We start from the raw sequence: 50,732 nt of genomic DNA on the forward strand, positions 1-50,732 counted from the left end.
ATTATTTAAGAGTTTCGATATTTTTTATTCATTTTTGACAGAAAGTTAATTTTTGCTGACAACAATTTCTCTGACTTCCAAAAAACTGTCACCAACGAAAAGACTCGTTTTTTACATTGGGTCTGCATGTTTTCTTGATCATTTATCTTACTTTTTTTCAACGTCATCCCGGAAACTTTCACGGAGTGGATTGTTTGATTCATTTTCGTGACTTTTTCTATTTGACTAGCGCACCAAATCTGTGACAACGGTTTTGATGAAAAAAAAACAGGTGGTAGTTCCTTCTGTAAAAGTCTATTTCGGCCAAAAAAAAATCATTTTTTCGAAGTTCTCTCAAAAACTACCATCTCAAATCTGAGTTTAAAGAATCAAACGGAAAAACAGGTTGCTAGAATCTTCAGTTCAAGTGTATCTCACAATTTTAATATAAAAAATATGGTTGTTCGAAAAACTCAAAACTTTGATTTTTTTCTTTTTGTTTGCAAAATTTTTGAGTTATTAAAAATTACCCAACTAATTTCAAGGTTAACGCTTCATTTAAAACAACAATCTTCGGACTTTTTTTTGCTGCATAAACTGTTTTGCTTTAGTTGTAGAAAAAACTATGGCTTTCACGCAGATGATTTTTTCATCTCTGAGAACGTTTTCGAAACAGTTTTGACATTTACCAAAAAATTATCCTGTTAAATCTACAATAAAGGGTTTAGCTGAAGGCGCAGGTTGCAAAAGTTTTCGTGCAGAGTTGCAAGTTTGTATACAAATTGTTGTACTTACGAATAGACCGTTTTCTGAAACTTTTTTTAAAAAAAGTTTTTCAAATTTCAGTTCTCGAAACCTACCCTGCCAGATTTAAGAGTTAAATAAAAAAAATTGGTGCTGGATTTTTTCTCAATCAAAACAAAATCCTGTGAAAAAATTCCGTACAGCAGCTACGCCATACTTTTTTGGAAAACTGCAATGAAGCCACACCAAAAGGTCACAATTTTGAGATCTCGATACTTTTTTGGACACTTACTTTCTTTCTTAAACACTGCCTTGCCAATTCTGAGTCTAATGATTTATTTGAAAACAAAGCTTTGTTTTGAAATCTTTCGTGCACAAACGGTTAAACTTATTTTTTCGTAGAAAGGTCAGTAAGGCTTAGGAAAAGCCCAGTTTCCGAAACTTTTATCGTTTTGTTTGAAGTTTTTCTTTTTTCTAAAAAATACCCCATCAAATCTGATTTTGAGTCCTTTAAAAACGGAAACTACTTCTCCCCTGCTTATCCGACTAATACCATTATTTTAATAGAAACTACTATGGGCATGGGTTGAGACCAATTCTTTAAAATTTTAAGCTCAAAATTGAATATGACAGCAGTTTATTTTCCGCTCAACAGGTGGTTAAACACAATTGCTTGCCTTAGCTTTAAAGATTTTTTCTTTATGCATTTTTTCTCTGATTTTTGTTTTTGATAAAACTGGGTTATCTGAAAACTAAAATTCACTGTTGTAGCTTAAGGTCAATCTCTATTTCAAGTTTATCCTTGCTCTTCCATTATCGCAGACCAATTAGAATCCTAGACAAATATAAATGAAGAAACATAACAGCTCATACATAATCAAGGACGGACGATTAGCTAAATTTCGGAGATTATTTTTTATTTAAAAAATCTTCAAATTAAAATTGCTCAAATCAAAATATGCACGTGACAATCCGGGAGTAAGAAAATAGCAGACCGCCAGTAATCCGCAGAGTCAAGTTTTCTAAAAACAATTTTCACTTTACATAAAAAAAATTCCAATCGGGACAAAAATCTCAGATTTTAGGATCCCAAGGCACGCAATTTATCACTATACCAAGTGGGAAGGGGCCCAGAAGTTGTTACTCTTGCGATAAGCATGAGTATTGCAATCGGGTTTTAGACTTTTGTCCCATAAAAAAAACTTTTCACGAAAAAATTGAAATGCTTATTTTCAAGACATGCTCAATTTCTTGAGGTTCAAATAAATCTACATGCATTTAGGTAGCAAACAGGTGTTATACATTTACATTTACAGCAGTAATTGTTTCTTCAAATAGTTTAAAAATTCGATTTTTTTGGAGTAGTGGTTTTCGGCCTTGTATTTTTCGGTGCATTTCGCATTTTGTTTTATGAAACAGTTTTGGCTTGGGTTTTATTGGTTGATTCAATGTTTTTTGTGTAGTGCTTAAAGCCAAAAAATCCTGTGCGACAAAATCAGGGATTATTAAAAGCATGGGTTTTCTTACAGTATAGATTACTTTCATTATTTTAGAGTTTCGATATTTTTTATTCATTTTTGACATAAAGTTAATTTTTGCTGACAACAATTTCTCTGACTTCCAAAAAACTGGCACCAACGAAAAGACTCGTTTTTTTATTGGGTCTGCATGTTTTCTTGATCATTTATCTTACTTTTTTTCAACGTCATCCCCGAAACTTTCACGGAGTGGATTGTTTGATTCATTTTCGTGACTTTTTCTATTAGACTAGCGCACCAAATCTGTGACAACGGTTTTGATGAAAAAAAACAGATGGTAGTTCCTTCTGTAAAAGTCTATTTCGGCCAAAAAAAAATCATTTTTTCGAAGTTCTCTCAAAAACTACCATCTCAAATCTGAGTTTAAAGAATCAAACGGAAAAACAGGTTGCTAGAATCTTCAGTTCAAGTGTATCTCACAATTTTAATATAAAAAATATGGTTGTTCGAAAAACTCAAAACTTTGATTTTTTTCTTTTTGTTTGCAAAATTTTTGACTTATTAAAAATTACCCAACTAATTTCAAGGTTAACGCTTCATTTAAAACAACAATCTTCGGACTTTTTTTTGCTGCATAAACTGTTTTGCTTTAGTTGTAGAAAAAACTATGGCTTTCACGCAGATGATTTTTTCATCTCTGAGAACGTTTTCGAAACAGTTTTGACGTTTACCAAAAAATTATCCTGTTAAATCTACGATAAAGGGTTTAGCTGAAGGCGCAGGTTGCGAAAGTTTTCGTGCAGAGTTGCAAGTTTGTATAAAAATTGTTGTACTTACGAATAGACCGTTTTCTGAAACTTTTTTTAAAAAAAGTTTTTCAAATTTCAGTTCTCGAAACCTACCCTGCCAGATTTAAGAGTTAAATAAAAAAAATTGGTGCTGGATTTTTTCTCAATCAAAACAAAATCCTGTGAAAAATTTCTGTACAGCAGCTACGCCATACTTTTTTTGGAAAACTGCAATGAAGCCACACCAAAAGGTCACAATTTTGAGATCTCGATACTTTTTTGGACACTTACTTTCTTTCTTAAACACTGCCTTGCCAATTCTGAGTCTAATGATTTATTTGAAAACAAAGCTTTGTTTTGAAATCTTTCGTGCATAAACGGTTAAACTTATTTTTTTGTAGAAAGGTCAGTAAGGCTTAGGAAAAGCCCAGTTTCCGAAACTTTTATCGTTTTGTTTGAAGTTTTTCTTTTTTCTAAAAAATACCCCATCAAATCTGATTTTGAGTCCTTTAAAAACGGAAATTACTTCTCCCCTGCTTATCCGACTAATACCATTATTTTAATAGAAACTACTATGGGCATGGGTTGAGACCAATTCTTTAAAATTTTAAGCTCAAAATTGAATATGACAGCAGTTTATTTTCCGCTCAACAGGTGGTTAAACACAATTGCTTGCCTTAGCTTTAAAGATTTTTTCTTTATGCATTTTTTCTCTGATTTCCGCTTTTGATAAAACACAAATAAAAAAACTGGATTTATATGCTATTCGCTGGGTTATCTGAAAACTAAAATTCACTGTTGTAGCTTAAGGTCAATCTCTATTTCAAGTTTATCCTTGCTCTTCCATTATCGCAGACCAATTAGATTCCTAGACAATTAGACCAAGTTGAAAAGAATTTCAAAAAAATCAAACAAACACCAAAAATTACATTGAGCTTGAGAGTATTTCATGTTTTACCTATAAACTACAAAAAACACTTCGTTTGTTGAAATTTAAAGCCTGTTTACAAAATGTCAAAACTAACTTGGATACTAGGAGCATGAAAACTAAGATAAAAACCAAAAAATTAAATATGCTTTACAAAGAGATAATTTAAATCTACTAATGGACAAAATCTATCTATAAACTTTGAAATTGGACAACTAAAGGCAGAAATGATTTAATTTAAACTACTGGAGCTGATAACAGTTACTTGACAACGACTTTTGAGTTGTACGTTTTCTTTAGACTCTATTCTATGTCAGGAAGATATAACTGAGAGTCTACGTCTGACCAGATCGTCATACCTCTTCTGTAGCAAGAAAACAAATCGCTCTTTCTCTTTGGCAGTTCGGAAGGAGATGTTAAGGTACTGAATTGGCATGTCGCAGAGGTGTCTCGATGCATCCGACGAGTCATAAAACTCCTCGTCAACCTTTAAAAAAGATTTATTTTGATTATTTTCATTCACATTTCATAAGTCATCGTTTCGATATTTATGATTCAAAATTACATGAGTCATTTGTTCATTTTATCGAATAGTATAAGCGATATTTTCCGAGGTTGCAATTTATCAATTAAATAAAACATGGCCAACAGATAGTTGAAAAAGAGTCAATGAACTAAACAGAAAAATGTAATGACTTGTTTATGAAGAAATCTCAAATTGCGAATTTCAAAAAAATAGACGCCCATAAAGCTCTTTGAATTTCCGTAACAATTTATGACTGACACTTTTTTTTATAAAGTTAACCCAATTTGAGAAAACCCGAGCAATAAGTAAAATTTTAAATCGCTGGGAAGTCTGAAAATTAAAATCAACTGTCGAAACTAGAAGTCGATCACGTTTTTCATGACATGTACAATTTGGTGTTCGAGAGTGGAGTTTGCCATCCTTTCAACAAAGGAAAAGAAGTGAACATAAAAAGAAATCAAAACTGCGAAAAAGTAAATTCGAGGCGGAAATTTTCCTGAAAAACAAAAAAAAACAAAACATCGCGACCAGCAGTTGCATTAAAACACTCCTAGTAAATGAAGTTTTAACGTTATTGACCATTAATGTCCGTAAAATTTTCGAAACTTAGAGCAATGTACCAAATAATGAATTATATTCAATCAGATTTCAGTACACGTAGACAAAAAGCCAGCCTAACTCAATTTAGGAGAGAGATTATTTAGTTGGTTAAACGTAATATTTTTCAGCCAATCAAAATTGAGCTCAGTACATGCAGGCTTAAATTTGTCATAATTTTAGGGGGGAGATTGTTTATTTAGTTTTTAAGGGGGTAGATTGTTCACATGGGCCAGCCAGTTTCACAATCACTTCCGAGTCAAGGCGGTTTATCAGATCCGAATGGTCGAATCCAATTGTAGAAAACACCCTTTCTAACCCCGCTGAATCAGTTTGTAACAGAAGTAAGAAACACGTCTGGTTAAATAACATTGTTATTAACTGTGTAAATAACAGGGATGTTAATAGCAATGAAACACTGTCGCGACCCATATTAGTGTTGAACTACATTTTATGATCATTTATTTTATCATTTCATTAGTTATCGTTTCGATATTTGTGATTCAAAATTACAGGAGTCATTTTTTCATTTTATCATTAAGTATTAGCGAAACTTTTCGAGGCTGCAATATGTCAACTAAAAAAAAAAAACAGCACAAAAACATTAATGCTTAAATCACCTTGAGTTCCATTGAGTCAGAAAGATCCTCCAGTGACTGTGCCAGAGTCCTTACACTGAGAGACAGAGAAGAAGCTGCGGATCCGTGGCCCAAGAGTTTCAAAATGAGCACCTGGGATATTTTATGTACGCATATTATTCTCTGCTGTGCTTTTTGTTTCGAAGTACCAGTCAGTTCTGCCTCCCGATTCGAGCTGGCTGGTTCCCTTTCAAGGTCATCCGAGGACTCTTGCCGACCATTGGATGACATTTGCGGGTCTTCTGTAGACTCTGTCGCCCTATTTCTCCAACTGCTGCTTCCCATTATTTCAAGGGTGGGTTCTTTAATACAACAGATATAGTGGTCTATGAGGATGATCAGTGGGAATGTAGAATGTATGACATCATTGATGCTCAATTTCATCAGATTCGCAGCGAAAAAAATTCTTCCGCTACTTTTCTGGGCACTACTACTTGCACCGTTTAGCTCTACTGTGCTTCTGATACTGTTGTTGAAAATGGAGTCCTTCAAATCCATCAAATTCAATTCGCAATTCGTCTAAACCAAATCACGTTAACAGGTTACTTTTTTCAAAAATCAAAACAGCCTCAATTTTTCAATTCGAAATTGCAGTTTTTCTACATAGCAACTTCTACATAGACTTGGTCTCATTTAATTCCACATTTGTTTTGAAGCTTTAAAAAGTAGTAACAAATATAGGCTTCAAAAAATTTTCTCTCCAATTTATTCACTTTTCATAAGTCGACAGATTAGACTACCCCACGCTAATACAATATGTATTAAAGTCTTCATATTTTACCATAACAGATTTCTAAACTGAATTTAATTTACCGGCACGTTCGGAAACTGAGCAGAGAAGGCTTGCAAGTCACTTGCATCCAAGGTCGCAACAACCATCACTCTCTCCACAATATCACTCCCCTCACGCTCCGGCTTTGGATCAGAAGAACTAGGACTACTAGTAGTACTTTGGATGTATCGCATCTGGGCACAATGTGAGGTTGAGTTCAAAGATAGAGATCGAATTTGGTGAAGTGGAATTGTGCACATGAGACATAGGTGGGACGCCACTGCATCTTCTAGAGGCATCACCCTCCTCCCGCCTCGTAACACTCCGCCCAACCTGAAAGAGGAGAAAGAAACAATTGTTGATTAATTTAAAATCACATTCAAAAGCAGAGGCACATCTTGGGTTTTCTTTAGAAGCGGGTGGAGTACGTCAAAGAATTTTTGGTCCGGTCAAATGGATTCTCCTAGTTCTCCCAAGACACTTAATTATTCAATTTATATAATAATAATAAATTGTTTACAGGTAATTCCATTGTGGGTAGTTAATAAATTTACAAACCACATCAACAATTTCACTTCCTAGGAGAGCACCATTGGACCTAGAGGTCTGTTCACAGGTGACTCAGAGCGAAATTCATTTAGTAAGTTATTGATACTGGGTGAGATATAAATTCTCAATACTTGAAATCAAATCATGTGACTACTTAGATTAATTTATATTGGTCTTCACCAAAAAATGAGGAAAGGAAACTTTAGTACAAAAAAGACAAAAAAATCATGGAACTTAACTAAAAGAAATTTTTTTAAAGAGGTCTTCGTTATCCAGGATGTAGCAGTCTAAAAAATTAAGATTGAATAAATTTATTTTGTGGACAGAAGAATTTTTTGTTTTCTAGAAAATTAGGATGATAATTTAGGATAATGTTTAAGCGATATATTGCATTTTAGAAGAGCTAAGTTTCCATCTCAACTTTCTTTTAATTGCGACTGTACACAGGAGCAAAGTTGTTTGAAAGTACTCTACTACATTTTCTTGCCTTGCTCCGATCACAATTCAAGATGCTCCGATCACAATTCAAGATCCTATGGACAACTCAGTGTACCTGTCAAATGCATAATAAGCACAATCGAATTTTAAATTAGTATACACCCATCAAGGTCCTATAATTTGAGTCCCAACTAAAAGTTAACGTGCTTCTATGAGTAATGCCAAAATGTTGACAATATGCTTTTAGGTCTAACGAATCTAACCCAAGTTAAATAACCCAAAACTGCACATTTTTACGCCTGAAATTAGTTTACCACTCACTTGAGCACGTAAAAAACCAAATGACAAAGTCTAATTAACCTAAAACAACCGTTTTTTACCGATAAGCTGCTCAACGTCATCGATATTGCCAACTATTTGTCAGCACCTGTAAATCAATTTACCTTTTCGTAGCAGCTGAAGTATCTGCACTTTGTTCAAGACTGGGCGCGAAGAAATCTGAGGATGTTGGGTTGGAGGTGTTGTCGAAATATATCCTCACACTCTCATTGGACACAAGCAGCACAGCCGGTCTGGGACAGGACATGAGGTATGTCTGGACGTAGGCCCACACACACTGACGCAACTGTTCCTTCTCTTGTGGTCTGCCAGTGAGAGCGTCGTGGAATGTGTTTATGAATTTGCGGGGATCACAACTCGCCAGACTACGCAAGGCTTAAAACAAATTAACTTAAAGCTGTGAAAAATTTCACAAAATCAAGCATGGTCAGAAAGTAACCAGATAGCCTGCAATCAAATTTCCGTAATTTTTTGCTTTAATCGCATATTGACTGAATTTTCATAATTTGAGAGAAGGTTCCGGAAATTTGATACAATCAATCAAATATTTCAACCGAAAGGAAAATGATAGAATTAAAAGATCATCCAGAGTAAGGCTGGTCTAGAGTTCCTTGAAAGCTCTTCACGTCAAATTTGATCAGAGTATGTACTCTACCTTACTTCTGTTACCTATTGGTATCGGTAGCGTTGCGAGTGCACTCTTATTGCTCCTGGAAACCTGTTCCCACAGCTGGAAACTGGGATACGCATCCTCTCCGTCCCCCTCCCCCTCCCCTTTTAGAGCCCCACAGACTGACTTGAAGGGGTCGAGAGTATGCCCCCCAGGTGAAGATGAGAGGGAGGCGGCGGCGGAGGATCCCCTGTGCATGAATTGAGTGAGGAGGGCTAGGAATGTGTCCACATGTCGCAGACTCACGTCTCCTTCCTCTTCTTTCCTGTAATCATAGATGAAGAAATTCTCTGGTGTTAACTTGACATCAATTACGTTTGAACAACATTTATAAATATATAATGCACTAGAGAGGACAGCTAGCGAATACACGGGGATCACATGCTTTGCTGACCAAATCTCAAATTAACAACATGGCGAATGGATTTTTATTTACATGGTAATTACTTCTGTCACAACGTGCACATAACCAAAACCGAATTAAGCGATGCAATTAACGATTTGTCTCATTCTTTTATCCAAGAACATTTATCCGCGGTGAATAAGAAAAAGACGCTGCTTTAAAAACGTTTCACTCCAACTTTACATTCAAATTATAAAATGAACACTAGAGCTTAATTTCTACTCCACTTCTAATTCTTCTAAATATTCACATTTTATAATCGAGTTCTGGCCATTTCTACACTCATTGTGATCTTTCATAATTATAAAAACCAAGTTTTTTCCTGAGACTAGCCTGACAATGAATGAGAAGAGTTGTGTGCAGTCTGTCCTGGATGAGACATTGCTGGACAAGAGAGACACCAGTTCCCTGCCGCACTCTCTCTTCTTGTCAGTAGATGAAGCAGAAGAGGAGGGGGGTGGTGGTGGGGATGGTAGAAGGAGACAACTCCAGTCTATCATGTTCACTTCTCCTGTCAGTCCCATCACCAGACCCCTCTTCACCTGTCTCACTGCACTACAATGTAGTCGAGGCACATCTACCTACATATACGAATATGAATAACAGAGTTTAAACAGTGAAGTTGCAATTTTCAAACACGCAAAAAAGGCAAAATGGAGGCTTAAAATTCTAAGAAAACACTAAAATAAGTGAGTGAGCTTCGAAAAAGAAGTAGCCACTATGGGATTCAAACCACCGAAAAGCACATGAAATAGCCAAAAAGCAAGTGTTTTTCATAAAAAGTGCAAAAATTGAGTCCCGACATCGTATTTGAGCAGAATATAACACTTGGCCAAGAACAAAAGTAAGACCGAAACCCCTCAAGGCTCTACTTTAACCCTTCTAAGATCAACACTCTTTTTTTTCATCGGAGCTAAGACAAGTATTTACCTCACTTACTATTTTCTTCCTACGTTTATTCTTCAATTTACATAGCCAACAAAGAGTTGGAAAAGCATTAATAAACTAAGGGAACCGTTCGTATGTTTATTCTTCAATTTAAAAAGCCAACAAAAAATTTAAAAAATTGAAAAGCATTAAGACACTTGCGGAACCGAAATATATATATATATATATATATATATATATATATATATATTCACACAAGAGCGAAGCGGAGCGTCGCAACAATCGCGATGCAAAAAAAAACATTGCGCTCCAAGATAGTGAATGGAAAAAGACAGAAGTCAAAATAACTTAAAAAAATAACTCGGAAAAAGTAATAAAAAAAAACAAATCCAAAAACAAGGATAGCCGGTTACTGTACGTAGCAAAAACCAATGAACGCAATGAAACTGGTTTATGCAAAAAATTAATCTTTGGAACATCAGAGGCGAAGTTGCACTTGGCACACAAAATCAAAAATATGACCGATAAAGCTACTGGAAAAAACTGGATGAGTGAAACTTTGAGTCTACAAGACTTCTTAAGTGACGCACCTCAATTATGAGTCTACATAATTGCTAAGTGACGCAAGCCAATTATGACGCATTAGCAGTACCAGTCATATTGAAAAAAAAAAAGAAATTTACCAACTAACATGCCTCAATTTATAGAGCGGACGCATTTCAACTAAAATACAAAAAGTTCATTAAGAATATCCGACCCTGCCCAGGTTCGAACTCTCTGATTTTACTGCGGCTTTAATATAATTTTTTACTCAAATCAGTCCGATGATTATTTGCGGTACCTGCATTTGCGTGGAAAACAAAAAGGAAAACTAAAACACACCCGAATACAAAAGTTCCTCCCCATTTTCAATCATCGGAAGAAAAACCTTATGTTTGCATCGGATGATGTTCATAAAAACCTTACAACATATGGAAACCATTAACCGAGCGGCATCAAGGGCGACAAATTTTGGGGGCGGCGGATTTTGAGATATCATTTTTGGCTGACTGACCCTAAAATTTTTCTAAAGGCGCCAAAATATACTAATTTTGAGGGGTGAGTTCGCGCGACGAAAAAACGCGATTTTTGGGTCAAAATTTTCCAAAAAGTACCTAAAAACGCCTTTTTTCAAAAATTCGACTGCGGCACAGAACATTTGGTCAAAATAGGGTCTTTATAGTGGGTTGGTAAAGCTCAGAAAATCAAAGTGGTCGACCTCAAAAAAAGGTCAACAATTTCCGCCCTCCCCCCTTGAGAAAAACTTAGATCCACCCCTGTTAAACCCACGTCTTAAACTAACAGTTAAGCTCTATTTCAGCGACCGAAAGAGCGCGAATTGACATCCATCTGGCAAATAAATTTAAAGTCAGTTTCAAAAGCATCAAAAATCTAACCGCCAAAAAATAAAAATGCGCGTGAACCTAATAACAATTCGAACGACCTAAATTTAACTTTCTTCTGAACTCTAAATAAACATGTTCAATACACTCACCTGTATATTCGTATTTTCTCCCTTTTCATGATTCTCATTCAGTGATTCTTCGCCGTTTGCATTTTCAGCCGCAATTAGATCCTTGTTCACTCTCCCATCTAAAAAGCAGGCAACAATTTCACACAGCCGTATCGGGATTTAGTAAACATAAGGGATATAAAGATGCCGTTCAACAAGCAGTGTCTTTCAGAAGCAATTCGAACCCACTACAATTTGAATTTGCCTTTGTTGTTTGGAAAGAAAACTGAAGTTTTCGTACGTCAATTCACCAAAATGGTCAAATTTAGTGTATTTTATATTTTACACAGAGGCGAAGCTGCGCTTCGCAACACAAGCGAGGAAAAAGCAAAAAAGATCTCTAAACAGGCAAAACAAAGTGAAATAAGGAAAAGGTTAAAAAGACACCATGAGAAATTTTTTTGCAAGGCTTGGGGTAACACGTTCTCACGTCTGCTTCATCACCGCTTGTAATTTTACTAACACTAGCCACCAATAAAGCAGCTGCAGTTTCTATCAAATTGCCAATGCGATGCAGGAAAAACTCGACCAAAAAAACTTTAATTGTTTCAATGTTCCGGATTTGGATCTCCTACCGGTTGATTAGGATTTCCACATCCTCGTAATCGAGCCACGGAAGCTTGGAAAGAAAACTAGTTGCTCGGCATAATCTAGCATAAATTCACATGTTTTAATATTTTGATTAAATTTTGTACTGATACCGAATTGCGCAACTTTGAAAGTTTCAAAAATGCACTTAACGCAAAACCCTAGTGAGTTTTCTGCTTAAGTAGGGGATTAGCTGCATATTAAAGCAAAAAACTACTAATCGATCTTTCAACTGAATTCTTTATCTCGGATTTGGCTGGGTAGTTTCGAAAAAGTTCCGAAAAAGTTGGCTTTTTCTAAATTCACAAAATTTTCTCTACTAAAGCATGGGAATAGTCTCGTCAGTAGGGAAGATTTCCACACCCTGATTTTTAGATTGAATCCTTACTATCGGCTTTAGCTAGTAGCTTTCGAGAACAGTACTGAAATTTCTTTAAAAAAACGGTAAAAACTTTTTATGGAAATGGATTTTTCGGATGTCCATATCGGCTTTTCTACAAAACAAATTATACAGGAAAAAAACTAAGAACGATGTTAGTTTGAATGAATTATCAACCTCAGAATCAGCAGGTTAGTTTTTGAAGAAAAAAAAAAGAAATTTCCAAAAATTGGGCAAAGTTTCAAAAATTGTACATTTTCTAAGGCCATATTTTTTCAAAACGCAGGGCATAGCCGCTTGCGCTTAGAAGATTCGCATACCACGTGTTTTCTTCCGGTTGAACACCTATTCTCCGATTTTGCAGGGTAGTTTTTGAGAAAAGTCAAAAAAATTTAAAAATTAACCAAAATGTCAAAAAATGGGCTTGTTTGACGCCATAACTTTTTTCTTCCGAATTTAGGGAATAACCGCTTGAGAAAATCTCAATGATTAGTTCTTTAGTTTAAACGTTAATCTCAGATTTATGCATTTATTATTTGAGAAAATGAACAAATTCAAAATCAAATAAGTCAAAAATCCCCCTACTGAAACTTTCGAAAGCTGTAGAACGTGGTGTAAACTGAAAAGAGACTAGCAAAATATGCAGGCACAGGGAACAGCAGCCATTTTTTCCAATGACACCATTGTTAAGAAAATTAGTTCAGTAGTTTTTGAAGTTTTTGTGAATAGTTCAAAAATTTTCCAAAGGGTCGCAAAAAAACATCCCATACATTTTCATAACACCTGTTGTTTTGAAACAGGACCTAACACTAGCCAAAAATAAACCAGCACTAAATGATATTAAATTAACTATGCTTAAATATGATGAAATTGAAATATACCAAAAATGCCACTAATGAGCACTTTTATTTGCGACTTAGGTTGGAAAAAAAAGTAAGTTCGAAATAATACACTTGGCTTCGCTTGTGTAATCAGCAATTTGAATTTTCACGAAATCTACAAGAAAACTAATGTTTGCTATCAAAATCTATCAAAACTAACCTTTTTCCTCATTTGCGGATACCTCAGTGTCACCGTGTGCTTCTCCGTTTGCGTGCATCCCCTCGATACCCTGCTGTGCTTCCAAATTCTCATCTTTCAGTCCATTTTCATTGGGATCTGATGCGGTTGAATCAGGAGTCTGATCAATTGTCCTCGTGGTTCCCACTCTAGACTGGGAACTGTAAGAAGCCCCTTTTGCCTTCTGAAGAGCAACCAGAACTCGCACAGTGTTCAGCTCCTTCATAGTTGTCGGAATTCCTAAAATCATTATAGTCAAGACGCTGGAAAAAAAATCACGAGAAACAAAAATACCGACAAAAATTCTACCACAAAGCGAAGCTGCACTTCACAAAAATAATAGCCAAAAAACATTTGGCAAAGAGTCATGAACGCAAGTAAAGCAGAAAAAAAACAGACTCAATTTTTAAAAATGCTTCAACTTTCAATATTAAAGAAAAAACTGATAGCCTTAAAGCTCTTTCGATTTCCTGATCAAGTAATGGTTGACACTATTTAGATTAAATTAACCCAATTTGAGAAAGCTGAATCTATTGGTAGAAACTTTTCTTTCGCTGGGAAATCTGATAATGAAATTCCATTTTCGAAACCAGAAGTCGATCACGTTTGTTGTGAACTTTATACTTTGGCTGCTATTGTTGTTGTTGCAGTTGCCTCGTCGAGAGGCAGTGCATTAATTTTCATTATTTCGGTCATATATCATTATAAATAGTCTTCGTTTTCGCTTGGAATGGTTAGTTCGTAAGTTCAGTACTTCTTGAGAGAAGGTTGATATCTTAGTTGGGTTAATTTACAGTACTTCCAGTGGAAGATTCTTAATTTCGTCGTCTCTTTCAAGTCTTTCACTGCTGCTCCCGGGTGCCTTTGAGTTAAAGGGTGCATCTGGGTTAAGGGGGGCCATCCGATTCCAGTAACTGAGACGTTTGATGCTTCTGGTAGCGACGCCCATTTCAGTGAATCACCAAGCCGTCAAACGGGAAAATGATAGCACAGCTATGGTTGTGGTGTATTATTTCGTCTATAACGTATCTACGGAAGAGCAGAGAGAGGAACGTTTTTGGTTTCATAGCCGAAGCTATGAGCCAGTGTTGAGTCGACACTGGTCATCAAAAGCGAGTTCGACTGATATGCTTGAAGGCTGATCCAAACTGAGGAAGACAGAAGCCGCGACAGGATTGGACCAGAGTGAGAGTAGTGAGTGAAGTAGGGTTTTGGGGACATTGAAAGAGGTGGTTGGTATCGTGTGGGGTGTTAAAGAACTTGGAACGTTCGTTTGAGACACTTGGGTCAATTATGTTGAGGTAAGAAAGAAGGGGGGTAATTGCCGGAGCGTAGTTGAGCTAGGCTGGACCGGGTCTTGCGACTCAAAGATAGTTCAACTTGCTGTTCGATAACGGAGCATGCTTTCTTTAACAAAGGAAATGAACTGAACGTTTATTTGCGAATTAGGTTATATATAAAAAAGAAGGTTCGTAATAATACACTTAGATGATCGCCAGTGTAAATAGTAAAAAAAAAATTCAAAATAAACAAGCAAAGCTACACTTCGCAGACACTTGCGAGAACACGACCAAAAAGCAGCTCTATCAATTGAAACAAGAAATAAGCCTCGAATTAGCAAAATCTCGGCTACGCCGAGGATTCAATCTGCGACCTTGCAACTTTGAGTCCCACGCACTAAACACTCAGCCACGGATGCAAATTCCCTCAAAAACTAGCCACTAATAACCAAGCTACACATGCTAATAAATTGCCAATTCACTACCACAAAAGGGGGACCAAATACAAAAAGACACGTTTTTGCATGTAATAAATGGGAAAGCATAGAGCCAAATTATATGTAAATAGCTCATTTCAAAAAAAATTGCGGGATACATTGAGTTAGAACATTTCTGAAATCGAGCCTTTTATCATTTTACTGCTGTTTAAAACAATAAATTTTTCGGTTCATTTGATGAATTAAAAGTGCATCAACTGTTTAACTTTTTATTAATCAAATGTTAAAGCACATATTCGCAAGTGTAAGAATACATATCAAAACATAAAAATTGTATTGATCGGAACAACAACGTCTGAAAAAATTGATTCGAGTATAGCTCAGAAATGATTGGCTGGCTTATGTAATAATCCATCAGATTCCTCAAAACAGAAGAATTTATCAATAAATATTGACAGTTTCTGCCTTACATACACGTTACTTGATAGCTTCCTATTTTTGCGCTGAAAAACAGTTTCCAGAATTAGATAAGCTTTTAAAAACAGGGAAGCGTTGGTTATTCCATTAATTCTGTTCATAGCTTTAACATACCGTCTAAGGACACTTCCTGCGCCCTGTCTGCAAATATCTGAAGCACCTTGGTTCTGTAGTCTAGTAGGGAGCAGATGGGATTGTCCTTGAGCCACAGCTGTTCCAAGCATGGAAGCTGAGATATGCCAACAATATCTCCAACTTCACACAAACGGTTGCCAGAACATGACAGCTGCAACCATGTAAAACGAATTATTTTGTCCAAAATCTTAACTTTACAAGAATGACCGGTTGCTGTGAAAGGCGCACATAATATTTCGACCAGATTTCAGATTAAAAGTTCAAAAAATAAAGGATTCTTTTTGCATTTTTTCAGATCTAAAAATCCTGTAACTTTTCATCACAGAAAGGGTGATTGAAAAAGGTTACAAAAATCTAGAACGAGCGATAACTATAGTAAAAAAAATAGCGTTAAAATCATCGTAAAAATTGAAATGGCAGCCTCTCATCAGATTTCGTCTTATTCTCATCTAATTTAGTTTGAAAAACGAAAAATCCTTGACCAGTTTTTCTCGACAGTGAGCAAACTTTTCGATTTTTTTTTGATATGTTACTATAAGTTCAATGCTTCGATACGATAGTATAATTGAACCCCTCTGAGCTTTCAAGGTAGTCAAAATTAGCTTAAAAAACGACCAGAATTCAAAGTTTTTTTCATGCGAAACGAATGACTAGTCTAAAATGAATCTTCTAGACTACCAGTGTATTACTGCGTACTTATATCACCTACCAACTCTAAAGAGTACATCTTGGCCATTCCGTCCAGCGAGAACAGTTTGTTGTGATCCAGCAACAGCTTCTTCACATTTCCCAATTTAGCATGCAGATCCTCCAGACATGAGAACTGATTGTAAGACAAGTCCAGTTCTCTCAACTGAGACAGCTGGCTCAGATTTTGCACGCAGAATAGACTGTTGTGACTCAAGTCTAGGAACTGCACTTTGGGTGCTGCTATCTGCAGACACTCGTCTATGCTGGTGAGTCGATTCCGAGAAAGATTAAGCCGCACCTGAATTTAAAAAACGCAGAGATTATGCCTCTCGCTGTAAAACAACTACGATACACTATTTAACATTTTTCCAAAGATCTAAGTATTTCAAAAGCACACACAACCCAGCCACTCTCTAATAAACAAAGAGCTCATTTGACAAACACAAAAAAAGCGAAGAGATCAGTTGTTAAAAACGGGAAACAATGTTTTTTTTTCTTCAAATATTGCTTTACTCGTCAGAGAACACCATGCTGTGACAACAATTACTGACAAAGTTCAACTTTCGAATATCAAAGAAAGAATATATGGCCTTAAAGCTCTTTGAACTTCAAGATTATTTTAAAATTGAAACTTTTTTTGATAAAATTAACCCCATTTGAGAAAACTGGGCCAATAGGTAAACTTTTTATTTCGCTGGGAAATCTGAAAATCAAAAACAACTTTCGAAACTAGATGTCGATCTCCTTTTTCGAGACCTCGACATCTTTGCTATTCAATAGTGGAGCTCGCCTTCCATTTAACAAAAGATATGATTGAGTAAAAAGCAACTTTTTCAATTCGATTCTGTCCAAAATTAATCATGAGACTGACTGTTTTTTAAAGTCTGTCCTGCTGTCGGCCTATTTTTTTCACAGACGAGAGCCTTTGTTCACCTTAGGGATCTACAAAAACTGTTTTTAGGCATTCAAACTTGTGATGTCTTCAAATGTTTTGTCTTCGACTCGCTTTCAGCATTAATTTTTTTCTTTAACTTGTCGCTTACAACAAATATTCAGGTACAACAAATTATAACAGATGATGTCCAGTTATATATCATATAACAACCCGCTTCTATCATGATTCGATTATTTAGAATGACAAAACACTTTGCTTCGAGTCAAGTAAAAATGATTTTAAAAAATTTGGAAACAAATCGAAAGTCAAACCGCGGAAAATCAAATTTGAGCGTGAACAAATAGACTTTTTCTGAAAAAAATCAACACAACCTATACAAGAGAGTCTTAATATGACTTACAATATGCGGCCAAAGAGGCGGCTGTGGTAGATTAGTTGGATTGAGGAGTTGACATGTGTTAGAAATAGACTTGTGGCAGTGCAGATTGACAAGAGAGTTTGTGAGAGGAGGGAGAGAGGCGTCCCAGTCTACCATCTCCAGATTGACACACTCCAGTTGCATGTGGCGCACACTGCGGAAGTAGGCCAGAGAAAACATCACCCGGTTCAATTTCCAGTCAGAGGTACCTGCAGAAAGTTACTCAAAGCACTCTTCAAAAGCAATTTAAACTTACCAACAATTACTTGAGGGTATCGCGAAAGCTTGATAAAAAATTCAAAAATCAGCACCGGGGTGAAAATTATGAAATCTCGTTCGTAAATTACAGATGCTCCACTTTGCAAACGACAGCAAAAAACTAGGGAGTTTTGAAAATGCAATAAGACACAAAAAATATGTCATGAAAAAAATAAGCCTGAAAAAAAAAAGTTGGCCGCCGCCAGGATTCGAACCATGAGTCAAACAGGCTACAACCTAAATCATTGCGAATGCACGAGAATTAGCTTCGAGTTTAAGTATAGTATGATTAACTGCTGAAATTCGCATTTGGTAACTGAGCCGGCAAAAAAAAACATTTCATGACCGGGCTCGAACGTGAGTTGCTTATGAAATACTTATAGAAACTTACTGATTTTGTTACTCCAGTTGTTCACCTTGAAAACATATGTTTATTTCATTTACGTCCGCTAATTGTAAGCGTAATTATTCATTTCTGTTATTAGGCATAAGATGGAGGAGCAAGAAGCATAATTCAATGGAAGGTTCTTAATTTGTATGCAGTTTCTATATAGTAAGCAACAGTAGTAGGCTACTGAGCATTCTGCACAAAATGATCCGACCACGAAAAGACAAAAATGATACAATAAAAACACTAAATACATGAATGGCAATAAAACCTATTCTCTTTTAAACTTTTTCTGAGTGCTCTTCTTAAAGATACTTTTGAGAGTATACGAAAGTGTTTCAGATTTTAGCGAGTCTAGAAAGACATCTTCAGACCCGCAGAAACACTTAATTACAAATGAAGGATATAAATCAAATGCCATGAAACTCTCACTTCGACTTAGGTTAGCTTCGGCTTACAATTATGTTTCTCAAAATAACTTAATCCTTAAAGTTTTTTGTTCAATACAAAGGCAAAGCGGAGCTTCACATCACTTGCGATACAAAAATGATCAGTATGATCACCAGAAAATGAAAAGACAAATAAAAATTTTTTAAAAAAGTTGTTTTTAAGTCATTTTTTTTCGAAAAATTGCAAAAAAGGATTAAAAATTTCTGGAACAAAATTGCCTGCACCATTACAAACTTTACAAAGAGCTTTCAAAATTCTCAAAAGAAACCGAAATTTTCTGTGGGACCTAAGCCGACACAAATTAGCAGACACGAAAGTCTGAAATATTCGAAATTTTTCAGGTTCCACAAAAACATGTCCCGACTGGAATCGAACTTCTGCAATTTGTAGCCTCAAGCATGGGCTTTACCACTGCACTTAATGCACAGAACACTCCTAGAATTTATAAAGAAAACAACTTCGAAAAATTTTAATGACTAGCATGAAAGTAAAGAAATAGACAAAACATCTTGGAACTCAATTACTTGCCCAAACCCGGAATACACTGAGTAAATTTGAGTAAAATGAGATCAAATTTTAGGCAAATTTGGTGCTGCGGCAACTAGCCAACAAAAAAGCAGACGTCCGTCAAGGTAATATGATTCAAGTGATTCTGTTCAACTAGTTATTAACCCAAAAAAACATATTCCGGTTTCATAACGCTTGCTCATCGCAAGAGCAATAAGAAAGACGAACTTTTTATAGAATTTAGTTTCGAATATCATCTTTTTGATAATGAATCATTATACAAACTGCTCTTTAACTGATGCCCACTTTACACCTTTATGATTCTGCTCTTTAAATTCTTGAGATGACCCACTCGATGAGATGAAATTCTTTTTTTGGGCCATCTTCCAGGCATTTATAATCTATTATATATTTAAATGCGGATTCACTATCTCGCCATGTTTAAGCTTTTTCAACGTATTATTTTTGCATGATTAAGCTATATCGTATATTGCAATCATTAAGAATTTTTTTTCATTTTCCAATTTGATTTTAGTGGTTATTTTACCGAGTTTAAGTTAAGCAGCCCAATATCGAATTAGGGGTTGCGAATTTGGCCTCCAATTTTGAATGCCCGAATCATTTTAGTTAACTAGATAAGACGATTTTTGAGATTTTTTCAAAATTTTCAGAAATTTCAAATAACAAAATAATTTACAAAACTTGAAGTTCCCAACGCTGTAGTTGGGTGCTGTCGGAGTACTCTAAGGAGTTACAAATCTTGCCTCCAAATATGACTGTTCAAATCCTTGTAGTTTTCGAGATATGACGTTTTTTGTGATTTTTTCAAAAAATTTTCAGAAAACTTATATGAATTTTTTTCGCAAATTCTGAAATTCCCAACCCTGTAGTTGGATCCTGTCAGAGTAATCTCAAAAATTGCGACTCTTGCCTCCAAATATGACTGCTCAAGTGTAGTTTTCGAGTTATGACGTTTTTTAAGATTTTTTCAAAATTTTTCTGAAAACTTAAATTATTATTAGTTTTAAAAAATCTGAAATTCCCAACCCTGTAGTTAGGTCCTGTCGGAGTACTCTATGGAGTTACAAATCTTGCCTCCAAATATGACTGCTCAATTCTTTGTAGTTTTCGAGATGTGACGTTTTTTGTGATTTTTTCAAAAATTTTCAGAAAACTTAAATTATATTTTTTCTTTAAAAATCTGAAATTCCCAACCTGTAGTTAGGTCCTGTCGGAGTACTCTCAAAGATTGCGAACCTTGCCTCCAAGTATGACTGCTCAATTCTTTGTAGTTTTCGAGATATGACGTTTTTTGCGATTTTCAAAAATTTTTCAGAAAACTTGAATTATTTCTATTCTTTAAAAATCTGAAATTCCCAACCCTGTAGTTAGGTCCTGTCAAAGTACTCTCAAGGATTGCGAATCTTGCCTCCAAATATCACTGCTCAATTCTTTGTAGTTTTCGAGATGTGACGTTTTTTGTGATTTTTTCAAAAATTTTCAGAAAATTTAAATTATATTTTTTCTTTAAAAATCTGAAATTCCCAACCTGTAGTTAGGTCCTGTCGGAGTACTCTCAAAGATTGCGAACCTTGCCTCCAAGTATGACTGCTCAATTCTTTGTAGTTTTCGAGATATGACGTTTTTTGCGATTTTCAAAAATTTATCAGAAAACTTGAATTATTTCTATTCTTTAAAAATCTGAAATTCCCAACCCTGTAGTTAGGTCCTGTCAAAGTACTCTCAAGGATTGCGAATCTTGCCTCCAAATATCACTGCTCAATTCTTTGTAGTTTTCGAGATGTGACGTTTTTTGTGAGTTTTTCAAAATTTTCAGAAAGTTTAAATCAATTATTTTTCAAAATTTGAAATTCCCAACTCTATAGTTCGGTGTTGTCAGGGTACTCTAAAGAGTTGCAAATCTTGCCACATGCGACTTCTAAACGCGACTGCTCAAATGCTTTTAGTTTCCGAGATGTGACGTTTTTCGATTTTTTTAAAAAATTTCAAAGAACTTATCTACAAAGAAATTCAAAAATTTTGAAACTACAAACTTGATGAAGATACAACCTTATTGTCAGCGTACACCCAGGCGTCTCAAATCTTGCCTTTAAATATGAATGCTCAAATCCTTTTAGTTTCCGAGAAAAGACGTTTTTTTCAATTTTTTTTCGGGAATCTTAGGTTTAAAAAACTCACAAAATTTTGGATTCCTAATCCTATAGTAGGGTGCTCTCAGGGAGTCTCAGTGGTGGCAAATCTGGCTTCCAAATTTCTCCAGAGGCCCATTAAGTTTTCGAGATGACGCTTTTCAAATGCGAATTTAAAAAAATTAAAAGTTCGAAATTACCAAACCTGGGTGCAGTCAGAGTACACTAAAAGCTTGCAGATGTTGTTTCCAATAAATGCGGTTTTTTTCATGAGTTGTCGAAAAATTTCGAAGCACCGAAGGTGCGTTAATTGCTAGTAGTATTTATTTGCTGTTGTAAGGTAGCTGGTAAACTTGAACCTTACACTACTTTTTTTTTCAAATACTTATTGTCATTTTCTTGAGTACTAATAGAGGATTGAAATCAGTCTTCTAATTAAAATAATATTTTAAAACAGAGGCGAAGTTGCATTTCGCATACACAAGCAAAAACATGACCGATAACGCTACTGGGAAAAACTGAATGTGTAAAACTTTGAGTCTACAAAATTTCTTAAATTATGCACGCCAATTATGACGCATTAGCAGTACCAGTCAATTCAATAAAAAGACAATCACCAACTAACAGGCCTTATTTGATAAAGCATTCTATGGAGCAGTAATATCATGAAAAAAATAAATGTAAAAAAAATAAAAATGCAACTTTTTTTAATTTGAGATTTTTGAAAATCATCCCTTTACACGCCATATTCAGTACAAAGTGATAAATTTCGCTCCTAGTAAAAAATCAATTATTGGAAGGAAGCTTCTTCAACCAATTTGGAACGATTTCTTTGCCGTATTAGATCTCGCGTTAATTGCCCCAAATTGGCAAAACGGCAAGCTTTAAACCCCCATAACTTTACGAAAAATAATCACAGGTAAAACAACTACAGGTAAATATCACAGGTTCAAATTATTATAGACATAATCACAGGTGAAATAACAAAGGTTCAAATTTAAGCTAAGGACAACAATAGCTTTCGAATGATGTAAGAAAATTTCGCCAAAAATGGCTAGTTAAAACCTCGAAATTTGTCTGAAGAAAAAAAAACACCCGAGCACAAATATTCTGCTACTTTCGTTACGAAAGTCGGAACAAAAATAATAGTATGTGTTAACGTCCTTAGCATTGGCTGTACTTAATAACTGGTTATTGATCAAAATGAACACTTTCTCCTTCCCTACCGCGACGCTACAGAACCATGATACCTTGAAGCTAAAGTGCTATTTGTAATATAATAGTCCGTGTTAATATTCTTAGCATTGACTGTTCTTAATAGCTGAACCAAAATGTACACTTGTAAAATGAACACAATTTATCGCGACAATATTTGCGTCGCAACAATATTTGCGACTTAGGTTGGAAAAAAAGATAGTGCATACTATAACACAAGCATTCCTTGTGTAGAAAAAAGGTGTAAACCACGCTTAAAATAGATTGAGACTAATTTGATACCTACTTCACTGATAAAAACCATTCTATGCTCCGCTGAAACTCAAATTAAAAATAGAAAATATATTTTGGAATTTCATTTTGTAATCCGAACAACGACTGAAAGGGTTCCGAAGGGTTCGTCAGTTTACCTGCACGGTGGTTGCGTCCTTCCACTTTCAGCACTGTGAGACTGAATGCGAAGTCCATAAGGTGTGCCAGGTTAATAGAGGCCTACAAACAAGCATGATTACCATTTAATTAGGTTTCTAAGCCAAAAAAAACCATACTAGAAAATCCACAATGAAAAAAACTTCACCACGCATTGAGCGCAAAAAAAAATTCAAGTTCTTTACGGCAAATATAAGCAAAGGCAAGATTATTTGCGCACCTTGACTTTACAAGTACAGTTCTGATTTGAACTATCTGAAAAATAAACCTTAACATTTAAGCGTTTTTCTCAAATTGGGTTGTCTTAAGACTTACTCCCGAATTTTAGCAGAATTTTTTTGATGAAATTTATTTTGCGAAATTTGAGTTCAAATTTTTACCTCTTTTTTGGTTTTCTAATCAATTTATTTTAACTCCAAGACTGGTTCAATTGTCGACAAACTTCTTTTGGTTTTTTAATCGATTTATTTTAACTCCAAGACTGGTTCAATTGTTGACAAAGCTATATAAAATTGAGCCTCATACGCAGCCTAACACAGCTCAAAAAGGGGGTAATCTTCTTTTCTTTACCAATTCTTTATTTGATAACAAATTTCATCAAACATTTTGTGCTAATAGTTGGAGAGATTATACCCTGCGTGAACATTTTGAGCTAAAAATGAAGCTCACTTTGATACGTTTGTCAGCAATTTAACCAGTACTTTTAAAGTAATTTATAGGGGACTAAAAAGCAAAAACTGGTACCTTTTTAGCGAAAAAATGTGAGATCAAATTTCACACAAAAAATAGCACTAATTAAATCAACTGATATCTAAGCAAGTTTTCTCTTTGTCATTTTTGTTTAAAGACAACCTAATTTGACAAAAAACTTGTCCGAGTTCGCCCAGATAAAATAAAGCAGCACTGAGCTTTCACGGAGTAATTACACACTTTGAATTTGATTCATTGAAATTGACATGGAGACAGTTCAATTATTTGCGTTAAAAAATGATTGACTACACAGCCATTTGGACATACAAACCATTTTCTAACACGCAATTTCTAAGAGCTCATTAGACAAACTGCAACCATTGTGGCGAGATAATCGTTTGGGAAAAACTTTAAAACAAATCGGCGATTTTGTCAAATTCTTGCTATCTTCTAAAATCTCGGATTTCGGAAAATTTAAGATAAAGGTCTATTCATTGTTTTCTTCTGATAAAAGGAGAATTAAAAAAACAGAGATGAATTTTGGAAAAAAAAATTCGCAAAACCATATGAAATTTTTGTATAGAAATCAAAGACTTTTCAAAAAAAACATAGCCGACGGACAGTTGGAAAGGAGTTAGTGAACGCAATCTAACAGAAAAAAAATACTGATTTGTTTTTTTTTGAAAAATCTAAACGTTCGGTTTTCCGAGAAACTATCCGAGGATTTTCAAAACTATAATTCAATCACGTTTTTCGTGACCTCTAACAAAAGAAAATAATTGAACTTAAATAGAAATCAAAAGCCAAACCACGGAAAAGTAAATTTCAAACCTCGAAAAACAGCCATCGCGACTTATATAAGAATAGAAACTACGTCCATCGTCTCCCAAAAATCATTTATAACGTAGTAAAAATTAATTACCTGCACTATACCATTACAGAAGTTCATCGAAAGAATTTGAAAGATAGTGATAATTGCCTAAATCATAAGAAAAACCCCAGCAGAGATGGATGGATCCAATTGGCTATCTCATAGAGAACTTGCAGATAGAGTACACCGTCTGTTCGTCGCGCTATCTGTTTTCGGCCGGAACGGAAGTTATGTCTAATACCGACTTATTCCTACTTTTGTTTCCTTTGTCTCGATACATCTAAAGAAAAACTGGAAAAGTTAGTTAGAGAGATCAAATTTATTCTGTTATCTTTAACCTTGTCTAATGGATAACTAATTGAGCTTTGCAGAGAGCATTTAGGGATTAGTTATCGATCATGATTGGTTGGAAAAAATTACTTAACAATACTTAATTGTTTTTACAGAAAATTTTCAATTTGTATGAAAACAGACCCTGACCGGAACCTAACTTTAGGCCTGTATCCTCCCATGCATGGAGACCTACAAAACTGTCATATCTTTGTATTTGAAGATGATCATAAAAAGGCTTCGGAAACAATGACCGAGCGGCAACTAAGGCGAAAAAACTTGGGTCGGCGCTCGATAAGCCGAAAACGAAACTGTAGACACAAAAAAATATTCAAGCTATAAATTTCAAAGTATTTTTACGCCCCATCCCTCCAGAAGCAGACAAAAACAATAAATAAAATTCGCCCTAAAAATTGCGCAAAATGATTTGACGAAGCCAATTCAACATACGCCGAATCCGTTAAGCCGAAAAAAATCAAACAGCATTTAAAATGTTTAAAAATGAGAGTTGGTAATTTTACAAACTACACTGCAACTTTCAATTTTACAATTAAAAAAAAACCACTTACCAAATAATATAAATTGCATTTGAGAAAAAAAACGAAAAATCAGCCGACAGAAATTAGGACAAAAACCACAAAGCCGAAGAGAATCATCATTTTTTCAATATTTATATTTGAAAAACATAATTACTTCCCCACATGAACTAAAACGAAGTTCCATTTGAATTTTCAAGAAATTGAGCATGTCAGATCATCGGCAGAAAGTGTGAGAAAAGTTGTTTACGGGAAAAAAATTCTAGTTGCCGATTACAAGTCACTTGCTTTCGCAAATGCTACAGGTCACTATTTAGAAGTATATTTGTGATTTACCTCTGTCATCTCAAGGTTATCTGGAAGGAGCGATAGATTCATTCTCTGATAAATGGCATGCAGCTGTAGGGTGTCCAACTGGAACGTCTTGAACCGCTCTGGAAGCAGCTGCAACTCATTCTTGTCGAACAATTCCTCCGACAGAGTATGCACGATCCAGTTCAACTCATACTTCTGCATATCTGCACAAAAACACAAGTTATTTTGACAATTCATAAGCAAACGGCATATCTCGAAACGAGATCAAACGGTCAACGGTCAAACGTAGAAAAAAATATGCAATCTCTGAGAGTACCCTGACAGCACACAATTACAAACTTTTGGTAAAAACGGATGGTAATTTCAAACTTTGAAAAACCATAAAAACGTCGTATCTTGGAAACAAAAAAGAATTCAGCATTCATATTTGCAAACCCTGAGACATCCTTGGATACCCATGAATTGAAACCCCTGAGACTACCTTGGATGCACCCATCGATAGGGTTGTGAATTTCCAATTTTGTGAAATTTTCTAAATCTAAGTTTTCTGAAAAACATTATATCTCGGAAACTAGAAGTATTTGAGCAAACAAATCTGGAGGCAAGATTTGCAAAGCCTGAGAGTATCCTGAGAGCGCCTCTTTAGAAGGTTGTGAGTTCTAAACTGAAGTTTTTTGTGTCAAATTATTTGAAAAAAAAAAATAATTAAAAAACGTCTATCTTGGAAAATAGAAGCATTTGAGCAATCACAATTGGAGGCGAAAATTAGAACCTTTGAGATAAATCCGACACCACCCAACTCATGATTGTGAATATCCAATATGTTTTTGAAAACGTTTGAAAAAATCTTACAAAAAGACATGTCTCGGAAACTCAGATTTAGATAATGAGCTCAGAAGAGGCTGTCAAATCGAGGCGGCTCGACTCTCAAACAGATGTTGATCCTGAACTATATTCTAAGCCTAAATCTTACTACCGAATCTGGAGGAAACGATTGCTTGGGACTCCTCAGTTCTGGAAAAACATCGAAAGAAAATGAATAAAGAGAGCATCTGCTGCTTAGTCAGGGATTTGAAGGGTCAGTTGAAAGTAATCAGTATCAGGTTGGAAACATATAATTCTCGAAAGGATTCATTTGAAATTTCAGCATCTCAACTAGCTGTATGTGTCAACAAGGTAAGCGAATGTTTATCTTCGGTACCCCAGTAACTGATCCCCAGAATTTTGAATCAGGCAACGTAAGCACCCCTCCATCCAATAACCACCTGGCACAAATGAGAAAAAACGCGGTAAAAAATTAGTACCAGACAAAGAAGTCATAAATTAGCAAGAAAAGACAGTCGATCATAACTACGGGGCAATCACTGAAATATTCGAAAAGTTGGACAAAATCCCTCCTTTGAAAAACTTGCAAGGGCTGGGTAAGCATGTCCGCGTCGGAAACGTTCCAGAAACATACTTGTTACTCTTCAAAATAAGTGTGATGTTCGTAAGATTCTGTCAAAAAGTTACAAGCTAAAGTATGCCTATAACGAAAAACAGGTATTTGTTTCTCCGGCACTAAGTTCTGAAGATTAAGCACTGGAACGTAAGATACTCCTTACCAGAAATCTCATTAATGGTGGAAAAGACAGAAAAGACAGACTCATAAAAGAAATGAAACTCTTTCTAAAAGGCCGACAAGCTGACTTGAACGAAACAAACTGACTGCATTCACTACAAATCCTCCTTTATAATCTGCAAAGTATCCTAACTCTAAAAAAATGCACAACTTTCGTTAATGCGTTTTAACCTGCAATTATGATATAAATATGGTGACCGAAAACTGGCTTTAAACCGAAATGAAAGGCAGGGAAATACAGTAACCTCAAAATGAACTGTATCGAGCATAAGTTAAAAAAAAGGTGTATCGAAGCACGGTGGGGTTCTGATAGTAGTCAGTCATTCAAACATGAGCAATTAGATTTGAGCTGTTTACCCAGCATATAAACCAGGCAACCGTTATGGTCAAGTGTTGGTCTGGTACCACTTGCAACCTTCTATGCTGCATTTATAATCCCCCTGTATATAGCCCATACAGAATTCGACTTTGAGGTCCTATTGAACTTTATTTCCAACATCTCCTTTGATGTGATATTCTTCGGAGGTGACTTTAACTTTCCTAATACTAACTGGAATATTGGAGAAAGCGCCGACCCATATGAAAATTCGATTGTCGGAAAACTAGAGTGTAATCTCACCCAAATGATTGATTGCAATACTGCAAGGTCTAATATTCTGTTAGCCAACAATCTTATCTCTCCGATTGATATGAGCCTGCATATGTGAAATCAACATAAAACTTCTAACCATCATCCCGTGAAGTTCGAAGTCTTGACGTTCTACGACTATTGAGGTTATGCATGTATGAGTGGATATTCAACTTACTTTTATTATGCACAACGAAAATAAATAAACAGACAATCATTGCCGCCCTGGGTATCAAAGATATTTCCAATCAGCTCAACAGACTTATGCGCAGGCAGTTTTCGAGGAAACCCACTGAATCACTTCGTCAAAAAATAGATCGATTAGAAATTCTCTGTAAAGAATTGGAAAACACAGACTTGGTTTATTACGAATCAGATCTTTTTTGCTACAAGGAATACTTCTGGCACTTTTAAGTATTTCATGGGTCTTAGTGGAGCTGATCTTCACGTGTTATGAAGTGGAATGCAGTAAAAGCATCCGAGGACAGCGATAAGGCAGAGTTAATAAAAAATTATTCCAGTAGTGTTGTCAGCCCTAAAAGAGAACCTTACCAACCACAGTCAAACGGCTTTGTCAACTCAAGCCCTTCTTTAACTACCACTGATATACTCAAAGATTTTGCATCTCTATCTGTTTCAAAAAGCCGGATAATTTACCACCTGTAGTTTTCATAAAGCTTACTTGAGTTTCAGAGCCTTCTATAAGAAACATTTTCTCAAACTTGACCCGCTTGAACACTTTTCCCGCTTTTTGGACACAAGGATGTGTTAGTCCCATCTAAAAAGGAGAAGCTCTCAAATTATAGACCTGTAACTCTCTTGAATATTGCGCCCAAGCTCTTCGAAAGAATTCTCAACAACCACCTGTTCAAACTGTTTAGAAAAAATGTGCTCCATCCATCCCAACATATTCTTTTGCCTAGGCGCTCGACTATACTTTAGTTAATAACCTGGCTGAATTCGTTATATAACTCAGTTAACGAGCATGAAGTATCATTTGGTTGGTGTGATTTAGATTTTTCAAAGGCATTTGATACAATCGACCAAAACATTCTTCTTCGGTAATTCCTTGCTTTAGTCAAGTAGCATCTAAATATTATTACTTCCTCTTAAGAATAAACTAGCGTGTAACGCATCTCCGGTGCTTCCAATAAATAAAAAACCGTATATATTAAAAATAAGATCTGCATCCTTTTAGTGTACTCTGACAGCACCCAATTACATGTTGGTAATGTCAAATTTTGCAAAAAGTTTTCATATTCAAGTTTTTTGAATTCAAACTTTGAAAAACCATAACATTTTGTGAAGTTACATATTGAAAATTTTCAAAATGAACTAAGAAACGTCACATGTCGGAAACTGAAAGCAATTGAGCAGTCTCATTTGGACACAAGATTTCCAACTCCTGAGAGTACTCTTACAGTACCCAACTACAGCGTTGGGAATTTCAAATTTTGAGAAACTTCAAAGTTAATTTTTCTAATATATATTTCTAATAAAAAACAGTATAAATATTTCTAATTTCTAATATATATTTCTAATTTTTCTAATGAAAAAAAAACAGAAAAAAAAAACAAAAAAACGTCACATCTCGAAAACTACCAAGATTTGAGCAGTCATATTTGAAAGCAAGCCCCCACAGTTTCCAACTACAGGATTGAGATCTTTTAAGTTTTTCAATTTTTTTAAATCTAAGTTTTTGAAAATTTTGAAAAAATCATAAAAAAACGGCATATCTCGAAAACTACAAAGATTTGAGAAGTGATATTTGGGGGCAAGATTCGCAACCTCTGACGTCCCACTATAGGGTTTCTAATTTCGAACTAAGTAAAATAAACACTGAATTTAAACTGGAAAATCGAAAAAAAAATCTTAACCATTGCAATATACGATATAGCTTAAAGGTGAAAAAATCTTTTGCTAGACTTGCATAAATAATACATTGAAAAAGCTTAAACATGGCGAGATAGTGAAGCCCGCATTTAAATATATAATAGATAGATAGCTATTTTCAACTGTGCATTATATATATTTAGCACACTGTCTAATTAAAACCAATTGACTTTCATCTGAAGTAATAATTCGTTCATACCGATGTGAATAATCTCTGAAGTCATGATCTTTAATCTCTTGATACTAAAAATGGGAAACTAATTCATTCAATTAAATCTTTCGCTGCTATTTCAATTTATGGACCCTAAGAGGTTATGGGCGACTTCGTGAAGAATTGAGACTCTACGCCTGACAGCATCAGAGAGTAAAATTCTACGGTGGTTTGTATGAATAGGATTTCAAGAGAAAGAAAAGAATTGGTTGTATGAATTACAACTTTGAAAAAAGAAGTTTTGAAAGAGAAGTTTTACAATTCGAAATTTGAAGTGACATTTAACCATGGCACGAAGTATTCAAACAAGATTGGAAAAATTGACTTTTTCGGGAAATGAAAATGATTGGGAGTATTTTGCTGAGCAATTTGAAGCTCGTATAGTTTTTGAATTTAAAGAAAACGTTGAAGGGAACAGATGTTCCAGGAAGTAGTGAAAATGAGACTAATGTTAATGATAGAAAAGAACAATTGTGGTGTGAATTAATACAATGCCTTGATCGAAAGTCTGTAATGCTAATAAAACGCGATAAACCAGATGGTTCAGCGGCATGGAATCGGCTGCAAAGCTACTTTAAAAGTACGGAACGACCACGTGTTCAAAGAATGTTAAATGAAATTTCTAATTTGAAATTAGAGGCGAGCGAATCGATTAAGGACTACATACTTAGATCGGAAAATTTGCAAATGAATCTACAAGAAGCGGGAGAGGGTATTTCTGAAAAAATGATGATTGCAATGCTTTTAAAAGGACTACCAAAAGAATTTGATAATTTTACAACTGTGGTGAATTTTTCGAAAGATGCAAAAAGCTTGGACGAGATTAAAAGAGATTTGTCAAATTTTGCCGAAACAAGCAAGACTTTTTTGCAGAAAAATTCAACAAATGAAACGTTTTTTAGTAATAAAACTATTAAATGCTACAGTTGCGGAAAGCAAGGTCATAGAAAACAGGATTGCAAGAAAGACATAAAATGCTACAATTGCAATCAAATGGGACATTTTGCTAGAGATTGTAGGAAAAATACCCAAAATAACCATTCAAATAGCAGCCATCAAAAACAGTTTACATCAAAAAATCAACAAAACAAAAGCCATTTTACTTCAGAAAAATAAAACACTGTCGACTTTTTCAGTTTTCATTCTAATGACAATGATTTTGGCGTAAATTCCGACAAATTTTGCTTGATTGATAGCGGTTGCTCTGCGCATATGTTTAAAACACGCGAATTTTTTACGGAACTTGATACGAATATTAATGGAAATGTTGGCTGTGCAAATGGAAGTAATTCAAAAATTGTGGGAAAGGGAAAAGTAACGTTTAATGTTCAAACAAGTGATGGTCGATTGATAACTATAGAACTGAAAGATACTCTGTTTGTACCTACGTATACGGCAAATTTAGTTTCTGTATCTAAACTTAACAGAAATAAAGCTGATGTAATGTTTGATGATGTTTGTCCCAGAATAATTTTACCAGATAGTTCTGAAATTTTGCTTCAAAATCAACGAGATCTTTTCAAAATGAAAATTGAACTGGCAAATGAACACTCTGTGGAAAATGTTGCAATGGTTGTTTCGGACATAGAAATTTGGCATAAACGGCTTGGCCATAATAATTTTGATGACATCAAGAAATTAGAAAATCTAACGGAGGGAGTTAAATTTAGCCAAAAGAAACATAATAACTGTGTTGATTGTCAAACTGAAAAAGCTAAGCGGAAAGCGATACCAAAAGTTTGGGGGACTAGAGCTACAGAAAAACTAGAAATTGTTCATACGGATATTTTGGGACCAATTGATACGATATCTGTAGACAATTTTAAGTACGCAATAGGTTTTATTGATTCCTACACAAGATTTTCTGCGGTTTACTTATTGAAAAATAAAAGTGATAGCACTCAGATGCTCAAACAGTTCATAGCGGATTATGGTAAACCAAAAACAATAGCTAGTGATAATCCAAAAGAGTTCAAATTTGGAAAGTTTAAACAGTTTTGTCTTGATAATGCCATAAGAACTGAATTTTCTGCGCCTTATACACCAGAGGAAAATGGTAAAATAGAGCGAACTTGGGGTAGTGTAATGGCAATAACTAGATGTCTTTTACAAACTGCCAGCATGGAAAAGAAATTTTGGTCTTTTGCATTGAAAACAGCTTTCTACTTGAAAAACCGAGTTTATCATTCTGCAATTGGGGTAACCCCATACGAAAAATTTTTCCAAAGCAAACCTGATTTGAAACACGTAAAAATTTTTGGTTGTGCTGCATATATGTTTGTCGAAAAAGTAAACATGAAAAAACTTGATTCAAGGGCCGTGAAAGGATTTCTGCTTGGATATAGTCTGAACAGTAAATGTTATATAGTAGGAACTGAGCTTGATGGAAACTTTGAATTTTTGGAGAGTAGAAATGTTACTTTTGATGAAAAAGTTTTTCCTTTCAAAAATGACGATGAAAATGATTCTGGACGGGAATTGGAAATAAGCGTTGAAAACTATTCTGAGATTTCTGAGAAAAATTCTGCGGATAATGTCAATGGCGGAAACCTTGAAAATGATCAATTACGCCGCAGCCAACGGATCAAACAATTAAATGCGCCTGAGATTTCATTTTTTAGAAATGAGACAATTTTTGATGAGTGTTGGCTAGCTGATGCAACTTTTTATGTTGATAATTTGCCAAAAAATGCTAACGATGCACTTTCTGACCCCAATTGGAAAAAAGCAATGCAGGATGAATATAATTCTCTGATCAACAATAATGTCTGGGAATTAGTTCCACAAACGGATCAAACTATTTTGGGGGGAAGGTGGCATTTTACTTTGAAATACAATAATGAGGGGGGAATTTCAAGATACAAGGCAAGATATGTGGCTAAAGGCTACAATCAAATCAAAGGCGTTGATTTCAAGGAAACCTTTTGTCCTACAGTAAAAATGGCAACATTACGACTTATTTTAGCAATTTCAACAGCTAAGGGTTTTGATGTAAGACAATGGGACGTAAAAACAGCCTATCTAAACGCTAATTTGGAAGAGAATGTCTTCCTGCAACAACCTGAAGGTTTTGAGCAGAAAGAAAGTGGGGGTAATCAACTTGTTTGTAAGCTAAATAAATCTATTTATGGATTAAAGCAGTCAGGAAGAAATTGGTACTATACCTTACAGATGTTCCTTAAGTCAATAGATTTTACAGCGTCAAAAAGTGATCCCTGTCTTTTCATGAGAATTTCAAAAGATGTTTTGGAATACGTATGCATTTGGGTGGATGATATAATTTACGCTTGCAATGATGCTAACAAGTTTATATCATTTGAACAACAAATATCTAGTCAATTCAAAATCAGCGAAACAGCAAAACTTTATTGGTTTTTGGGGATGAAATTCAACTTTTGTGGGGATGGGTTAGAAATTTCTCAGGAAGCGTATATTGACAAGCTACTGTCAAAATTTGGTTTGATTGAGTGTAAACCAGTGTCTACACCTGCAGCTGATGGTTTAAAACTTTGTAAACGGCTACCAAATGAGGTGAAATTAGCAAACGACAAAGATTATAGAGGACTTATCGGCAGTCTAAGTTACTTGTCAATTACTACAAGGCCTGATATTTCATTCATCGCTCATTGCTTGAGTAGATATGTGAACGACCCTACTGAAGTACACTGGATTGCTGCAAAACGAGTTCTACGATATTTGAAAGGAACTAGATCGTATAAACTTATCTACAGACGATGTACTGCTACGCCAATCTTGTATGGCTATTCTGATTCTGATTGGGGAGGTGACAGTGACACTAGACGCAGTACTAGTGGATATTGCTTTTTCCTGTTTGAAAACAGCGGTGCAATATCGTGGGCTAGCAAACTCCAAACTACTGTTGCAAAATCTACAGCTGAATCAGAGGCTACAGCTCTTTCGTTAGCCTGTAATGAAGGATTATTCCTGTTGAATTTACTGATCGAAATCAAACTCGATTTAATTGATTTCAAAATGTTTGTGGACAACCAAGCATGTATTTCTCTTGTGAAAAACGACGTTAACAAGGGAGTCGTAAAACATTTTGCTATTCATCTACATTTCATCAGGGACTTAATTCAAAAGAAACAGTTGGATTTGAACTATATTGGGACTGACAATATGGTGGCTGATATTCTCACTAAGAATTTGGGCAAGACAAAGTGCAAACGTTTTGGGCTTCAGATGTTCGCCAATTGAGTGGGGGTTTCAACTGTGCATTATATATATTTAGCACACTGTCTAATTAAAACCAATTGACTTTCATCTGAAGTAATAATTCGTTCATACCGATGTGAATAATCTCTGAAGTCATGATCTTTAATCTCTTGATACTAAAAATGGGAAACTAATTCATTCAATTAAATCTTTCGCTGCTATTTCAATTTATGGACCCTAAGAGCTATAAAGAAAAAACAATACACCAAATCCTGTGTCTTTACTTAGTTTAGTAATACTTTCAATGAGAGATTGATCTTGGCAAGCCATAAATTGACTGCAGTTCAAACTTGACCAAAAACGGATTGGAACCAATTGGAACTAGTTTCGAAAGTTGACGACAAATGGTTCATTGACAGATATACCTACCAAGAAAGAAAGCCAGTTCCTTCGGAATACTCGATAGATTTCGCATGTTAGCTCGCAAATATTCTTCCAGCTTCCTCTGTCTTTTCTGCACGAATTTCTCCCGAAAATTGCCAACCAATCGTTTGCCTGGAAAACGGACTTCATTATTGGGCTCAGTATAAAGTTTGCTTAGTGATGCATGTAACTCGGCGAACTCTTTATATCTACGCCGCACTATCCACGACGCGAATCTATATTTCACTCGAATTACATAGAGAATGAAATCTTCGTAGTCTAATGTAGCTTCGATTGCTACTTTAAATCCATGATAAGCAGGAACATCGTTAAGACTCGTAGGCTCATGTTCCAAACTCTGTTCAGTTTCAGAAGAAGCAGTCGAAAAAGTTCCAGTCATAAAAACATCAGATACCTGAAATTCCCTATAAATTCCAATCAAACTGACTTTTTTGTCATCTATGGTTTTCGAATATTCTCTGTGAAGTATAATAAGTCATCTAGAAGTGGATACTTCTCCGAAGAAAAAAATTGGTCGTGGAGCCTTAATACTGTTTCCTTCAAAGTTAGCACATGGAATTTGCGCATTGGCCCATAGAAATGTTCTTAATCACCCTTTTTTAAACAAAAAATGTTTCTTTTACGGTAACATCGAAACATTTCTTTTTCTGGTTTAAGGAAACTTTATCTTTGGTCTATTCCTGACCCGTAAAACGGCAGAAGTTTTCACACATAAACACAATACCACGTCAAAACAGGTTGCAAGCTAGCAGACAAGAATAAAATAGATAGCCACGGTGTCGAAAAAAAATCAAAAAACCCATCTAAAACTTTTTGTCTGGACTGAAATTCTATTTGAAGAAAACTTGCCCAGTAACAAAATCGACGACGTTTAAAGAAAATCCAATAAAATTTATCGAGCGGCAACAGCGTTAAAATTTGGTAAATTCCCGTAGAGCAGAAAACAAAATTGTTGCCATGAAAAACTTCGTTCTATAATTTCCATTTTAGGACTTTTAGCATTTTGTGCGATCAGCGGTGAGCATAAAAAGATATAAATATAACTAGCGTTTAACGCACCTTCGGTGCTTCCAAATTTTCGACAACTCATGAAAAACCGCATATATTGGAAACAATATCTGCGAACTTTTAGTGTACTCTGACAGCACCCAATTACAGGGTTGGTAATTTTGAGCTTTTAAATTTTTTTAATTCCCATTTTAAAAGCGTCATTTCGAAAACTTAATGAGCCTCTGGAGAAATTTGAAGGCCAAATTTCCAACCACTGAGAGTCCCTGAGAGCACCCTACTATAGGGTTAGGAATCCAAAATTTTGGGAATTTTTTAAACCTAAGTTTCCCGAAAATAAAAAATGAAAAAAACGTCCTTTTTCGGAAACTAAAAGGATTGGAGCATTAATATTAAGAGGCAAGATTTGAGACGCCTGGGTGTACGCTGACAAAAAAGTTGTACCTTCATCAAGTTAGTAGTTTCAAATTTTTTGAATTTCTTTGTAGATAAGTTCTTTGAGAAATTTCGAAAAAAAAACAAAAAAAATTCACATCTCGGAAACTAAAAGCATTTGAGCAGTCGCGTTCAGCCATGTGGCAAGATTTGCAACTCTTTAGAGTACCCTGACAACACCGAACTATAGCGTTGGGCATTTCAAATTTTGAAAAACAATTAATTTGAACTTTCTGAAAATTACAAAGAAAACTACAAAGAAGTGAGCAGTCAGTTTGGATGCAAAATTTGCAATCCTTGAGTACTCTGACAGGACCTAACTACAGGGTTGGGAATTTCAGATTTTTAAAGAACAATAATAATTTAACTTTTCTGAAAATTTTTGAAAAAATCACAAAAAACTTCATCTCGAAAACTACAAAGAATTGAGCAGTCATACTTGGAGGCAAGATTCGCAATCTTTGAGAGTACTCTGACATGACCTAAGTACAGGGTTGAGAAATTCAGATTTTAAAAAACTAATAATAATTTAACGTTTTCTGAAAATTTTTGAAAAATCACAAAAAACGTTTTATCTAGAAAAATATAAAGAATTGAGCAGTCATATTTGGAAGCAAGATTCGCAATCTTTGAGATTACTCTGACAGGACCTAACTACAGGGATGAGAATTTCAGATTTTTAAAGAACAATAATAATTTAAGTTTTCTGAAAATTTTTGAAAAAATCACAAAAAACGTCACATCTCGAAAACTACAAAGAATTGAGCAGTCATATTTGGAGGCAAGATTCGCAATGTTTGAGATAACTCTGACAGGACCCAACTAGAGGGTTGTGAATTTCAGATTTTGCGGGAAAAAAATTAATAAGTTTTCTGAAAGTTTTTTTGAAAAAATCTCAAAAAACGTCATATTTCGAAACCTACAAGGATTTGAACAGTCATATTTGGAGGCAAGATTTTTTTATCTCCTTAGAGTACTCTGACAGCATTGAACCACAGAGTTGGGAACTTCAAGTTTTGTAAATTATATTGTTATTTGAAATTCCTGAAAACGTTTGAAATTCCTGAAAATGTGCGAAAACGTTTGAATTAACAATTTTAAAAAATTCTTATTCTACTTTTTGTTAAATTTTGGAAAAAAAATAACCTCGACGAAGAGTGAATGATAGATTAAAAAGTTTGTTGTAAAAATACAAACAAAAAATTTTTAGATCATTTTTATTTTTCTCAGAACAGTCTTAATTTTTATTTTTTTTCTCATCTTAACAATGAGTTTTCTTACATTTGAGTTAAAATGGCATGGGTTGTAGCTGCAAGCTCTCTATTTCATAGCTTGAATACCTTACGACCAGCAGAGAAAGCGGAACTGGACGAACTGGTATACGCTGAATCGGGATTATCGCTGAATCCTCATACCGTGAGGAAGAGACAAAATTTACAGACTCTTCTGGAAGAGCATCCTCTGGTGGACAAGGAGATAATTCTTTGGCACGACGTATTGAATAACAGTTTGTCGAAACACCGAACCAATGCCAACACGCTTTATCTTCTGGACGATTTAATTTCGTATTTGCAATCAAAGCGACATCGGTTTAAGGCGATTATATATTGCAGAAGAACCAGAACGACAGATATCTTTGATTCTCTGATGCGTACAGGGATCTTGATAGTCCCAACAACGAAATTGATCTCGAGAGGCAAGAGGCAGGATCCCGCTTTGGTGAGACAATACCTGGAAGTTCATCAATCGAGCGAACTTGAGTTGAAGTCATTGCGAGTTGTGCTGACACATAGAGAAAACTTGCCCGGGATATTCTCAAAGATAAGAGCGCGGACTCAGAAACCATCACAAGGACGACGCAAGGCGAAGGCACGCAGAGAGGAAACAACGACTGACGTCTCTCTACCATCGGCTGAAAAGGCGCGGATTGGGTAAGTGAATCTACTGTGTGAATTATCCTGCTGAGAGCCGCATGAGTTTAAGTGCTCGTGGCCTGCAGGATAATGACCGCCGTAGTTTTGCCCCCACCGATGCTGAGATGGATATTCAGGAAAAAACAAACTTGGAAATCAGTTTTGAATTACCTGAAGCATTCAAATAAATTAAACAACAATTTCCATCGATTGAAGTTTTTACGGAAATGTCAAAGCAATGACATAATACCAGATTTTTTGAGATTTTGGGTGCCAGAAAATGGGGTTTTTTCGGACCAAGCGGTGCATAGTTTTCAATTAAAACTCCTAAGAACAGAGATAAATCAGGCAAGGTCAGAAGAGAAGAAGATAGACGATGATCTAGCTAAGGCAAGAGAGGTAGTGCGGAGAGGGATAGATGAACAATGGTGGCCCTCAATAGCATTTTATCTAAAGCTCCAGGCTAGAATTGCTATCCATGACATCAAGGATAGACATGAAAAGAAGTTAAAAAAGCTAGCAGAGCGGCAGGACAGACCGTTAATGAAAGTGAATGACAAATCGGTCAGAGCACTAGGTGGCATTGAGCTACCCAAGTGGGTTCATGAAGTGTTAGGTTTTGGCCCAAAGCACCCGGTGAGGGATCGTTTCAATGAACTTCACTTTCTTGCGGACATTGATAATTTTTTATCTGAGCTTAAATCGCAAAAGGTACCAGGTGAAAAATTATGTGAAAATGAAGCTGCTGCAAAATCATACGCTAAACGTGTGCGGCAAACACCGTCGGATAGAGGGATTGAGAAAGCCAGGAAGTATTTGAAGGACAATGGTCTCTTGGCAGTCCCATTCGATAAAGGTGTTGGCTTCTGTGTAATGAAGAAAACGACATATGAGGCTAAACTAACTGAGCTGCTGCAATCGGAACAATTTAGCGAAAAACCAGGTTTAACTGATAGTGTTGTTATGAAAATTGAGAAAGACATCAACAAAGAACTGTTGGCCATGAAAAAGAAAGATGAGATCGATGAGGCACTGTATAGTAGGCTTAGGTCCACGGGAGGGCAGCCAGCTCGATTATATGGATTGGCTAAAGTACATAAGAAAGGAACCCCTCTCCGTCCCGTACTGTCACTGCCAGGGAGCTCATATGAACATCTAAATAAAACTTTGGCCAAATTTTTTGACAACATTGAGGGGGCAAACATTGAGACAAACACACAAATGGTTCGGGAGATCATAGAGAACATAGATCTAGACTAAAATGAGAGTATTATCTCCCTGGATGTCAAAAGTTTGTACACTAATGTCCCACTAAAGGAGGCAATAGATATAGCACTGAGGAAACTGTACGAACAAACTAGTCCTCCTAAACTGGCACGCGGAACTATGAAGAAATTGTTGAACATGGCTGTAAGTAAGGTGCACTTCAAATGCAACGTTTTATGGTACGTACAAAAGGATGGGTTGGCAATGGGTGCATCCCTTGCTGTCATTCTTGCCAATTTATGGCTAAAGGAGTACGAATATGCATTAATGAAGGAAGTACCTGCGTTGACACAGCTAAATGAAAACCGGAATGGCCTATGCCCTGATTGCGAGCGGAGGGTAACATACAGAAGTAAGGGGATCGAATGCGAAGCTTGTTGAAATTGGTACCATTTAAAGTGTAATAATGTATCCGACAAAGAATATGAGCAAATCTCAGAAATGGTTTGGTATTGTAAGAGATGTAAAGAGCAGCGAGATCAAGAAAAACCAACAGAAAATGTCAAAGCGTTCCTAAGATATGTAGATGATATAGTGAGGACGGTAAAGGGGGATCCAGATATAGTGTTAAAAGCAGCTAATGAGCTCCACCCCAACTTACAATTCACTATCGAAAATCCGGATTCGAACGGAGACTTAGCCTTTCTAGATTTGAACATTAATGTGGACTCACGAAAAAAGGTAACATGTGGATGGTATCAAAAACCAACGGATACTGGGACTAACCTTAACTTCAGAAGCTGCGCTCCATTGCAATATAAACGCAATGTAGTTGAGGGTACTGTTCATCGGATTTTTAGAAGTACATCAACATGGGAAAACTTTGACAAGGCAATGAAGATTAATAAAGAACAATGGGTGGATAATCAATACCCTGAAAAATGGTCAGATGGTGTCGTATTAAGAACGTTGAATAAGATCATCGACCGAAAAACTGACACACGAACAACGGTAACATCAGTCAAGGAAGATCCTTTAAAGGTCAGTGCACCCATTATAACATTACAATACCGGGGTAATGCATCAGAGTGGTTTGCTGCCATACTGCGTCAAAACGCCGGAGCCCAAGTGATATTTACTACGAGAAAGCTCAAGACTTGCCTACCGTCCCTTAAATCTCCCTTTGCGAAAGATTTGAAATCCAGAGTGGTCTACAAGCTCACATGTAGTGGATGTAATTCCACCTATGTTGGACAAACGGTCCGGCATTTGACCACGAGGATTGAAGAGCATCACAAGGAAGATTCGCCAGTAGGGCAACATTTGAGAGAATGTGACAGGGATGGTAAGAGCGCTGAGCTTAAGTCTGAGATTATAGATCAATCAAGTAACATACAGAAACTCCTCACTCTGGAGGCCTTACATATTTGGAAAGAACGCCCCAGAATTAACACGCGCGAGGAGTTCAGGAGCAGGGAGCTGACTTTAAAATTATAGTACATGTTTAAACATGACTAAAATTGCAATTTTTGAAAAAATAAACTGACATGTCAGTTTGGATAAAACATCAAATCGAAAAGTTATGACTCAAGTAACAAAAAAGTATGGAAATTGTCATAATCGATGAAATAATGATTACGTAATAACAGATGTAAGAATGTGATTGGTTAAAAAATTCTAACATGTTCTTTTTGAATTTCATACATGATCTTTGATCATTTTATTGTAAATAAAAAATTTTATATCCTGACGATGCACAAAATGTGCGAAAACGTTTGAATTAACAATTTTAAAAAATTCTTACTCAGCAGTACCGACTACCTACTTATTACATTCTAACAAGTGTTGCCCTACTGGGGAGTCCTTTTTGCAGTGTTCATCGACCCATGTGGCTAAAGGTCGGACTGTTTGGCCAACTCAGGTGGCGTTACATCCACTACATGTAAATTTATACACCACTCTGGATCTCAGTTCACGAGCAAAGGAAATTTTGAGGGATGGCAAGGATGTTTTTAATTTTTTTTTGCAAAAAATATTTTTGCCCCGGATATTTGCTGAGTCTTTGCAGCTAACAGTTGAGACGGATTGCCTCGATATTGCATACTATAGAGGGGGTTGAGTCTTTCAACCAGTTATCATTTCTCGATTTTGATGCTGTCACCTCTAATTTTTTCAATCAATAATCTTGTTAAGAGTTTCAAACACTACCTTCTTCAACCAATCATTCGGATAGTGATTTTCAATTCATTGTTTCCGATTTTTCTCCAATGCTTGGTCAAACTTTAATTATGTTGATGTACTTCTGAAAATTCAATGGGCCGTCCCTTCTAAAATGTTTCTTATATTTTTCAAAAAATGCTCAGCCTCTAAAATTCAGATTGGTTCCGAGTTCAGCTGATTTTTGATACCCCCACATGACCTTTTTCCTGAATCAAAATTAACTTTTAAGGCCAAATTACCATTACTGTCAAGTTCATCTATGGTGAACTGCAAGTTTGGATGCAACTTTTTGGCAGCCTCGAGGACTATCCCAGGATCGACCTTGATAGTTCTAACTGTGTTGTCCACATATCTTAAAAAAAACGTTAATACCATTCTCAGTCCGATCTGCTTCTTGCTTTTTTGCAAGTCATGCAAAACCCTACATATTCAGCGGCGATGTTTGCGTATTCGGATTCCGATATGCTACCACACACTAAGTGGCACCAAATCAAACAAGCGTCTCATTCTACCCCTTTAGTTCAATATGTCCCTTTTTTCTGACATCCAGGGCAGACTTCTCTGTTATCATCATTTAGCACAGTAAATTTTGGTAGGTTTTTCTTTTAGGCAGGTTTGTAACCTTAAGGCCACAAAATAGCCAGTATTACTACAATGAAGGCGCTCATTGCTGAACCGTTTTTTTATACATACCACAAACCATTGCATCTAAAGTGTACCTTAGTCATTGCCGAACTCAGTAGTTTTTTCATAATTTGCGAGATATTTCCGGAGGATTGATTTGCTCATATAATCTCCTCAAGGATATTTCAACAGCTTCCATGGGCGGAACGATAGGGTACAAACTCTTTAAATCAAGGGAATTTATACTCTCATCAGATTCCAATTATGTTTTTTCCAAGATCTCCCTGGCCAGTTGAGTGTTGGTTTTTTTGTTTGCCTCTCAATTTTATCAAAGTATTTTGCCAACGTTTTATTTAGGTGATCATATGAGCTACCAGGTAAGGAAAGGACGGGACGAAGTGGTGTGCTTTGTTTGTGCTTTTTTGCTAATCCATACAGCCTAGCCGACTGCGCCTGCTTCGATTTTAACCTAGTACACAGAGCTTCGCGAATATCGTTTTTATTTTTCATGGCGGGTAATTCTTTTTTTTGTCTTTTTAAATTTTGATGATCACGCTGTCTGTCAGATTCTTCCTCTCAGTATATCGTTCTACCTGCAACAAATCTTTCAGTTTCTTCTCATATGTTCAGTATCTTCTTTACACAAAAACCCACCACCTTCTCAAACGGCACTGCCAGAAGGCCGTTGTCCTTCAAAAATTTTCGGACTTTTTCAACACATTTGTCAGAGGGGAACTGTTTCACATTTTTAGCGTAGCTCTTTGCAGCTGCTTCAATCTCAAATTATTTTTCTCCGGGTATTCTATTCAACTTCAGTTCAGATAAAATACTATCAATATCCGCAAGGAAGTGAATTTCATTGAATTTGTCTCGTACTGGATATTTTGGTCCAAATTTTAGGACTCCTCGCACGCACTGCGGCAAAATCACTTCATCTAAGATTCTGATTGACCTATCATGAAAGGTTTTTAAACTATATCCAGTCTTTTCGAAAAAATTTTCAAGCTTGTTTTTGAGTCGACTTATCAGCTTGTTGACACTACACCTTGCTTGCAGGTTCAGAATGAAAATTAGCGAAGGCCATTACTTCTCATCTAAATCACTTCTCACTACCTCCCTTGCTTTCGCTAAGTTACCCGGTGCCCTGTTACTATCCACGTTTGCCTGGCTCATCTCAGATCTCAGGCCTCTCAATTGACAGCTGCGCACCGCTTGATAAAAAAAACACCGTTATCATTCACACAAAACCGTTAAAAATCTGGTAGATTGTCGTTATCGAGACATTTTTCAGAAATTCATTTATCAGGAAACTGATTTTTATTTTATTAAAATGTTTTAATTATTGTAACACTTCCAGGTAAGTTTTGGACTGTTTGGCCAACTTAGGTGGCGTTACATCCATAATATGTAAATTTATACACCACTGTGGATCTCAGTTCACGAGCAAAGGAAATTTTGAGGGATGGCAAGGATGTTTTTAATTTTTGTTTGCAAAAATTATTTTTGCCCCGGATAATTGCTGAATCTTTGCAGCTATTAGTTGAGACGAATTGCCTCGATATTGCATACAATAAAGGGGGTTGAGTCTTTCAACCAGTTATCATTTCTCGGTTTTGATGCTGTCACCTCTAATTTGTTCCCTCAATAATCTTGTTAAGAGTTTCAAACACTACCTTCTTTGACCAATCATTCGGATAGTGATTTTCAATTCATTGTTTCCGATTTTTCTCCAATTTAAATATGTTGATGTACTTCTGAAAATCCAATGGGTCGTCCCTTCTAAAATGTTTCTTATATATTTCAAAAATGCTCAGCCTCTAAAATTCAGATTGGTTCCGAGTTCAGCTGGTTTTTGATACCCCCACATGAACTTTTTTCCTGAATCCACATTAACTTTTAAGGCCAATTTACCATTACTGTCAAGTTCTTCTATGGTGAACTGCAAGTTTGGATGCAACTTTTTGGCAGCCTCGAGGACTATCCCAGGATCGCTCTTGATAGTTCTAACTGTGTTGTCCACATATCTTAAAAAAAACTTTAATACCATTCTCAGTCCGATCTGCTTCTTGCTTTTTTGCAAGTCATGCAAAACCCTACATATTCAGTGGCGATGTTTGCGTATTTGGATTCCGATATGCTACCACACCCTAAGTGGTACCAATTCAAACAAGCGTCGCATTCTACCCCTTTAGTTCAATATGTCCCTTTTTTCTGACATCCAGGGCAGACTTCTCTGTTATCATCATTTAGCACAGTAAATTTTGGTAGGTTTTTCTTTTAGGCAGGTTTGTAACCTTAAGGCCACAAAATAGCCAGTATTACTACAATGAAGGCGCTCATTGCTGAACCGTTTTTTTATACATACCACAAACCATTGCATTTAAAGTGTACCTTAGTCATTGCCGAACTTAGTAGTTTTTTCATAATTTGCGAGATATTTCCGGAGGATTGATTTGCTCATATAATCTCCTCAAGGATATTTCAACAGCTTCCATGGGCGGAACGATAGGGTACAAACTCTTTAAATCAAGGGAATTTATACTCTCATCAGATTCCAATTATGTTTTCTCCAAGATCTCCCTGGCCAGTTGAGTGTTGGCTTTTTGTTTGTCCCTCAATTTTATCAAAGTATGTTTGCCAACGTTTTATTTAGGTGATCATATGAGCTACCAGGTAAGGAAAGGACGCGACGAAGTGGTGTGCTTTGTTTGTGCATTTTTGCTAATCCATACAGCCTAGCCGACTGCGCCTGCTTTGATTTTAACCTAGTACACAGAGCTTCGCGAATATCGTTTTTATTTTTCATGGCGGGTAATTCTTTTTTTATGTCTTTTTCAATTTTGATGATCACGCTGTCTGTCAGATTCTTCCTCTCAGTAAATCGTTCTGCCTGCAACAAATCTTTCAGTTTCTTCTCATATGTTCAGTATCTTCTTTACACAAAAACCCACCACCTTCTCAAACGGCACTGCCAGAAGGCCGTTGTCCTTCAAACATTTTCGGACTTTTTCAACAAATTTGTCAGAGGGGAACTGTTTCACATTTTTAGCGTAGCTCTTTACAGCTGCTTCAATCTCACATTATTTTTCTCCGGGTATTCTATTCAACTTCAGTTCAAATAAAATACTATCAATATCCGCAAGGAAGTGAATTTCATTGAATTTGTCTTGTACTGGATATTTTGGTCCAAATTTTAGGACTCCTCGCACCCACTGCGGCAAAATCACTTCATCTAAGATTCTGACTGACCTATCATGAAAGTTTTTTAAACTATATCCAGTCTTTCCGAAAAAATTTTCAAGCTTGTTTTTGTGTCGACTTATCAGCTTGGTGACACTACACCTTGCTTGCAGGTTCAGAATGAAAATTAGCGAAGGCCATTACTTCTCATCTAAATCCCTTCTCACTACCTCCCTTGCTTTCGCTAAGTTACCCGGTGCCCTGTTACTATCCACGTTTGCCTGGCTTATCTCAGATCTCAGGCCTCTCAATTGAAAGCTGCGCACCGCTTGATAAAAAACATCCTTATCAGTCACACGAAACCGTTAAAAATCTGGTATATTGTCGTTATCGAGACATTTTTCAGAAATTCACTTCTCAGGAAACTGCTTTTTATTTTATTAAAATGTTTTAGTTATTGTAACATTTCCAGGTTTATTTTTCGGTTCAAGAATCTAAGGAATGAGGGTGGCAGCAAAATTGCGGTCATCTCTTCTTCGCAGGACACGAGCACTTAGACTCATGTGGCACTCAGAAAACAAAAAACAGCCCCAGCAATTTATTGTTGGTCGTTTGGCTCCAGCCAACATCTCTGCCCTCCGCGCCTTCGCCAGGCGGCTTCCCTGTGATTGTTTCTTGGTCTTGGCCCGTATCATTGAGAAACTGCCTTGCAGGTGGTCTCGATGGGACTGCAACACCCGTAGTGACTTCAATTCCGATTTGCTTGACTGGTGCAGTTGGAGATACTCTCTGCGGACCGCAGGACTCTGTCTCTTGCTTCTAGAGATAAGGTTACCGGTTGTCTTCATCACAATTATCTCTGTCTTCCGCAGATATTTAAAAATATCGGGAGTGCTCCTTCTCCTGCAGTAGGCAATGGCACGTATTTGTATTTGCTTCGATTGTAGATACGCCAGTAGATCATCAAGTGGGCAGGGCCTAGAGTTAATTTTGCGGTGGGATGATATGCTGTTGCTCAGCACATAATGCCTGAGGATAATCTGCTTACTAGCGAGAGGTTGCTGCTCCAACAATACTCGCAAACTTTTCCCCTGTTCAAGGCATAGGGGTTCAAAGAAAGGCCGGGGTCTATGTAGAACTTCTGCTCCATTGTCTCTCCGTTCCTCTCGCTCAAGATCTTTCAGGCTGTGAAAATTGGAGGTGACAGCTACAATCATCGCCAATTCACCTCATACTCTATTGAAATTGTGAACAAGAAGCGGTTGTAAAATTCTGCACGAATGGTAGAAAAGAAAACTTTCAGTTTCAACAAAATTTTCAAAGCGACCGACAGCAAAACATCTTAACTAGCTCTCTGAAGGTCTGTTCATAGTTTGAATCTCTTGCCAGTTTATTTCGTGCCTCAAATTGCCGGAGTGCGGTCTGTATTTAGACAGCCGCGTATTTAGACTCGTCAGCAAGCAGACAAATACTATTTTAACCGATGAGAATCGATTTGAGAAAGTAAACTTAGGAAATAAAAATTATTGTTTTTTTATTTCTTTCTTCTCGCGAATCTGATTGGTTAATACAGCATTTCTCTGCTTACTGGCGAGTCTGAATACGCGGTTGTCAAAATCATGGTACATAACCGAGAATGCCAGTTGTCATCATCCGCTTTATCATCCTGCTTGAATCATCCTGCTTGAAACTGTAATAAATTGTGGAATTTAAAGTTGCAACATTAATTCTTTTAACTTACTCGATGAAAATCTTCCGCGTCACGTCATCAACTTTTTTACTCCGCTTATTCGAGAAAGATTTCACTGCGTTGCAAAACCTAGCAAAGACGGAAGGAAATGGAAGTTATTTAGACCGGAAAAAACTGGTAAAAGTTTCACAATTGAAACTCAGACTTTCAGTGTGGGTAGCTCAGATCACTAGCTGTCCGTGGATGTAAGAACTTTGTTGTTTTTATAACAAACTTTGCCCACAATGGTCCTTGAAGTTAGGCATTTTTAAAGTGAAAAATTGTATTTGCTTTTAGTTTTGTCCACTACTTTAGCATTACTAAAGAATTGACAAGGAAATTAGAGAAACCCTCAAATAATTTCAATGTTTTTCCTTGACAGCTTACCATAACCTGTCAGAGTGTGTTTTTTCTCAAATAGAGGCTTTTAGTAACTCTTAAAGTTTACTTTTCCTTTTTTTGGAAGTCAGAACGTTATCTGATTTTGATAGTTATCGTTTCATTTTGTAGCTGGTCTTTCGACAAACGATTTTTCTACGGATGTACTCTATATCTCTTAACTAGGTATAGTTATTTTGTTTTTGGGTTCTCTTCGTTTGAAAATTTTCACATTTTTTTTCATTAGCTGGCAAACAGTTGTTTTTGATTATTTAGAAGTTGCAAACAAATTTCAATTCAAAAAAGAATGTAACAGGCATGATATTATGTTTTTTTTTCAACTCGGAGTATGAGTCATATTTTGAGTGATTGCAACATATTCTTATAGTTGAATGGATATTCGAGAAAACTAGATTTTCGAATGATTTGGTTTAATTGTTAAAACACCGCTGAAAAGGTTGGCCGAATAGCGTAGTTGACTTATGACAGGCCTGTTTGTAAGAAATTTTTTTTTCAATTGTTGCGGTGGTTAAGTTGATTGCCGTGTTCTTTGTTCCGCATGCGGTTTTGCTCACAATTATTTCAATTTCTCTTTGGAAAAATAAAAATTGGTTTAAGGCGACTCTTTGTTACTTAAATTAAGTTTTTTCTTTTTAAAATTGTGGGCTAAAATAATTGGATACTTTCGACCGAATTCATTGGGTTCATTTTGTTTTGCCTTGAGTTGAGGAGAATGAGGTTTGAATTATTTTGATATTCTATTAATACCTTTATTGCAGTGCTGAATTTTCACCCTGGCATTCTCAAAAAAATACCATGTCGTCGGCGTCTTGCACAATTTTATACGAATCGGACAATTGTTTATTAAGATCATTTAATGCAGATTAAAATTCAGAAATCCTAATACTGTTCTATGTACTCTGTGGTACATTGTGATGCAGTGAGCTCCAATGAGATTCGATGCTTGCCAGATTTGTTTTTTCTAGCAGTCTGTTGCTTTTGAAAAAGTTAAGCCTTTTAATCGCGTTTTTGAAAAATCTAACACATTCAGTTTTTTTGTAGAAATCTGTCATTAGTAGAAATGATGGATTTCGATTGACATAATTAGGAGCAAGCAACGTACTAGTTGTAATCAAATGCTTTTCTAAAAGTTTCTCTGCAGTACAAAATAGCGTAAACGGTCAAATAAGACATAAAAACACAAACTAAATAATGATAAAGAGTTTGTTGGGTTGTAAGTACTAGTGTAATTGCTCAGATAATGTTTTTCAAAATTATTCAATATCTTTTTGGCTATTGAAATAGGTATGTAGTATTTCCAGTCCTCTGAATCGTCTTTTTCAAAAATGGGCGTAACAAATGCTTTTTGGTTATCTCCTAATACATTTTCTTTTTCAAGAATTCACTTGTCAGGAATGTTAGGTGCATTCATTTTTCAGAACCCATGCTGAAATATCAAACAATCCTGGCGGTTTTTTTTAATTTTAGCAATTCAATATTGCGTTCAACGGTTCAAGTACTATATTATTATTACAGTTTTTGTTTGTTTATTTCTTTCTTGTCTCGATTCTGATTGGTTAATAATTTCTCTGCTTACTGGCGAGTCTGAATACGCGATTGTCTAAATACTGCTAGGTAACCAAAACTGTGCCAATCGCCATCATCCGCACTAAGGTTTTCAAAATGCGTGAAACTGTATTAATGTCACATTGATTATTTTAATTTACTCGATGAAAATCTTACGCGTCACGTGAATAAATTTTGTACACGCTTTTTTGAGAAAGATTTCACTGCGTTGCAAAACCTAGCAAAGACGAAAGGAAATGGAAGTTATTTAGACCGGAAAAAAATGGTAAGTGTTTCAAATTTAAAACTCAGACTTTCAGCGTGGGTAGCTCAGATCACTAGCTGTCCGTGGATGTAAGAACTTTGTTGTTTTTCTGACAAACTTTGCCCACAATGGCCCTTGAACTTACCTAAATTGAGTTTTTCGTTTTTAAATTGTCGGCTAATATACTTTGATGCTTGTGAAAACTATTTTCTGAATGTTTTTGACCAAAAAGTTTGAATTCAGTTAGTTTTGCCTTCAGCTTAAGACAATGAGATTTGAAATATTCTGATAATCTTTGAATACTATCTTCCAGTTGATGAAGTGCTGAATTTACATCCTGGCATTCTCACAAAATATACCGTGTCGTCATTGTCTTGCACAATTTTATACGAATCGGACAATTGTTTATTAAGATCAATTAATGCAGATTACAATTCAGAAATCCTAATGATGTACTCTGTGGGACACCATGATGCAGTGAATTCATATGAGATTCGATACTTGCTAGATTTGTTTTTATAGCTGTCTGTTGCTTATGAAATAGTTAATCCTCGAAATCTCGTTTTTTTTGAAAAATCTAACAAACTTAGTTTATTTTTGTAGAATTATGTCATTAATAGATTTGATCAATTTTGATTGATCTAACTGATTGATCTAACTCTCTACAGTACAAAATAGCGTAAACGGCCAAATAGGAAAAATGAAACACAAACTAAGAGTTGATAAAGAGTTTGTTGGGTTGTAAGTACTAGTGTAATTGCTCAGATAATATTTTTCAAAATTATTCAATATCTTTTTGGTTATTGAAATAGGTATCTAGTGTTTTCAGTACTCTGAATCGTCTTTTTAAAAAAGTGGCGTAACAAATGCTTTTTGGTTTTCTTCGAACACATTTTTTTTTCAATAATTCATTCATCAGGAATGTTAGGTGCAATTATATTTCAGAGCCCATGCTGAAATATCAAATAATCCTGGTGATTTTTTTTATTTTAGCAATTCGTTTTTGCGTTCAACGGTAAAGACATAACGAAACGATAATTTTTTAAAGAATTAGACGTGTCATTGGGAGGTTCTGGTTGCTACTTTGGAGAATTGCCGCTTTGGTACGATTTTTTTTGGTGGCTGTTTTTTATGAGTTTCTTTTGTCTTTTCGGTTATCTTTATTCACTCTACGTATATCCTTTATACCGTTATTTTTTTGCGGAGCACATAAATCGATAATTTTCACACTACTCAATTTTCAAAGTTTGCGTCTATGTCAATTCTGTGGGTTTGATATGTGTTACCCGATTATGCAACCTGAGCTCAGTTAAGAACAAAGGGACTAGGTGATCCTTTATAGTTGTTGTAGTGGAGACAACTGACTTGTTTGATTTGTTTATGATAGTGAAATGAGTGGTTACATAGTCTGCTTTAGTTTTTGAAAGTTTTGGAATGATTTTGCTAGCA

The 50,732-nt window shown here is 35.8% G+C and overlaps 1 protein-coding gene across 1 annotated transcript; it reads right to left on the reverse strand.

Annotated features, from left to right (window-relative positions):
• Positions 1-4,042: 4,042 nt before the first annotated feature.
• On the reverse strand, positions 4,043-35,161 carry LOC134841227 (uncharacterized). The gene is made up of 14 exons (XM_063857071.1): positions 34,745-35,161; positions 25,808-25,989; positions 23,026-23,107; positions 17,630-17,856; positions 16,354-16,632; positions 15,624-15,795; positions 13,298-13,555; positions 11,272-11,369; positions 9,183-9,430; positions 8,446-8,711; positions 7,881-8,151; positions 6,492-6,783; positions 5,661-6,197; positions 4,043-4,404 (listed from the first exon to the last, which is right to left on the reverse strand). Exons 1-14 carry the CDS (start codon positions 35,136-35,138, stop codon positions 4,231-4,233), a joined length of 3,480 nt encoding a protein of 1,159 aa, XP_063713141.1. The 5' UTR covers positions 35,139-35,161; the 3' UTR covers positions 4,043-4,230.
• Between the last annotated feature and the right edge of the window lie 15,571 nt (positions 35,162-50,732).

Source organism: Symsagittifera roscoffensis, chromosome 3, assembly GCF_963678635.1.
Source record: "Symsagittifera roscoffensis chromosome 3, txSymRosc1.1, whole genome shotgun sequence".
In the NCBI taxonomy this organism is placed as follows: Eukaryota; Metazoa; Xenacoelomorpha; order Acoela; family Convolutidae; genus Symsagittifera; species Symsagittifera roscoffensis.

Excerpts from the sequence above, each read along its gene's own strand:
- LOC134841227 (XM_063857071.1), bottom strand. The coding sequence starts at position 35,138 with ATGACTGGAACTTTTTCGACTGCTTCTTCTGAAACTGAACAGAGTTTG. Across the intron at positions 8,152-8,445 it reads AACGCTACCGATACCAATAG|CCTTGCGTAGTCTGGCGAGT; the intron begins GTAACAGAAGTA and ends ATTTGTTTTAAG. Across the intron at positions 6,784-7,880 it reads ACTTCAGCTGCTACGAAAAG|GTTGGGCGGAGTGTTACGAG; the intron begins GTAAATTGATTT and ends CTCCTCTTTCAG.